At 40.5% G+C, this 72,089-nt stretch overlaps 1 protein-coding gene across 1 annotated transcript; it reads left to right on the forward strand.

Annotated features, from left to right (window-relative positions):
• Window positions 1–5,868: 5,868 nt before the first annotated feature.
• On the forward strand, window positions 5,869–51,292 carry elfn2b (extracellular leucine-rich repeat and fibronectin type III domain containing 2b). The gene is made up of 3 exons (XM_079644532.1): window positions 5,869–6,316; window positions 41,887–42,574; window positions 43,154–51,292. The coding sequence occupies exons 2-3, from the start codon at window positions 42,233–42,235 to the stop codon at window positions 45,671–45,673; spliced, it is 2,862 nt and encodes a 953-aa protein (XP_079500658.1). The 5' UTR covers window positions 5,869–6,316; window positions 41,887–42,232; the 3' UTR covers window positions 45,674–51,292.
• Window positions 51,293–72,089: the final 20,797 nt, after the last annotated feature.

Below are 72,089 nucleotides of genomic sequence, written 5' to 3' on the forward strand. Positions count from 1 at the left end.
TTTGACAAAAAATCCATAAAAAATGTCATCTTTGGAAGCCGTGGCGCTGTAAAAAGCACGACCAATCATTTGAGCCGGCCCGGCAAAAATAACTGGATGGCCTACCTGCCTGTCAGCCTTCCATATGTGCACAAACTTATCTCGTGCCCTCATTGGTCATGTGCACGTTTGTGGGTGTTGGAGGAGGGGCTCTGTAAGGAAGTGGCAGATTTTTTCCGTTGTGTATTTTCAAATTCTAGCGCACTCGAGCTGGTTTCTCCAAAATGACCTACCCCACCTTTAAGAATTGTTCATATCTTCACAGAAAAATGCTGAGGTTTTTAATTTCACTCCTCTTTTAGCTGACATTTAATAAATGCAGGTTCATTTTTAGCAGCAGTTGTCCCTCCCCTGGTGCCAGGACCAACAGATCTATATCTAGGCTCCGCAGCCCTATCCCCCCATAATGCTTTGCAGTCTTGCCATGCTGCCCATTGAAAGCCAGTTGGCTAGAAAGCTGGACTTCAAGGACTTGATCAGTGACTTAGCCTGTAAGAAGGCTAGGCGCTGGGCTCTTGGTGAGTAAGGCTGAGCCAGGGCTCGTAATAACTGTTAAAGGGCTATGGTAACGATATTGGATCACTACACAGAAGATGCATGATGAGAAAAAGACTGAGAACAGGCTCTGATTTAGCACCACCATCAGGGCTTTTCACTTCCATTTCTGTTTTGTTGTCCGTTTACACTTTAATATACCTGCTTATTTTGTAGTTGGTATGTATATTTAATTAAAAAATCTGCTGCTTATGCTTATTTTTTGTTATAGCATTTTATAAATGATAATATTGGTGTTAATATTCACTTTATTTTCATGTATATTTAAGTTATATTTATTTAGATGTATGAATGTTCCATTCAAAAATGTTATTAAAAAGACTATTGAGGTCTATTGTCAGGAATGTTAGTGTTTATCAAATAGTGATTATACTGCAGCAGAATGTTGCAGTAGAATTTGCAGCCGGCACAGTGTTATATTTTCACCGCTCAGTGTCAGTAAATATTGTGCAGTTAGCATTGGACTACAAGATAGATGCAAGCCTGTACAGGTAGAGTTATTTAAAGCATAAATGAGTCGGTTGGGTTCTGGAGGTGTGGTTACAGCATTGTGCTTGGTTGGCGCGGCCTTTGCCTGGTGGTGATGCCCAATGTGATATATTTTCATGGGGCCCAAAATCCCTGGCGACGCCCCTGGGTCGAATTAACGTGATAAGGCTGCCCACCATTAGTATTCTAGTGTCTCGCTGCGGGAAACCACGGGAAACACACCCAGCTTTATTCTTCTTTTACTACTTATTTTACTTCTTCTTCTTCTTCTCCTTCTTCTTACATGTAATTGCCCGCGATTTTGAATGAAGAACTCGTTTCAGTGTGAACTCATTCCACAGTATGACCACAAAAGTGTTTTAAACCAGGTAGGCCTACGTTTTTATTATTTATGTTCTATATCGCTAAGTGTGTGATTACACATGTTGCGTATCATAGATATAATATTTATTATAGGCTATGTATTGGTGCCGGTGCGTTAAGACCACCTCTAGTGTCGGATTTTGGAAAATGGATTTTGAGTTTTCTCATGGCAGGGACTTTACTTCCTCTTGACACCGTTGGTTATTTACAAAAAAACACCTACATATACTTGTTATTGTGCTTCTTTCTTTCTGTGTCTTTTCATCTGCTCCGTAAACTTCCTCAACGGGGCAACTCGCTCTCTTTTCTTGATCGCCCTCACATACAGGAGAACACTTCACTGTCCCGCTTCATTGTAGGATTTCTGCCATGTCTCTACTTTAATTTGACCATCTCTGTTATTGAGTTATGGAATACTAAATAAATAATTAGATACCTTACCGTTACTGCGATCATAAAGAATGATAATAATAAGAATAATGCGTATTGAACTGGTTTAATTAATTAGTGAGTTTATTTAAGGTAATTAGTTAGAAGCCCTATTGTATCAGTATGTCTGCACAGCAGTTACAATGGTCAAACTATATTGAATTGTCCCCATTTTGTCTTTAGTGGTTTCTAACATTATATATGTTAATGAGATATCGACCGCAAAACAAAAAATTCCCCTGGTTTTCATTTTAAAAATCAAGTCACCGAATGCAAGTAGTTGCCTTAGCTTATTTTGTTGATGATGTGAATTACTGTTCAAATCAGTTAATGTAATAATCGTTTTGGTCTTATATTTCTTTTCAGGGGGAGGCCCTTCTTCCAGTTTAGAGCAATAGCCCCTCCAAATGTCTGTGCACGTCCCTGCTGTAAATATACATAACTTTATAATAAAATGCACACATTTACCTTTTTCTAGACTAAACACAGGTATGATCCTAAGTTAAAACATATGAGGCTATCATGAGGTTGTTAACACCGCAATTTATCAGTGGATGTTTGCTGGAACTAGTTGTAAACAGCTTGATCCTGACGGGCACACACAGCGTTGAGACCGGTCAGGTAGAGACGGTCTCAAGTCAGCACCGATGCAGACTCGCTGTTTGAGGGCTTGATAGCCCACTCCCCCTCCACACCGCTCCACACTCGTTGGTTTGGAACAGCACTGTGGCGGACCCTCCGCGTGAACGCGAAGACGGAGGGGTAGGGTGTGGTTTGGAATTGGGCCTCTAACATTGGACATGAAGACAAACTGCGGAAACTCTTTCACAGTTGCTCTTCTTTTTTTGGCTATGATGGGGTGACTATTGAGTCAATATCTCCGTCTAAGGGCCATTAGTTGTGACATGTCATGCAAACCACAGGACTGAATATTTAAAAGATCATTTTGCTGTAAATGATGCTTTGATTGGTTGACTCTCTGTAATTGCTGCTCTGAGATGCAGTAATGGAGTTCAGAGTGCTGTCACTGTTTCCAGCCTGCAAGTCCAAGAAAGGAGTAACTTTGACATGCAATTATAGAAAACACTTATTTTCAGTCGTTCTTGACCATAGACTGAGAAAGGTCTTGACACACAGGCTGTCAGAGTAATGAGGTGTAAATGTACAATTACTTGCATGTTGAGTCTTCTCCTGGCACTGCTTTTCTCTTGATCCTCACTTCTTCTTCCTTCATCTCTTGGACTTTCCCAAATGGTTAGCTTTCACTGTTCATGTAGATGAAACACTGTAATGACTAAGGATAGAGTTATTATAGAAACACATGTGCAACCTCCCTATAGATACAGCTTATTACACATATGATTCCGTAACATATTCAGCAATGGACCCATGAGAGGATGTGGAGGCTATAAAGCTGCTCACACCACATAGCCACAGTACTGCTTCTCTTTGGATATGCATGCATGTATGTGTGTTGGCTGTGTGTGCTGAACATAGGACAAAGGACTGATTCACTTACAACCCTCTGATTGTGTCAGCAGCTGTGATGTAATACCGAGTAGGAGATGGAGATAACTATTGAAAAAAGACAATACACATCTGAACAATAGGGAGAAATAAAGATACACAATCTAAATATTTGACTTATTGCAAAGGCTTCACCTCAGAGATGGTTAACAATAACAGTTAACTAGCTCCAGGTCTCTTCGGGTCACATGTTGCTCGATAGAGTTCTTCTAAAGTTTTGTAAGTGGTGACATGCTCAGGTTTGTTTCAATACTGATGTGTTTTGTGTCTACAGAATCGGGCTATTTTTAAACGCTCGCTGGAGGCTGACAGAGTAGTCAGACACGCTGCCCATCTATTATTGAGAATGCCATTTAGACAAGATAGAAAACACACTGCGTCACTGCCTGTTGAGGGAGCAACACATAGGGAAGTGCAAGTAGGGCCTTACCTAACTGTGGTAAAAAATATCAACAATGTATTACCTGTAGTACACAACAATATATGTGCTGTTGTAAAAGCTGCATCAGTAGGGTTACAAATTATAGTTGGTCCTGACTATAATGCTACGCCACCGGTGCTACAATCAAATGGAGTTACATGGAGTGTCTAAATTGTGGAGGTTTTATTCTCTGGAGTGCATACTGCTCGGAAATTCTTTGGCAGATTCAGGACAGATTTCATGTGCACAGCTGGAAATAGCTTTGCCCCGACATTAAAGTTCAGAGAGATCACCCAAAATACTAGAATTCCACCTCCAGGGAGCGAAGACATCCCCAGCAAATTGAATGGAAATCTGCCCCTTAGATTTCAACATCTTGGGTGCAAAGAGGACAGTTTGACCTGAGGGTGGCCCAAAGGGAAACCTCTATTTTTAAAACTGCTTTTTAAAAATGGAAAATGGTTCAAGCGTGAATATGCAGTATATTTGGGCAATGTTTATTCAGAGCTCAACTGACAGCCCAAGTATGATCCCTTAAGATGAAATGTCCCTAGGAAACCCATTGGACCTCTAGAAACACTGTGTAGGCCTGCTAGTACAAACACACATCCTTAAAAAGCATGCTATAAAACCAACATAGTGAGAACTAGGCAGCATTGCTGAGGAATGAGAGGACTTTACATATTGTATTTGCATTTATATATAGTCTGTCTTGGAATAAACAAATGATGTGAAAAGCACAAACAAGAACGCCTCAAGTGGGCTCCAATTTTACATGCTTTGATTTTTCTAATAACTTTTTTCGCTGAGCAAGACACTGGAAAATGCACATCTTCAATAAGGTCTCTGCATCTTTTTTGTTTTGTCTTGAATTTCTTTATTTTCAACTATTTTGTTGTGAGAGCACACTGGGGAGACACCCTCCTAATGTATTTCAGCTTGAAACCTTGTTTTTGTCTGTCTAAGATAAGCATATGTGTTTGTTTTACTGTCTGCAGGGTGCAAGCAAAACATGCTGTGTGCGATTGTGTCACTTGCAGGCACCGTATATCCACTCTATTTACCAAGTGTGTGTGTTTCCCTCAGTGTGCTCTCTTCTCACATGCATATCTCGTGCTGTGTCTAGTCATGATCAAGTATAATGCAGAGCTCTTTCACCATTTAACTTGTAAGGGAGGAGCAGGCTCAGCCCCGTATTACTGCTGAAAATGAGATGTCACGCTCGGCTCACTTTGGCGCAGCCGGCCGGGCTCCCCCTAACTGATTTAGGCCGTGTGTGTGTGTGTGTGTGTCAGAAAGTGCTGGAAGGAAAGAGAGAGACAGATAAAGCGAGGCAGAGAAGTAAAGGAGAGACCAGTGGAGGGTGAGAAAAGCGAGCCGTGTGTGTCAGTTTCTCTGACAGTTATTTGTTCAAATTATTCATAGGTAGGTAGTGTGTTGTGTACTGACGGCTTGAGGTGTGATGCGACAGGTGTCCTGCTCTGCGACTGAAACAGGAAGAGAGGTAGCATCTCATTATATATAGTACCACTATACAGACCCAGCCATGTCACCTTGTACCTGTCATACGCATCATCGGACAGTATTGTTGTCATTATTGTTATACTGGTTATCTGCAATGGGAATGTGAATTGAAGTGAACCACAGTAGAGGGATCGTGAGTGTAGGAGAACAAGAGAGAAACTCTGGGAGTGAGAGGCATATGATTCATAGATAGATGGATCCTTCCTGCGTTGCGTCACTCCCATGCTCTCTGCATTATTTGTAATGCGTGTCCGGTCTGTTGCGCAGTTCTTCGTGATCTTGACGCAGGGGGAAAATCAGTATGCTTTCAAAAAATCCTTCCGCCCCTCTTCTTTTCTCAACACTTTCTCCTTTGTCTAGACTTGAGTAGAGAATACATTCATTTATCCACCTGCTCCCTCCCCTGCATTTCCCTTTTCTTTGAAATCCTTTAGTTTTTAGTTGTGCACTTATTCATTTTCTCAGAAGGTATTGCTTTTTAACGGTAAATGTCGCATAGACATTTCAGCAACCTTTTTAAATGGTATTATTAGCTGAACTGCCAGCGACTAATTTACTGGTTTGATACATAAATGGTTGTGATTGAACAGATTATTTTTTAATTCAATAAAGTGACTGTACATTATGAGCTTGTTATGATACAACGATAAAAGGTTGTTTGGAAATGAGTAGCCTTTTTAATTGTTTTGCCAATTGCCCATTCAATTCAATTCAATTCACTTAATCCCGTTCTTTTATTTGTATATTTCTTAATTTCAGCCCAGTTTCCTTTCCTGTAATCCTGGCAGAAGCGCAGACGACCTTTACCACAAGCAGAGCAAAAGTACCAACTCATTTTGCTGTACAACCTCGAACCAACGCCCCCCCCCGAGAAACCGTTCATAAAGGACACATGCCCGGACGAGCAGATCTTTGTGTCACGATGAAGGCCGCTGAAAAGTGAGAGGAATCAACAAAGAGTGGAAACAGGTTGGATATTCTCTTTTTATAAAAGTCATATATTTCCTATTGTGTATCAAGAGGGTCCTTATTTATGAACGTGGACCCATTTGTATGACTGATAGCTTTTAAATCTGTTTCTACGAATCATTCACCACCTTCGTGTGTGAGTGTTTTTTCATGAACACACTCAGCATGTCTGACCTTCTTTCTACCTGTAATGTCACACACACAAAGCACATTTAATGTAATCTTATGTTTATGCAACGACACAAAAACTCAGTTTGGCATCATCTTCTTGCCTTTGTATATTCTTGCATGTGTGTCATATACTCAGGCACATTATATTTAAGTGTTTGTGAAGCTCCTGACATACATTTCAGCGCTGGGGTGAAAGCATAAGTTAGTGTTTTAACAGGTATATATTATGCCATCTCGCCTGCCTTTACTGCACTTATTTGACTGGTAACACTGTCATTAGCGCTGACAGTACTTCACTTACCACTGCTATTATAATTTTGCTGTGTGTGCATGTGTGTGTGTGCCGTGTGAGTCAGGCAGAGATAAAGTAAAAGGAGTAATTGTTGTAATTATTTCGTCTCCGTTCTCCTCCCGCCTTCTGTGCTAGCTCTGAGGGGCAATCTTGCTCTTCAAAGACAAATGCAAGGCCGAGCAAACTCAGCCGGCACCTTCGTGTTCATTTTGTGTTGCTCATTAGATATTATTGTTATATACTTTCAGGAACATATTCATTATGTCTGTGCAGTACATTCATTTGGCATTTTGCTAATATGACATTTATAGATGGACAGATAGACGGATAGATATTTAGCTACATTGCTCTTTAAATGGTACAGAACCACATCGAAGGAAAATACAATTTCAAATGTATATAAGGACAAAGGTTTTACATTTTATGCAGTATTTTAGGGTTGTGTACAGTATATAGCATTTTATGTAGGACATGAAGACAGTTCGTTTTTTTTTCCTTAAATGTGATTGCATGAATATTCTAATTTGCTAATGACAATCAGATGTATACATTTTCTAAACATACAATCATGGAAGCAGCCATTTAAAGTTGATTGTCTGTTTGAAAAAAGATAGAATGGGGTCACATCAAATAAGACATAAATAAAATAAGCATTTCAATTGGAAGGGCTAATATTTCCCTGTGTACACATACTGATACATGATTAAGAAATTGGGTGTTAGCTTCTGATAAAATGTGATAGCTCATGTGTGATGCCACGTGACTCTTATCTATATGATCAGCTGTGACCTGCTAAGTAACCCTATGATAATGTGCATGGTTCATCACACAGTTACATCCAACAGTGATATAATCGCCTACATGAACACATCCCCTATATGTATCTATATCTATCTTTTTTTTCTAGGATTTTCTATCTAAAAACCTCCTAAAAGATGGCACTGTCATGTAGCAAGTCACTTTAAATCAGCAGAATGGCCTCTATAGGGGCCTCTTGCAGGACTTTTTGACAACCTAAAACGTTTTGATGCTTTGAGAACGGTAGAGCAAAACATAAAACAGCCTCTGATTGACATCTATGACACCATGAAAGCTGAGTACTCAGTACCAGAGCACCGTACATCCTCTCCTGTAAATGTAATGAACTAATTAATTAGCATTTCAAGGTGAAATCGATGTCTTTAAAATTCTAACAACCCAACTTAAAGTGTGAGCCTTATTAATAAAAAGCCACGCTTGATTATCAATGAAATCTCCAAGGAACGCTGGCCTTGTAGTTGATACAGGGGCTGTTAAAGAGACATGATGCATGTTGTGTAACACTAATAATACAATGATAATTACAGTGGGCCAAGGGCACTGATATCATTCCAGGCATGCCAAGGAGAGCATATACATTAACATCATTTCAGTTAACCAACAGAGAAACTATTAACCGTTGTAGGCTATTAAGGTACGCAATTATTGACTTACTTGATGAAATTGAGGAAGACATTAGGGCTGTCCCTGTAAGATCTCAGAGCCATTAACAACATTGTTAACATTTCAGTTGCATATAAATCCTTCCAGTCTGGTTGGAGGAGCTGCTGCTGCTGCTGCCTTTCATTAGCATGTGTAATATGGTTTCTGCACCATAGCTTTTTATTATTAAAGATGTACCTGCTTTTCGAAGGTTTCAAAATAGTTCAATCTTATCTGGAGTGTGTGAAGCTTATCTACATTTTGACACATAACATACTGTGCCATTCCACATAGTGCATCCATGTTTAATGTTCTGTATCGCTGAACCCGTGGTGCCACGCAAGATCCTGAAACCAGCAGTGCACATGTTAGTTATACAGTATTGCCAGCGGTGTGAATCCTAATGAAGCCCAGACTGTTACAGAAACAGCCTGAGGGAGCGGTTGCCCTGGGACGCAGTGTAGCACACAGTCCTCACACTGTACGTACAAGCTGTCCAGTACAACCACGGTTTACCATTCAGTCAACCAGTAAAGCTGCATCCCAGGTTTAAACCATTCCGACGATATGAGAATGCTTCCTCACAGACAACATATAATCAAATCCATCAGAGGCTATGAGTGCTGTCAATCACTTGCAATCTCAGCAACTTTAAGAAATTGATGCATGTTTCGGTAAAATGCTGTTCCTCCATTTTCTCTACACCTGAAGCGAGTGCAGCTATCATGAGTCATCGAGTAGGTGTGCTATTGATCCCTGCTAACTGAGGTCCTGTGGTCTCCAGTCAGTGTAGCTTGTGCCTGTTTCTGCACCTTCTTTGCATTTTCACTACCATGCAATTCATGGAAAACATCCGTGCTGGAATTACACTAGGGAAATTTAGGTCTTGCGAATGTCATCAATCTGCATTTTTTTATATTAAGCTTTCCGATTTAATCAGAATGGTTAACATACAAAAGTTCACAGCCCTAGTGTTTTATGTTTAATGCATGGACATCCTGGAGGTTTTGTGTCTACATGCTTGTGTGTCTTTAGGCGCGTTCACACCAAGTACTTTTCCCACAAAGGTTCCTGACAACTACGATTTAGTTGCGTTCACACCAAAAAGTCCCAGGAACTAAATTAGTTCTAGAGAACCTTTTTTACCCCCTTTTCAGTCCCTGCTAGAGAGCAGGGACTTTCATGGGAGAAAAAGGTTCCTGTGTCTGATTGGCTGGGCAGAATGCAAACCACCCCCCGTCAAACTCCCAAAACTTTTTGTGAAGCCGCCATTTTATTATCCTCGCATTGCATTATTAGCATTAGCCCAGCGCAGAAACGCAGAGAGACTAACTTATGACAACAGAAAATAAAACATGGGAGCGGTGGAGATGAGGAGGTGTCGGCGTTCTGGCCGTTTACTCGGAAGGCTTCAGTAGAAGCTGCTGGGAGTCCCAGCAGCTTCTACTGAAGCCAGTCCCTAACTCCGGGGACTTCCGGCCGGGGATTTTGGGCGGCAGTATACGCCGTGAAGTTGTTTGCGGCCTGCCAGTAAACCCAAAGCAGAAGAAGAAGAAGTGACGTCAGCGGCTTCATTTGCCTAATCCACCCCCAGGGACTAATTTCCGGTGTGAACGCGATCTGTACTTAGTTCATGAGAACTAAAGAGTTCTCATGAACCTTTGTGGGAAAAGTACTTGGTGTGAACGTGCCTTTTGTCATGGCTTCTACAGTCTATATACTATATGTGTGGAACATTTCAGTTTAGGTTGTGACTACTGCTCCAGCTAATTTGTATCTAAATTGGCCTTGAAATCACATGCCCACACATCATCACTACACTTCAAAGTTAAAGGGAGGCGGGGATGGGCTACACGAGGGGTGTAGAGAGAGAGAGAAGAGAGGCTTTTCGGAAAGAACACTTTATCATAATGTTTCTATATGTGGCATAGCCCAAGTGTCTGCTTACATTTCGATCCACCCCATTTAACCATCAATCTGACAAATCCTGCTTTAATTATGAACCATGCCTCCTCCTCACCACAAACTCAATCAGAACAAATAAAAGAGCCTTTTCAGCTATAATGGGATTATCGATTGGGTGGCAGCCTAGAACTGAGACTTTGAGTATGTTTGTGTCTGACGACAACTAAGCTGTGTGTGCATGCATTTCTATGTATGTGTGAGCATAGAGCAGTCTGAAAGTGATAAAAGAAAAGGGTGTGTGTGTGTGTGTGTGTGTGTGTGTGTGTGTGTGTGTGTGTGTGTGTGTGTGTGTGTGTGTGTGTGTGTGTGTGTGTGTGTGTGTGTGTGTGTGTGTGTGTGTGTGTGTGTGTGTGTGTGTGTGTGTGTGTGTGTGTGTGTGTGTGTGTGTGTGTGTGTGTGTGTGTGTGTGTGTGTAAACGTTGTCTGGAGTCTTGTCTGCGTATGTGGGTGCTGCCAGTGGAGGGCTGAAGGAATGAAGCATTAAATTACCTCACAGTTTGAAACTCATCAAGTGTGTGACATGTTTTACTGATGAGTTTTGAGCTTATTTTGACTGATATCCACTGAAACTTTCATTACTTTGCTTTTCCCATTATCTCAGATGTCAAAGCGGCTGTAAATTACTCTTGGTGGGCTCTTTTAGTCCTGTTACTGCTACTCAGTTAAGACTTGATTGTCACCAGTAAATTTGTCAAACATACTTCAGGTAGCTGTGAGGCAAAATAGCACCCACCAATTAAACCTTTTATACCTAGTTTATCTTACCTCAGACTCACTTTCTTCAGTTTTTAGTTTGCCATACCATTTGCATATGTCTTTTTTATATTTGGCCATATTTGATACAGTCTGTGCTTCTGACTCATTAGCGCACAATATGGTGTGCTGTGTACGCCCATGCTTTGGCTACCCTTTCAAACTACATTTCAGTGGCCAGTAAAACAAGAAAGAGTAAAAATAGCAGGAACCTGGGGATATTATTAGACATTAGAGACCTGCACTTAAATCATCACGTTTCCCGCTGCCTTTGTTAAACTGTATGCACCGTAAAGAGGCGTACAAAGAGAAACATGCTTTCCAAATTCATGCCATACGAGTTCACAGGAGAATGAGATGAAGAACAGGAAGGAAAGACACTTTAACTTTAATACTATATTTATATCTCTCTTTCTACATTTACACCGCTGTAGACTTTACATCTGTCCTCCACTTTCATTCCTATGATTTGTTTCTGTTGCTTTTGTGCTGATGGGCTTGATACACTGTCCCTCTTTTGTTTGAGACAGACAGTGATTGCATGTCCAAACTCTTTTTAGGCTCTTTCTATTCTTCTTTGTCTCTCACCTCTGCATCTGTGTTCCTGATGTCCTAGTTGTGGTGTTTTGCGGTGCAGTCAGTGTGCCAGTATGCTGTGTCTAGCATTCACTAATCCTGCTTACATTAGGTTACATCACTGGGCCTTTCCTGCAACACCACATGTTTAGAGTCCAGTTGTCATGCAGAGAGAGACTTACTGTAAGAAGATTTGTTGCTATGTTCTTTGTGTCTTAACTCTTTCTCTGTTCTTTCCAATGCATTGGAGGCTTTGTTGTATAGTTGTTTCTGTGTTCTCTCATCCCCATAGTGCAATTACTTTTTTCTTGCATGGGTGCATTCTGATGCACAGAACAGACGGTACACACAGATGCACACATACACAGATATGCAGAGTGACACCGAGGCCAACTCACAGATATGCGTTCAAAGAGTAAATGAAAGGATTTTTTAAATATGCATTTATAGAGCATATGCTGTTATGTCATATCTTGTCCTGATTTGATTCTCATTCCCTTGCTCAACTTTTTAACATTACATCACTTTTTCTGGCTCGCAACCTCCTCCCTCATTTATTCTTTCCACTCTTTGAAGTGTTTATCTGCTTGCCAGGTCTGCTGGCTAATGAAGCTGCAACCTTGAAGTAATTATCAGCACCTCGTGTGTGTGTGTGTGTGTGTAAGAGCGCCAGTGACATAAAAATAACTAATAAGAAAGTGCAAGTATAACTGTAATTGGATTCTGCAGAAGGGAGAGACATTCCAGTGTAGTTTTTGAAGCTATAGTATATCCTCAGAACGTCAGTACGGACCTTAACTCTATCGATGCAATAGTGGTTCCTGTAGTGAACACCATGTATACTTATAAACTCAAACAGTTCACGCACACACCCACACACATTTTGTCTGGAGCGTACCCTCAATTAGAGACTAGAGGAAAGGAGGGGAGAGGAGAGAGAAATTACTTAATGGCAGTGTGGAGAAGGGGGAATGGGGTCGATCTGAAAGGATAAAAGCAAGTCAGAGGAGAAGACATGAGGGAATGTAATTGCCTTGATAGCAGGGCCCTTGTCTACATCTTGAGAAAGAAAAAGTGTGTTTGTGTTAGAGAAGAGCAGGATGATGCATGGATCACTTTATCCATGCTAATCCAGGCAGACATACATGTTATAGGTGAAAGGCTAAAGCAGACACAACCAATGAGGTCATCTATCTATTAATGTTTTTATCTATTGTTTATTTTACAGGGACAGTGCACATTAATAAACATTGCTGTAAATGCACCAAAGATAGCCAATTGTCTGTAGTCCCTGGACAGATGTTGAGATGTCCCCCGAAAACCAAACTATCATTTAAAAGTCAACAAATACAATCGGAACGATGTGGTTGTTGCTGCTCTCGACCTTTTAAATAAAACATTACAGTTTGGTCATACATTCCACCAGGGCTGTGACCAACAACCCAGAGAGCGGGACAAGAGACAGCAGTAGACCATGACCCCCCCCCCCCCCCCATGCAGCGACCCATACATGTTGCATAAGCCGACTAGCGCTGTAATCAGCTCAGTATGTTTGCAAAAGCCTAATACAGAAGCCACCACCATATACGAGCAGTTGAGCCAAGGGAAAAAAAGCAGTCAAAGGGTTAAAGCAGTGGATGGAAGAGGAATATGATCAAAGAAAGTCATTCAGACAACCCTCCCTTGGAGATGTTGTGCCTCCACACCCACAGTGCGCTTGTTTCATACTTCTCACAGCAGGGAATACTGCACGTGTGTGTTTTTTTTCCTGTGTATCTAGCATGTATATTTTATGAGAGCTATGATATTTCTAGGTCCATGCAGTGTCTAATGTTCTGAATAAAAGGAGATAGGTGGGGGATGGGGGTTTATGCGCAGAGATTATGACCGTATTTGTCCTCTTACTGTTCGCCTCTTTCTCACAGAACAGCCTGCCTACTGTAGCCGGGGTTTACACGTACAAGTTGCAGGACTTTTCAGACCAGCAGCTTCCAAGATGGTTAAATTCCCTATAGGCATCAGAAGAAAACAGGCTATTCAATCTTCTTCTGTTTCAATCACTTGCGCTAGGCACTCAAAACACGTTTCACTGCACCAACCCAAAGCACCAGCATCCAAGCATGATGTCGTTACCATTGTGTAGTATTACTAAGATGTAATAAGCATACTCAGGTTTCACTTATTTAGAACCCCCATTAGCTTGTTCTTGGAAAATGATGGTAATCTCAACCTACCCGTGCATGATTCCCTGGCCCTGCCCGTAATGTAGATCTCCTCTCCTCTAATAAAAGACTGTGATGTGTTGAAGGGAAGAAAAGCAATAAGGAAGCTTGAAACAGTCCATTACTTGCCCTGTGGAGTGATGTGAAGCCTGAGTGGTCCTGGAAATTGAATCCAAGATGTGGGTATTAATAAGATATCGACTGAGAGGCCACTTTTAGTCCACTTTAAACTATTTCTGTTATAAGAAGGCAGATTAGAGTGAGGTTGAACTCTGATAACTGTGAGGGGATCCAATTGTTTAAATTGAATTGGATAATATCCTTTGATGGCAATCTTACATTCATTTCAAACTAAAGGAGCCCTATTATGCTTATTTGTTGCTTATAAGTTCATATTTGTATTTAGTGCCTCTGCTGTGACTGCTGCTGTGACATTTACGTGCTTTAATGTTCATAACGTCCCTTTTCTTCTCATACTGCCTCTGCTGCAGCACCTCTTTTCACCCTCTGTCTGAAAGCAGAGCCCAGTCTGCTCTGATTGGTTAGCTGGCCAGCTTTGTTGGACTTGGTCAACCAATTTGAGAAGTCCGCCCCTAAGCCTATAAAGTAGAATGAGTTGGAGCTCTGTAGCCAATAGAAGCACAAGTGTTACATAGTGATGTCATGTCACGCAAGTAAACAAAGGAGCCCAATGGAGGCACTTTAGCAATCAAACCTAAATATAAACAAGGGCCCCTGTAAACTGATGGGGTTTTTCCCTAGTCCAGAGGCCTCTACTACGAAGCTGGTTCAACCTAACCTGGATATGTTTGAGTTAGCCGGTTGGCCTAATCCAAAACATACGCACTCTCACTAAACTGTCCTACAACGCTGGTTATCAAGTGGATCGCTCAAGCCAGCCGTTCTCTATCTACAGTTAGGTGCGCGTTCACATGAAAGGGGTGGTATTTGGACCAATCACAAACATGGACAAGCGTACTGACAGCGCAGCGTCATACTTCCTGAATGAAAAGTCAACTATATAATTAGACAAATATGAAGACGTTAAACTTTAAACATCCATGACTTAAACACTTTATCCAGGATAGAAGCCACATAGCTGCACCTGCAAGGTGAATACAGCTGGTAAAAGAAAAAGTGTTTGAATGAGTACATTAACAGGTTTATGATATCACCGCCTCGTCTAAGACACGAGTGGATTTGTCTCGAGTGTTTCGTCAACTTAATGTGTTGCTTAAAAATAATACTTCTGCATACAGTATGTGACACTGTGAGTGTTGCACGGCCAGATACGGCTCAGCTGACTCAGATAAGGAAATATATGATACATGATGTGATATGCCGCGGACTGTACTTAATGTTACTTTGATCCGGTTACTTATGTTGTGGCAGATATTTAATTAAGCTTTCTTAACGCTAATGTTATAATAGTCAGATTGCTCTGAAGATGGGAGGTGATATTCTATTAATGTTCACGTTCACAGAGTCAGTGATTTTTGCCGGCCGTCTTTCCTGCAACGGCAGCTTTTCTGTATTTCCTTTCTCCTGTAATATGACTTGATCGCTTTAAACTCTGCACACTGAGCTCTGATTGGTCAGCAGGCAGTGCTTTCACTGAGTTGCGCTCTTAGCCTGCAACCTAACCTGCTCCGGGGCAGGTTAGCCGCTCAGCATAAGTTACCACGGAGATCTAGCCTGCTAAAAAGAGAACCAGCTTCGTAGGACCAGAAATCCCGGGTTTTCCCTGAAGTTAGCCGGCTAAGCGAAAATCCTGCTTCGTAGTATACCCCCCAGGTCAAGGTATTAAACAACACTTTGGCTCTGATATGTGTGTTACACAAGGTTAACTCACTTAGTTCTATACAGAAACGACTTTATTATGCTAAACTTTTCCTGATCAAAGATATCATGACAGTTTTCAACACTTGTGCTATGGTTGTCTGTGTATGGGAGTTCAACTGCTGTGAAAGTGGTGCTATAGCGACAATTTGATGTATGAATGTTTTTACTGAGGCTACTTTGATTATCTGTTTGAACAGAAAAAGTAATTCACCCTGTTTATGACTTGACTGGCAGTGAGCCAGACTTCACTTCAGATACACCGTGTTCCTTATTCATTTATTCCTATTCCAGTTTGATCTATACATGTGAACTTAGTCTACAACCTGCCATGAGATGAAACTGTTTGAGCATAGAAAACACGTTTTGAACTAACGAATATTTGTCCCGTATTAATTCTGTTAAGGAATACAGTTGATACTCGCAGAATGTTAAATAAAAGAAGATGAAGGGCTGCTGTGCTGATGTGCTCAGTAAACAAACAGGCGACTCAGCTCTGTGTACACACACCAGATCCAGAGATGCTGACAAGATCGTGCTAAACTCTGTGAAGAAGGCGCCTCTTACTGAGTTTGAGTTCTGCTCCCAAGCGATGCCGCATTTCATGCAACTTTACGCGCTGCTGTGCTGTTTGTCATGTCACCCTCTGCCGCAGCCTTCGACTCAAATAAGCAAACGTGCTTTTAAAAAGTTTGGATTTTGGTTTAAGAAAGTTATCACTGGGCTGTAACTTGTGTGTGTGACAGGGTCTCGATGAAGACGTTCGCGCGCCTAACGCAGCACACAGACATACATTGCCAAGAAAGTGAAACTGGAGCACTAAATGAGGAACAGTGTGTCGTCTGAGACCTAGCCCGGTGTTATTTTAAACTTGGTAAGCATGTCAGGGTTATATTATCTAGGTAGCCTAGAATGAGAGCGACCTGTTTGCAGCAAATACTGTACTCGGTACGGGTTGGTCAATAGTTGTAAAGCCCCTAAAGGTTACTTCAAAGACAATCCAAAGATAGAGAGACAATATGTTTAATACTTCATTAGCTTTACCCTGACTACACTACTTCAGAAAATGCATGGTTGGAATAATTCTGAGCTGCTGTTTGAATAAGCTTCTATTATTATTATGTGGAAATGAAGCATTGGCTGACTGACTGATGGGTTTATTAACCTTCTGAACTTGCCTTACGCCTCAGGAAAAATGACTCTTCTTCCTTATGAATGTTTATTTCTGTCTCATTATTCAGTTTGTGTCATGGCAGATTTACACTACATCCTTGGTTGAATTGCCAACACATTTTAATACTGTGTATTAAATGGGGGATGTTAGTTGTCTTTGTAACACCTAAATAAAAAATACAACCTCTGCAGGCATGAATACAATCAAACAAAGCAACATATTGTGATGTACGACTCTCAACAACAGACAGATATTATTTGTATAAAGATGAGAAACCTTAGCATCTTTTTATTGGAAAGCACCACAATGCAGCTATATTAATTACAGCCTATATGGCTCTTGTCGTTGCATTGCACATTTGCTAAAATAATCCTTTTAGTGGGTGCAACTAACTGAGACACACTTGGCTTCCAAAAACAGCACAAAAGTTGCAGCGATCATTAGCGTTGCAGTCAGCAGTGTATGAAACCATTGTTCTCACAACCAAAGCCACAATTATTCTTCCAACCAGCTTCTCTTTCTGTATGAACAGAAGCCATAATACGGCATGCTTACATGCACGTATCATCAGGGGGAAGAAATACTGTCGCCCACGGACGGAGGCAGAGAAAGACTGCACAGGAAAAGTTAGAGAGACAGAGCGCCGGACAGATCGACAGAAAGCTGCTAGCTAGCCACCTCATGTTTACTTCAATCCATCAACGTGTATCATCCCACCAAGAGTGGGTGCTGGACATTGTTACCGCTCTGAGAAAAAGCCACACATTGATTCTCCATGTTTTAAATTGGATCCCCTGCTGTGGCTAGCTGGAGGATGTCAGTTAGAAAACAAGAGAGACAGAAAAAAAACCCAGACATAATTACGGGAGCACTCTTACCCTTGCCAAGCTGTCAGAGAGGTGGGAGAGATAGGTTGGAGCGAGGAATTGAAAAGCAGGTAAAACTGATAATGACGGCTTCTAAAATGTCTAAAGCAGCCCAGAGGAGAGCAGGAGTTATAATGAGGCTTCTTCTTTGTTATCTTTCTCCCAGTGTCAAACAGCTGTTTACTTTCCTCGCCATTTTCTTTTGTCATCTCATGATTTCCCTGTCTCTTCTCTTCCCTTGCTTTTTTCTCACTTTCTATCACTTTCCCACTTTCTCTCTTATCTTTCTTAAACCTTGTCCCCCTTTTTTGGTTCTTTGTTCCAGTTCTTTCATCCTGTGCTACTTTCAATGCATCTTGTCTTGTCCTTCCTCCATCTCACCATCTGACCTCCTCACCTTATTGATGCGAGGCCGATACAGGTCTTGAACCTGCTTCCTATCAACTTTTAATTTATAATCCATCTTAACAACTCTTAGATACGTGCGGACTTGGGTACAGGACATCTACTTCTCTCCCTCACACGTGTTTCCTCCGCCCTCATTCTGTGACTGGCACACTTTCGAGAGAGGAAAAACAGTTTCCTCAATGTCACTTTACTGGCTAAAGTACAGATTTGAGATAGTTCCAAACTTAAAGTGGACCTATCATGCTATATTTGAATAATATAGTGTAGGACCATACCTATATAAGGCATATTTATACTTTTTATTTTTCAAAATACCAAACAGATCATGCATTTTAGCCATTCTTCATTTCGCTCAATTGAACACTGTCTTTGCATGGGCTGATTCTGTGAGAACAGCACCATCTACAGGCCTGGCATATGTACTACAGCGTCTCCAGCGCTTTCCAACGGCAATGTCCGTGGCTGTCTCCTCCTGATTGGTGGAGTTGGCCCAATAGCCGTAGCGCCACTTCTGTGACATCACAGAAGTGTTCAAATCTGGATCAGTCTGTATCAGATCCGTTGCAGCCCCTTTTTAAGAGATTTGGGTATGGAGGAAAATAGAGAGGGTTGTGTTTTCTGACACTTGGTGAGTTCCCTGGAACACCGGGGACACATATTCATGTATAAAAGACGTACAAAAGTGCATTTTGCATGATAGGTCCCCTTTAAGTAAAAGAGAAAGAGAAGTTGCTATGGTCAAAATTGTTCAATCGTGCGCGTGTTGTCTTTGTCATTTAGTATGTGGATAGGCGTCCACCAAAAAGTCCCGTTTGAACGATAATGTTTTTTTTTGTACTGTGTGTTCTCATGAGATAATCTTTCATTTGCGTTATGTTTTTAATTTGAAAAATAAATACCTCCAAGAAGAAAACAAAAACACTTTCATCTTTTAAAAAAAACCAGGTTGAATTATTGTTGTCCCTATTTCTCCTTAGTTCTGGTTCCTCTTCTGTGACACAGTGCTCTACTTCTCTATTGTCATTCAGGAATTGCTATACATGGTCAACATGCTTTATGACCAAACTCAGGACTTGGCGTATACTGTCCTTTTTGGTGTCAGTAATTCTATATTACTGACAATTAAATGAATGAAATTAATATTCCTCATCCTGTCACAGTTTGTGCTTTTTTACAGTCCCACCACTCACTATCATTAAGTCAAAGCATTTCTAGATTGTAATGACTTCTGAGCAAACACATGACCATAAGTTAAGCCCCTTTTTAAGAAGATAAGTCCAAAGATGAGCGAGACTTTTAAGCCCTTTGTCTTAAATCTTCTTACACCCAATATTTTAAACTCTTCTTGCTGTAACTTTGATTGACTTACCCGCAGTCTTGTTTTTCTTATGCTTACTCCCATGTGCCTCCTAATAGTTTGTTCTCTTTCTGTGGATTTAAATGATTGGCATTACTGTATTTCCCACAAGAAGCTTTTTATCAGTCATTATTAGTTTTTTTCAAATGAGTAAAAAGCAGTTAGAAATGATAAGTTAATATGTTTAGTAAAAGGAATTTCCTTCTCCACATTTAACTGAGATGTCAGAGTTTGCGATGCATTTCTTTATATGCTTTTTAGTAGTGCCATTATTGAGGAGAAGCCCAATGTCGGACTGCTTGCATCAGATTGAAAAGTTTGCCTTCATGTGGGAGACTAATGGGTCCCGGTTCAGAGGGGAGCACCAACAGTAAGAAATAAGGGAGGGAGATAAAGTGAGAGAACGACAGAAAGGTGAGGCCATCAATTAATCTTGTGGGAAAGGTTAAGAGAGGAAGGATGGAAGGGAAGCGAGAGGGAATGGACTGTGAATGTAAAATACTGGAGACATGTTTCACTGTAAGACCAGAGGAGTGAGAGGAACGAGATTGGGGTGAGTCAGTGAGGGTGAAATGATGATAAATCTCCAGAATTAAGTCACAGGTCAAGTATTTGCAGCTCTTAACCCAGAACTTGGAATATGTGAGGACGGTGATAGGACAAGAGAAATCCATGTGAGTTCTTACAAAGGAGAAGAGTTTCTGTGGTTGGCTGTAAATGTGTTTGTCAGTGTATCCACGTCTTTGTGTGTTTTTGAGAATATTACACATTACGTTTTTTTGGTGTATTGCCACACGTACAGGCTCGATACCTGTCTCTGTTTCTCTGTGCAGCTTGTAATGTGGACTGTACTCGATGCGAGTGTGTGTTTGTGTGTGTATTTATGTGTGTTTGTGTGTGTCCAGCTGAGATGCAGTGATTTTATTAAAACATCTTCTCACACCTGAACCTCATAAACATAGTGACCCCTTCTAGTTTAACTCCCATTGTGTATGTGTGTGCATGTGAATGTGCACATTCAGAATGGGTATTAGATGTCTTTTTATGATGACAACGAGGTATAATTTGTAAGGGATGTGACAATAACAGGCATAGAAATACCAGTGGCGAACTGTGTCTATCACAACTGGACCTTCTGTAGATTCACACACCCCCCGCCGCCCCCGCCAATCGTCGTCTTGAAAAGGGTACTCGCAACAATTCCGCAGCAACTTCATCTTCACCTGTTGCACTTGTCATTTCAACGTTAAAAACAATAAAACGGCATGAATTGCTTTCGGCGCATTAATCGATCCTCTGTCTCGAGCCAGTTAACTAGAGTACCCTGGAACCGAGGGGAACTCTGAAAGAATACGCCCATTGGCTACAAATCAATATATGATTGGTTGATCAAACTGTCAGTCCAAACGTACGCTCTCATTCAGTGCAACGGCCAGGGCATTCTATCAAGGATGTAGAATACCTTGGTTGAAGGACAAGATCTGATTGGTTGCTTTCTTTTCTAACACAAAACCACTGAAATGCGTAGTGCATAATCCGAGAAGGACAAACAAATGAACGTAACACTGTAATATTACTGATCAACAACACAGATACCATTCTCATTTATTCATTTTATATACATTTTATTACATCTTATTTATATAATTATATCAATATTTTGTTTGTTTTATCTGAGTGTTCCAGGGTATTCTCTGAATACCTTGAAGGCCCTGACGGTTCGCCACTGAGAAATACCCATTAAACCGTTAATATTTTGGCATCCTCTTGTCAGTTTATTGCTTCCATTTTATATATTTTGTGAGAGGTTTGAGTTGCAATCATAGAATTGCAGTTTACTTGTTTCCAATAATGTTACCATATTACATTTGAGACATTACAATAATAACCACAAACGAACATGATTATTCTTTAAACCCTCGGCTGCCTCATAGGCCTACTGTGCAATGTACTGTAATGGCCTCTGAGTTGGTCTTTCCTGCAGGGAGTTATATTTTTGAAACAATCAAGGGGTACATCTGCAGGAACAACAGTGGCACAGTAGTAGTACCAAAAGATGTATGCATTCATAGTGAGGAGCAGCCAATTGAGATAAGTGTTGAGAGCGGTGCACGTCCTCTAATGGCTGCAAGATGGTACCGATAGTTGGACCTATTTCTTCTTTTAAATCATTCAGTCATTTATTTTCACAAGAGGTTAGCACCTATATAATTTCACAGCATCTAATGGACAATGTTTAAATTATAGATTTGAATTCTTAAAGTGGACCTATCATGCTATATTTGAATAATATATTGTAGGGCCATACCTATATAAAACATGCCTGTGAAGTATTTTTTTCAAAATACCAAACAGATCATGCATTTTAGCCATGCCTCATTTCGCTCTATTTGCTCTTTTCCAGCCCTGTTTTTGCAAGGGCTGATTCTGTGGCAAATGAGCTGCAGCTGACCACGCCCCCCTGCAAAGGAGGGGGGCGAGGCACGAGCATCATGTTACCATGCTGTTACCATGCTGTTACCATGCCACGCAACCTCTCATTCCCCTGATAGCTGGAGAGTTACCCATATAGGCGAAGCACCCCATTTCTGACGTCAGAACAATTTCAAATCTGGATCAGTCTGTATCCGATCCGTTGCAGCCCTGTTTTTAGAGATTTGAGTATGGAGAAAAAGAGAGGGTTGTGTTTTCTGACACTTGGTGAGTTCCCTGACACACCGGGGACACATATTCATGTATAAAAGACGTACAAAAGTGCATTTTGCATGATAGGTCCCCTTTAAATTAAGGTCATTTAGGCAACCTGATTGCCAGATCTTGCAATCTATAATGCTTGTTCTTCAAACTCCACACTATTTGTGAAATGTGGATTTTCTGACTCTTACACTTTCTAAATCCTAGTCTCTATGGTGGTCTACACTACTGATAAACGGCGTATACGCTTAAGTGAAATATGGGGTACAGGAGTGTCATTTTCCATGGTAAAATGCTCAGATTATTTCCTTTCTTAATCTTACTGTGTGTCTAGCACTATCTGTTTCTTGACAGATGCGCAGTAATAAAAACCAGACATCAAACGTTATGGGCTGTAGAGTCAAAAGATTAAGCAATAACTATTGAGTTTATGGGAATGGAAAAGAAATATAGCATATGTAAACCACTGACTCCAGACAGCCTTTCACTAATGTTTGAATGTGCTTTGATGCACATTATTTTATTACAGAAGACTTCCACCCTTAGAGCTTAATTCTACTCACAGGTTAAGAGATGGCACTACCATACAGGGCACAATGACAGCACAAAGAGCTTTATGTGGAGTGTTTGCACTTTAACTAGGGCTTGGATCATTGGGGTGTTCTGGCAGACAGCCAACATCCCTTCGGTGTCACAGCAGGTAACATGCCCTTTAAACTGAGCAACAGATGGTGCACCAGGAAGGCAACGTCTCCCAAGATGCCATGGGAACATCTCTGCTCTTTGTGTCTGCTGCAGATATTACAGTAAAAAAGATAAGTACAGTGTTTTTTCTGAAATGTTCCGTTTTAAAATTCCACAATGGTTTGGTATGTGATCTTTGCTATGACAGTATTATAATAAGTCCCTTGATGATCTTATTTCATACATATTCATAACTTGTGCCAACTTGACCCGTTCTGTTCTTCTGTCACATCAATTCTGTGTCCAGAAACTGATCCACGCACCAAGGGAGGGATACAATTAATCATTAAATTGTACATGTGCTATCATGTATTTCAAAACTACCAATTAGGATAAGCTAAGATATGGTTGGATGCAACTTTCATGATTCCCCTGGGGAGAACACACTATACAGTGGCTTCAGCCAGTATGATAGGGTAAGGGATACAGTACAGCACTGGCAAGAGTACATAAAGTGCTATCGGCAGACTTTGGAAAGCTACCAATTGTGTTAAACTGTCCACACATTTTTGCCTCTACTGTACACTTAGCCAAAGAGCAACTCAAAACAAACTCTCCAACACAAACGTTGCACCCTTTTTGATTGTTGTTCAGACATGTGATTGTTAGTCTTACCAAGCTGTTTTGTAACATCAGACTTACAGTATACAATCTTGCAAATTTAAAAACAGCCTTCAAAATTGCACTCCTTGAGACTGTATGATTTACACTGTTCTGGGTGGTGATAGCATTGCAATGAAAATAACACACGGCTCGTCAAATTAGCTACAATTCCAATGTAGCAGCAAATGCTAAATGATATAATAAAAATAGTTCCTTTACTTTATGACACCACATTGTTTATATTTATAGTTTTTCACAACACAAAAAAAGTAATTTAGCCACGTGGACCACTATGCAATTATGAATAGTTAAATTTGGCAAGCTACTGTATATTTTTTAATCCTGATCGCTATCTTGTTATGGCGGGATTGGCTGTGTAGAAGTAGTCTCTGTTCTTGTCATAAGGGAGCCAAATGAAGCACTGCTGTTGTTCCTTTGGGGGAGACAGGTGCTGGAAGGCCACTGATGCGTGGAGAGACTTACATGCCTGTTTAACTGGTCTCATTATAGTCCATGCCTGCCATCTTCCAAGGACTGCAATTGTGGGTGACAAACCTCATCGTTTCAAGAATGTTAATTGGGATAAGTGGCAGTTAGTTAAAACTCCCAGTGTGAGATAAGACACTCCACCGTGGGGGGTCGAGCTGCGGGGACATCAGGGGAGACAGCAGGAGGAAGTGAAAGCAGGGAATCCGGGGTGGAGGAGAGAAAGATGGCATATAACCATCCAAATGACTATACACCTCAGAGTCAACAAAGGTCAGCATCATATAGCGGATTACTCTCGGTCATTTATAAGGTGTAGGTGGGAATGCTGTTAAAGGTGGCTGCATGCTGGTGAAAGCCCATTACAAGCCTCCAGCTCACTGCACAAGGTGTGTGTGAGTGTGTGGGGATCTTTATATGTGTGCTAGTTGAATAACTTTTCTTTTTAAGATGGATGGAAGAAAATGATATAGTGTCTATATGTGTGATATATGTGGTGTGTGTGTGTGTGTGTGTGTGTGTGTGTGTGTGTGTGTGTGTGTGTGTGTGTGTGTGTGTGTGTGTGTGTGTGTGTGTGTGTGTGTGTGTGTGTGTGTGTGTGTGTGTGTGTGTGTGTGTGTGTGTGTGTGTGTGTGTGTGTGTGTGTGTGTGTGTGTGTGTGTGTCAAGCTTTTAGTGTGGCTTTCACATCAGCATTGGTCCAGAGGGCAGTTCATCTGAAAGCACCAACACACCTCCTGCAATTAGTTTCACTCAGATGCAATTGCCAAGCTCCAACTATTGATATTGCTTCCTCATGTTTGCATCTCCTTACAAATCTATTGCACTTTTGGCTCGCTGAAATCCATATTTTCTTATGTCTTGAATTTGTGAGTCTCAATTTGTTCTCTCCCTTTTCTGTATCTTGCTCCTTTCCGTGTTGTTTACCAGGACTATTTTTCTCTTTGCTCCAATTAAATGTCTTCCTCTATGATTGCTTCTCTCCTTGTCGTCTACTCCTGCTCCCTCCATCTCTATCTTCAGTTTCCCTTTCTCCATTTCCTCTCACTTCATCACTGTCACTCTCTGCTGGTTTTCCTCCACTTGTATGTAACCTGTTTTTCTCTCGTCTGCATCGAGAATCAAACAATAACAGCGGCACAGTTTAACCATTGCAATGAGCCTAAAGTATGACAAAGAAATCTCTCTCTACTCCTCACCTTTCCTCCCCCCTTTCATCTTGCTATCTGTCGTTTCTCTCCATCTTGTGCTTGTAAGCCTCCATCATTTGTTTTTTGTCCCTTCCCGGTTCTTTTGAGGGTTCTTGTTGATGTTTCTCGACACCAGACCAAAAAAGTTCTCTCTTGTTGTCTTCAACTCTCACTCACTGTCTCACACTTCCTTTCTTTCGCACACAGTCTCTGAGATTTCACAGGCAAGGGAGTTTTTATAACATGATCTGTCACAGCTTGACTTATATCTGGTGTCAAGCTCTTTGTTCTCTCTACTGTATCGGCCTCATAACTCAATCCCCACTCAGTCCCTGCAGTGTCTCCCCCTTTCACTGCTACCTTTTCCTCCCTCTTTATTTCCGGCCGCATTCCCATCTCTACTGCATTCTTATACGTTTAAATCTCAATTCATTCTGCACAACACCAATGGGATTAACTTGTTTTGCATGATGTTCTGAACACTTAACCCCAAGTAGGAGGCTTGCAAGACTTAGGGTGGTTAAATGTGCCAACAAAAAGGTTTGAAAATGATTCAGTAAACAGTAAACTGCTTGTATTTTGTTTATTTTCTTCCCTTATGGGTGGAAATGAAGATGTGGCTAACGTTGTTTTAAATGTCCTTGGTTGTGCCCTTGAACAAAACGATCTTGTGATTTCAAAGTTTATTTCTAAAGCACATTTAAAAGTGATTTTTGGTCGGGCCAAAGTGCTGTACATGTAATAAATACTACAATCACAATAAAAGACAATAAATTACAACAGATATATAAGTGTGTTTTTAAGAGTAGATTTAAAAACCCCTAGTGTTGAACTGTTCATTTGAAAACATATTTCAGATGTAAATACAAAGCGATTGACGTGAGGACCTTTTCAAAGCCCTGTTAACCACCATTCATCACAAATAGGCAAAGAAAACAAATCATTTCTAGAGGAAATGGTGTTATTTCCCAGAAACAAGTGTTTGCAAACATTGTGGAAACATGAGAGACAGATCTTTTATTGAGCTTTTTGCCAAAGGTATATTTACAGTGAGTCAGATTCTCTGGATGTATTGCAGATACCATCAGCAATTTTGATTTTGAAGCTGCTGAACAAAAACAAAAAACCTGGCAACATCAAAAGAACCATATCTGAGTCATTAACACCACGCTGGGTACCACACAGGGACGCTAGTCACTTGTGCAGATTCAGCCCTCCGTGAGGGTAACGAAGCATAAGGATACGTTTTGGGTCTTCCCGCTATTGCCTTCCCCACCAACAGAGCGGACAGGAAGTGACACGGAATGAAACACTAACCAGGTGAACAACCCCGGGTACCCCCCTGTGGAACGTCATGTGTCATGAGTGTTTCTGTTGTTTCATGCTGGTTTATTGGCTTTATTTGGGGTCCTGGCCCTTTTTAAAGTCAAAACAATAATACATTCCCTGCAATACGCTCTACCAGTTTAACCCCACAGTATCAGAGAACACTATTCATTTAATCAGGGCCTAGGTTCAAAAGAAAGCAGATTTTAAGTTGATTTTCCAGTACTAATATAGAGGTTGGTAGGCATGAAAGCCTCTTAGCATTAAGGTCACTATATGTCAGATTCATAACTCCAGGTAGATTACAAATAAAAACATTAAAGTACCACTATCATGTCATCCTTTCTTGTAGCTTTGGCTATTGTTAAACTGGAACTAGAGCTCTATATCCATCCACCAATCTATCTTTGAATCCGTTGTTGTATTTGTTTGCTATTACAAGCAATCTGCTGGTCACTGTGACACGTACAGAGCACCGTGAGACCTGGAAAGGAAATGACTCGCTGCTTAGTATTTCACTGTTATGTCATTTCTTCATTATATCTTTCCCCTTCTCATTTCCCCCCTTTCCATTTCTCTCCCCTACTCTGTCCCTCCATCTTTTCATTTTGCCGGAAGCCAGGCGTTGACCTAGTTTAGCAGTGCAGAAGGTTTGTTATCATCACCCCCAAACAAAAAACAATAATGTGGAAGTGAGAACATGGGAAGGCACAAAATCAACAGCAACACATGCGAAGATGGACACTGCTGTAGACATAACCTCAAATTAAGTAGTGTGAATTTACAGAGTCTCGGATATTCATACTGTCAAAGTGTATTGTAGAGAGGAACAGGCATATGCACAATGACAGGCATACCACCACATACACAGAAACGCAGCTTCTCTTATATCGTTGCATGATATTCTCTTTGGAGCATATGAGGTAACGCAGCTGCTCCCCAACAGAAATAATGCTGCTTGCTACTGTATAATTCTTACTGGAAAAAAAACTTTTAAGAGAATAATTAACCGGCATTCATTTCCATCTTTTTTTTGGCATGTTTTCTATTCTTTTGTAGACACAATTGTCATCATAAAGTGCTAAAAAAGCCTTTTTCTGACAGCTATCTCAGTAAATTACCTTTGTCCTTTGTTTATTGAACTCAGTTGCGGTAAACATAATTAAATCAGTGAAAGTCAGGAAAATAGAGAGTATGTGAGAAGGTAGTTTATTATGGTTGTGACAATATGTAAAAATCCTATTAACAATCTTTGAATCAAACTTTAAAACTGAAGGGAAAAGGTTTCTCTGGCTCATTTTCTCATCACACAGTGCATGTCTTTCCCCCCCGAATCACTCTCTCCCAATGAGAATGACACCACTGTAAAAGGGACATTATGAATACAGTGAGAGGGGAAAGCAGAGATATGGAAAAGAAGATGGAAATGTTAAGAGCAACAGACCGACAAAGGCAGGATGTGCGTCAGTGTATGTTTTTTTTATATGTCTACTTCTACATATAAATGAGAAGGACACATGTTATATAAGGCTCTCAGGATATTAGATTTTGAATACTTGATTATCGTTGCCGGAATAATTAGCAATAAAGATATTATCGCTATGATTGTAGAATTAATAATGCTATCTCTCAAATCCACCTTAAGGTTTTTTTTAGTTTGTTCTGGGTACATACATTTGTGTGCCTTTGTGTTGGAGGTAAATGGATTCAAGTGAGGCGGAGTGAGAATGGAAAAAGAAACAGAAATTATTCAAGAGGTGCTGGATTATTCATTATCATTTGTGTATTAATAACTGTTCATTTGAATGTCATAGTTATTGTCCCTAACAACCCTAGTCCCTCCATTGTGTCGACAAAGGGGTTATGGGTTCAGCTGACCCATGTTGTTATCCGTGGCAGACGGTATGCAGGCCTGCAGGCGACTGAATGAGATGCCATCCATCTGGGCTCAGACAGCGATGGCCAACTCCATTATTACTAACCATGACTCACTGTTGACTCATAGTTAATCAAATGACTCCATATACACTGGGACTCATTCTGTGTACTGCAAGCCACACAACTATTTCGGATTGGTTGGAAGTGGACAAATAATAATACAAAATATTTTTTTTAATAAAACCCCTTGTTTCTATATTTAGAGCCATATCCCTATCCAGTGTGCTGATGACATGTGACAAAGAAGTGATTCACATTATAGGGACGAATGAAGATGGGTAGCTTCTGAGTCCATCCCATATCACATTGTTTGTTATACTGTTAGAACTGACTTTAAGTTAACGTTTCCTTTCCAAGATGTTTATGACAAAATTGCTACCCATCTCATGTCTGTGTGGTAAATATGAAGCAACAGCCAGCAGCCTGTTAGCTTAGCAAAGACAGTATTTGTCGGATTGACCCCGCCATCATGTGGAAAACCGAGGCTTGTTTGCCTGCAAGGGAATATATAAACACATTATTATAGTCGTATTATAGTAATCTTGTATTGAGGCCAACGGCCAATCACTGAGGAGAATTATGAAGGAAAACGAACAAAGAAGCCAGCAGCCAATTTCCATCAATCAATTCACCAACAATGCAAAATGAACATTGGGACTATAGTTAAAGTCCCCATGTCTTAAATCCATTGTTTATTTTTAATTTAATGTTGCATTCAGTGTTGTTCCTGGTATTGTCAGCAATGGAACAATTTAGTTAAGAGGCCTTGTATTGTTAAACATATTGCAGCGATGAACGGCAGTGCAAAGAGGATTATTCTGACATATTGGAAAGTCACTACGACAAAAAGTCAACTCATTCAGGAACACGTTTCTATGTGAAAGAATAAAGCACAGTTTGCCCCAAAAGCACAAAACCTTTTTTGTGGTTACTGAATGTGTGGACAAGTGGAGAAAAGACTAGCAAAATGCTGTTTAACAGAATGTAAAATTGAATATTTCATGCAAGAAACCATCTTGAACTCTCAGTGGCCCCTGAGTAACCTCAAGGTCTGGTAGTAGTGCCCCATTCAGAGACTTTGCATTCAGCAGGAACTCAGTCACTACAGTATTGAAGTATACATTATTCAAATTCGCAGCTGCATGATACAAGTTATATTGCTCAGGAGTGGCTTCATGACATAACACCAGTTGTCAATGCTCCCAGAAATAACACAGCAAGAGAATGGTGCAAATATTTAGAAAGTCACTTTGTAGCATGAATTGTTTCGCCAATTACCTTTTTGATTGGAAAATGTGAATGAAAAAGTTTGAAAATAGTTACATAAAGCGATCGATCCTTTTAATCCAACTGCCTTGGAGTGGAGTTGACATTATGTTGGTGAATTTAACCAAGCCATCGTGATTACATTATTTTCTATCCAGCTCCAGTCCATTCTTATCTTTCTTTCTGTATTTTAATCCTGTGAAGCCCCTGAGGGAATCAAGCCTCATCCTGGCTGTAAGGAAGAAATATTTTTAACCTTTTCCGCCTGTACTCTCCTTTGTGACGCCCCTATAAATAAGCAGCCCGCTTGAATCCATGCATGCACATAAATACAGAGGCAGGAAAGTAAACATGGCTGCTGCAAGGTATAAAGTGGCCATTATCACAGTTTACGTAAGAAAATAAGCTGTTGAGCTATCGAGGAATGCTGCTTTCGTAAATCCCATGACATGGTGGTCCAGATGTTGACTGTTCCGTTAATACTAATGCCTTTTCCCTGTTTCTGCAGCGATTTCTCCTCCTACTTTGCTCTGTTAATGCTTTTGAAAATGTTGCAGATTTTTCCAAAGATCTGATATCTGTGTACAGCTATCTCTGATTTCTGCAGACTAAAGCGAAAGTGATTATTATTCTGGGGGATTAGTGTTCCCAGCAGAATCCTCGTTGCTGCTTGGAGTGGACTAGATATAACTGTGTTGCCATTTGAAATAAATGCTCAATCCTCAACTTAAGTGCCGCTGACTATAAACGAGCAATCAGAGAAGGGAGAAGGGCTGTAAGACGAGACGAGAGACATCAGCTATTTGATGTGTGTGTGCCTCCTAATCTGAATATAGTGTGATGCCACAGTGTGCCATTTGGTCAATGCAATGTAAGAGCTCATTGAGAGCATCCAATTTCCCAAATTCCAACCTGGGAAAATATTAGTGCCGCATTTCCAACCCACAGAGCTAAACAAGTCAACCCAATAATTCACATTTGCAAAGTGGCGCCAAAGGATAGAGATGATTTTATGCCTCTAGAAACAAAGCACTTTTTTTATTTTTTATTGTTTGTTTGAAAGTACAAACTGCCTACCAAGCTGATTCTGCCTCTCTCGCTTTCTCTGAATTTCTTTTAGCAAGGCGGTTTTACCTTCAGGCTTGCCGAAGGAATTCCTGAACGTTGCGGGAATGGATAAGGCTTCTAGAATATTTATAACTAGCACATAAATAGTCAGCGCAGCACATCACTCTCCCAAGTGGGTTTACGGGCCCGCCTTTATGGAAATGCGCACATACACACAGAAAGTGATCCTGATGGGGGGGGGTTGCATCCGAGAATAACCTTGTCATGTTCAACTCAATGAGCTGCCATGCCACAAAAAAGCTACAGTATGACTCCTTTGATTGCGAACACAGTTGGTGACCTTTTTGTTTCCCTTAATATTTCCTGCCTCTCTTTGATTTGTGGAAGCAATATTGATCACTATCTATGCATCCATTTTCTAAACTACCAATCCTGCTCTGCGTTACGAGGAGCTGGTACACCCTGCACAGGTCTCCAGTTTATCACAGGGGGGAAGGCAGAACTAATCAAAATCTAATATAAAAAGTTATTGAACCCCTGGCAGTGCATTCACACTTCAAAATGGAGCTGCCGCACCTCTCTACCCATATCCAGCCTGCCATGGAGGAGTGTATGCCAAGTGATTACTGCCTCCATCTCTAGGTTGCGAGAATCACCGCAGAGAAAGATATGATTGTGAAGCAGCTGTTTTGTGAGCACAGCAGTTCCCTACATGCAGGTTACCGCTGATTCATCAATGCTACCACCGTCATTCTTCCTCCTTCCTCTTGACACCCCATGTCCCCCGTTTATTATCCATCCCCCCGTCACTCTTTGCACACATCCATCTCTCCTGCGGTGCTTCTGCTCTCCACACCATTCTGATTCCTTTTATAACCTCATTTCAAATTTGAAATGTACTTATATCTTCATGGCCTCAATATTTCAATATTTCTCTTCGTCCTCTATTTTCATGCATCGTTGGTTCCCATGCTGCACAGTGATCGAAAAATGAATTGTGCTTATTTTCTTGCCTCCAGCATTGATACAGTGTTGCTATGACAGCACCCGTGCAAGTGTGTAGGTCGGAGGATAACGGATGCGTCGATGGTGGCAAATGTATTGTGCTTTGATCAGGAGCGAGGCTTAACTTGTGGTTCTGACTCGTATGTGAGAAGCAGTAAATGTAAAACCCACAGCTTCCCCCACATTATAGGCATGTGTGCCTTGTGTGTGGAGGGAGAGTTGTACTGCTGTAATACACTCTGAGTGTGAGTCAGAGTTCATGTTAGCAAACATAAATATATTACGTTTCGGCAAATGAATAACCGCCAGGAAATTCGAGCCAGAGGAAAATCAATAGTCCATAAGCTATATACTCTGGGCATGATGCTTTTATTCTGAGAGGAAAGTCCAGGCACCATGCTACTGTATAAAACACACGTTATGTTGAATTAGGATCACAACAGATGCTTTTTGATTAGTAGAGCAGCTAGAGTACGTTATCTTTATTTTTCTTTATTTTTTATATTATTTATCTACCTGAAAGAATTCTAATTAGAAAAAAACCTAATCACTTAAAGTTCATTTTCCTGTTCAAACAGAAAACTATAATTGCATCTCCTCAAATCTGTCATTGAAAACAATCAAACTCTGTCCCACACATCATCATTTTAGTTAATTCACTTGCTCAATATTCATTGTAAAAAAAGCTTGGCAATGAAAAACTGAATTTTTGCCAGGCATCTTAACCCAATGGTGCGATTCGCATGAATATTCTGCAGAAACGTCCATCCTATCACAGAGGGCTTTTTATCCCTAACAAAACGCGTGCTATATGGGACTGTCATTTATATTTTTGTATGGAGAGAAAATCACGCACAATATGCACTTCTATAGGGATTCCTTTTGGATTACTGATCAGCACATATGGAATAATATGGAAGACAACAAACAAATCTGGTCTTATTGGGGCTTTACTTCATGCATTCATTTTGATCAGCTGCATCCAGATCTGTCTAGCTGTCATTTAAGTCCAACCTTTAGCTATAGCAATCTGGAATTCAGTATCCTATTGATTCATTTATTTCTTCTTCCTATTCTGTTCAATCCTCTCCTTTCATACTTTGGCTCTACGTTTATGGCTGTTTGGCAACCTATCACTTGATTCACTGTCTTTTTAAATATCTATATGTATGTTAGTCACACTGAAATGAACAATGGCTACCTAATGACAGCTTTTTTTATTCTATTGTTGATCCACATGCTAAACATATTAAATTAAAAAAAAGAAACTCAAAAAATCTAATTACAATAAAAGTTTTTTTTTAAAGCCAGTTGCTTAAATAATTCAAAGTGAAAGATTAACATTTTAAAAGATCTAAACCTGTTGATTTGACATTTTGAATCCTTAACAGGTAAGTTTAAATAACAGCATGAAACACCTTTGAAAAAAAAAACATTCCTCACAATAACCCCCACCTCTATGCATTTTAATGTTCATGATTGAACTGAAAAGTATTTTTATAAATGTTTAAAGCTGGATCGTTATTCCTGGGCTGAAATCTGACATTTCACTGACCTCAATCACTTCCTGTTCTAGTTCATGCAATCCAATGTATGTTCTCCTTCGTTGCCCTATGTTGCCTGGGTCCAAGCAACATGGACTGTTTCTCTCCGCTGCTATTCAACAAACCCTGCCCTAGCCTCAAGCAAAAACAATCAGCTTTTTTCCGCATGGTTGATATCGCTGCTCCGGAGTTTCAACCCCCAACTCTCGCTGGCTTTAACCCAAGCTCTGGGTGGTAACTACCCTGGTTCTCTGCTAGAAACTCTTCAACCAAGTCATCATCTCACATGCCTCTGGGCCTTGCGTCCAGTCATTTTGGGGTTGAAATAGCGGCAACCTAGTGGTCAGTTGGGGTTGATTACATGCACTTTTTGATCATGCTCCATTGCATTGCTTCGTCTTCCTGCGAGGCATCCACGAAATGGATATGATGTCCTGCGTGAGCAGATGGCAGTGGTCCGAAACTCAAAGATTGGCGACACAAACCCACAGAAACGATCAGGAAGGAGACAGGAAAAGTGAGAGAAGCGTTAAAAAGGACGGGAAAAAAAAGATCTTATTCTCAAGGCATATACAGTATGACATGGAATATGAATTATAGATCAAACCTCAGAGATGTAGTTAGAACACCCTTTTCCTCCACTATCGCTTTCATTTCAGTCTGCCTCTCTGTGAGCTTGTTCTGCTACCCTTTTCTCCAAATGTTGGATCTTAATGATAACGTGCATCCGAGGTGATTTGTGTTTCAGCGTCTGTGACTTTGTCTCAGTTCTTCGCGGCTGCAAAAAACCAGATTGTGGAGGAATCACAGATCAAACATCTCAACAGTTCTGTCTCCAGCTGTCTCTCCCTCTCTTTCCCCTCGCTCCCTTTCTGCCTCTCCTCTCTCATCTTCCTCATTTATTTATATCTTCCTACATTTTCCTATCGTGCTTAAGCAACAAAGAGCAACACAACATGTAGGAGTAAAGCACAACATGGTCCAACACTCATTCATTTGGATTGCTCTAAAAAAAGGGTGTGTAATGTTGCATAATAAAGAGCCTACACATGAACATGTTTAACTTTAAGTCCTGCCAAGAGATAACAGCAACATTGTGTTCAGTGATGCTTAACAAAGTACAATTGCTGCTTTTAACAGGTTCCTCTTATGGCCGCTGGGGAGTGATCTGTTCCACTCACACATACACACAGTGGAGCTCTCAGAGGAGCCTCATCTGTCTGTGGTTGTGTTTGTCTCATCTCTAAGCCCTGTGTGAAGTGGAGAGGAAAGACTGTTTTGCACCCAGACCCAACTTCTCCGCACCACACTGACTGTACTCCAGGGAGCCGGTCTGGACGAGGAGAAGGCAACACAGCAGTGCAGAGATATAAAAATAGTGATACAGGGTGAGGTGAGAAAGAAACAAATTGAAGGAAAATAGGAGACGGAAACAAATACCAGGGCTTGTCGAGGGAAAAGAGGAGACAACCAGAGGGAGCAGGAGAGTGTACATCTAGAAATAGCAAGATAAAGAGCAGAAAGCCGGTCGAGACCAAACAAATCTATATGTTTTTTGTTGTTGAACATCAGGTAAAGAAAACTAGTCGCTGCAGTAACAGCACACAATCCCCTACCTCCATCTAAATATGATTGAATGAAAAGGAGAAACGTCTGAGCTGCTGGAGGATGTTGTGCGGATGGTTGATTGACAGCTACAACCGGCTTCATTCTCACCCCGTCATGAAAACCACTTAGCCGAAAGCTAAACACCCCGTCATGGCATTTTGGCATAATGACAGTAACCATAGTGACCTTAGGCTTTTTCAAATCAATTTAGGGAATAGAAATAGGATTAATTTAAGATTATGACATCAGCCTGGGACTCTCACAGTTTTTTGTAATTGAAATCCCTTGTTCCCATTGGTTAAAGACAGGAGCAACAGGGTTGGCCTTATAATAAAAAATACAGTAAAGGTCTTTACTCACCAGGGGCTTGAAACGTAAACAAAACATAAGGCCAAATTGTTGCTCATAAAAACTTGATATTTGTATTAATATTTAAAGTTTGCTGTCTTGGTTCGAAACTACAGAGCCTCCGTGTTGTTTATTTAATATCCTCATAAATAAAGGACAGACAAAACATCTCCTGAAAACCTGATTCAGAGAAAGATATGTTGTTTTCTTTGTGTTTAATATTTGCATTCTGTGTGAAATTATATTACAGTTCAATCAAATATATTGTCGTTTTATCACACAAAAAAAGTCCCCAACTTTTAACGGTTATAAGAGATATACAGATATGTTTGTTTAAATTCATTTTGGCCCAAAGAAACATTCATATGCTTGTTATATTTAATATATCATTTCCTTTTGTTCCTTTCCTTGAAAACGGCACTTTATTTGAAATCCCCCTCCCTCTAAGGTCTTGTCTAGGGTCTCATGACTCAGTGTGGAATGAATCACATCAATTCAGTTTAGCATCCAGATAATACAGCGAAAATGTCGAGGGTCAATCATTGTCCTTTCAGACGAACAGGTTTGTATTCACACATTTAACAGAACATCTCCTTTCAGACACTGCTCTAAGGTCGCTTCTCTGTTTTGTAGTATGTCACATCTTTATGTTTTCATCAGTGAACATTTGATGCCAGATCTCACTCAGCGATACACTTTCCACTGCACTCAGTCACAGTGGCCTGGATCAACAACTATGTTGAACTTCAACAGCAATTTATTGTCAGAAACTTTTAAACGATATACAGTATGATACCCCGAAGATTGCCTGCCAGTTATTCTCAAAATGAGCTGCTTAAACCATCCTTTTTTTTTCTAAACACCAGCAACAACAAAACACTCAGATGTTCCTGCTGCCAGTGCCTGGGGAAATGTCACTCCATGTGTGCAGAGCCAGTTATAGGGTTAACCCTTACCCAATGGTGTAAAGTAACTACACTTATTATACATTTATTCAAGTACTGTCCATAAATACAATTTTGAGGTGCTATGTTATGCTACTTTGTACTTCTACTCCTCTACTATTCAGAGGTAAATCTAGTACTTTTACTCCACTTCATTTATTTAATAAATTCACAAGCTACCCTGTAGTATACAAAGTCATTCAAACCAGCTGCACCTTTACCAGCTTTGATAACACTTTAATGATCAATAAACCATTTGATATATATTATTCTGAAATTGACCAATCTGCATGATAAGTACTTTTGGTACTTTAAGTATATTTTGATGATGTTACTTTTGCACTTTTACTTGCAGTAAGTGACATTTTGATTGCAGGACTTTTACTTGTAGAGTATTCCTTCACTCTGGTACTTCTTCTTTAACTTTAGTACAAGATCCGAGTACTTCTTCCACCTCTGCTATTTTCTTACGATTGCTCTAATCATATCATGTATTCTTCAACTATGAAACCGAAGCCATATGTTCAACACAGTCTCACGGCATTTCGTGTTATAGTCACGAAATGAATCTATTGATTCGTGTTCACCGACACGATTTCTCCATTTCTTTCGTGTCAAACAGAACGATTTTAAAAGCAATGTAAATAATAACAAATTAGAAGGAAAAACAGATTAAAAAAATACAGATTTCACTGTTCTGACACAGAACGATTTTAGAATCAATGTATTTCTATTGGTAGCCTAGTAGCCTATGTTTCGTGCCTGCACCAAACAATAACAAATTAGAAGGAAAACAAGATGACAATAAATACAGATTTCAGTATTCGGAGGCTCTGAGCCCCATTTCTTTTCCTCGCGGACGGCAAAAAAACTCTGACATTATACAATTTAAAATAAAAGGGATAGGGTAAGATATTTAGTAAGAAAATGTTTTTATGAACCACACAGCTTCTGGTCTTCCAAGACCCGACCGGACAAAAATACGTGGTGCAGACACGAAACATACTACCAATAGAAATACATTGCTTTTCAAATCGTTCTGTGTGACATGAATCAATAGATTAAATTAATTTCGTGACTATAACACGAAATGCCGTGAGACTGGGTTATGTTACAACATGTTATAATAAAGTACTGTACATTTGAAACACTTAAGTAACATCTCTAAATCCTAGCATCTACTGCCAGTCTATGTGCTGTTCAATAACAAAGGGAACAATATTTTAGGCGGGGCTTGGCCTTATTTAGCTTTCATTACCCTCCACCTTTTTAAGCGACACCCTTTAAAACCAAACTACATGACACTGCACTCCCACAACATTAGTGAAACAAGCCTCTCTGCAAATGAATATTATTATAATGATTTAATTCGTAATCATGTTCATGATTTAGAATGTGATTACTTTATTAATGACTATTTGTTCTTCAGCATGACCGCAGATCAGCTCTCAGAGTTCTTCAGTGCTCTTGCTAACTCTCAGAATACACTCAGAGGCATAAGGTCTTTTTCTGATTGCGTAATGAGCTAGCTAGTAAATCAGGCTCTAATTATACACAGATTATGAGGACACATAGCATGAAAGGTGCAGTGCACATTTGCTGTAACATTTTCATGCGCATAAATCTGCCTCTCTTTGTTTTGACATGCCTGTTCAGTTGGTACATATATAACTCACAGGTGACACAATCCAAACTGACAGCTTCATATGCAGCCCGCAGCAAAAAGTGGAGTCAGTAAATACATTTACATTCGGACCGACAATGGCCCGGCTCCCAGAGTCACGCTGGTAATAGAAATGATATGGATGCGCTCCAATTCCAACTGTCACAGTCAATGTTCGTTGGATGCTATCAGAGTTTTGTCATTGTGGCTAACAAAGCTGATCTCATGCAATTGCCAACATCACCCTATTCTGTTAGCATCGGGCTTAATTTCCCACTGTCAATCATAACTGTGTTTCCATAGCAACAGTGAGGATCAATACAATCATGTACATTGAGTAACCCAGATGCTATCTCACATGAGTGATGAAGTGTGATGTTTGCGTATGCGTGTATGTTTGTAAATGCTTTCCTTCACAATATGTTTGGCTTATCCAGTATCTAAAAGGAGAGAACACATGGTGAAATGGTTCGTCAACGTCTGCACTTTTGCTATAGTAAGTGATGCACTTAGCCAATGAAATGTTATGGGCTAACACAAAAGCATGGGGAATGCTCTTTTTACTCACTTCTAACTCTACACATAGACATAGCTTGGTTGGAGTCTGGAAAACGAGTTTACAGACTACCCACTTACAGAATGGGGTTACAGTGTGAAGCGATGTTTAATATTTAATTAACTCCAGTTGTGCTACTAATTAGTGCTCCAGCTTTATTCTATTTGTTGTGTGTGCCAGTTATTCAATTACAAGATGAGGCTTGTGAAAAAGGAGAATTTGTGTTGTGATTTAAAAAAAAAAAAAGGTAGAAGTAGGACAGTCAGACACCTCCAGCTTGTACCACCTGTTCACTTGTTACTTTGCTTCCTTTCTGCTGCTGTGACCTACTCTGATTGGATAACTGTACTTGCTCCACAAGCGCAAGTGAGAAATAAAAACCAAGCTAAATAATGTGGCTACTGGATCTTATCGTCATGTCAAGAATAAATCAGATAACAAATTCTACATACATATAAACTCCAACATATCCAGAACTCTGCTGCCCGCCTCCTCACCCACACCCGCTCCCGAGACCACATCACTCCCGTCCTCCAGAACCTCCACTGGCTCCCCGTCCGTCAAAGAATCAACTTCAAAGTCCTCCTCATTACTCACAAAGCCCTCAACAATCAGCCCCCCTCCCCCCCACCCCCTAGCTCACAGACCTGCTGCACCACCACACCCCTTCCCGCTGCCTCCGCTCGTCAGAAGCCAACCTCCTATCCATCCCCACCCAGATCAATCACCGGACCTGGGGGGACAGAGCCTTCTCCGTCGCTGCCCCCTCCCTCTGGAACTCACTCCCACAACCCATCAGAGACTGCACTGACCTCACCACCTTCAGAAAACTCACAAAAACTCACCTCTTCAATCTGGCTTTTAATGTGTGATTGTTTTTGTATTATTTGACTTTAACTATGTATTTGTCGTTCCTTTCTTTTCTTTTCACTATATCTGTAAAGCATCTTTGAGCACCTGTAAAAGCACTGACCAAATAAATCTTTTATTATTATTATACAAATATATATTTAAGAAAATACAAAAACAGTTTGCTAACGCATAAAAAGTTTGATCTGTGCTACATTTCCATTGATCACTATTGTGAGTCATGCTCTTTCAATTTGAGACAGATGTTATGCATGTCCCATATTCCTAATATATAATCAGATCCCCACACACACACACACACACACACACACACACACACACACACACACACACACACACACACACACACACACACACACACACACACACACACACACACACACACACACACACACACACACACACACACACACACACACACACACACACACACACACACACACACACACACACACACACAGGCCTACTGTGCTTCCTGCCTCCCTCATGTTAACCCTGGGGGTTTCACTATGTGGAGCACCAAATGAGATCACGTCTCATGTCGAGGGGATAAGCCTCAGAAAGCAGAGCAAGACAATCTATTGTAAGGGAGTGTCCCACGATGATGTGTGCAGGACTGTGTAGAGATTAGGACAGGTGTCATGTTGTACACAATGACTGGAGCTGTAATATGTGCGGATGGTACGTAAAGAGTTAAGGGCAAAGATTTTTGGGGATATTTTAGGTAATGGTATCTCTGTTACAAGAGCCCTTTAATGGACAACAACATTGAACAACAATTTGATACTTTTCTGATGTGTTAAGCCAAAAACAAAACATGATGACACAAATTGGTCTTTTGAGCGCATTCAGGGACAAATGTGTGTTTAATGAAATTGGTGAGGGTGGCTTCATTGATCGACGCAATTCATCTGTCATTCACACCTGTTTTCTAGCTTTCTACTCATGACCAGATTAGCCGCATTTTGATGTAGCGTTGTCTCCATCTGTTTTATCAATCTGTCAAACACATTGACAACCAAATGTTCTTTTTTGCTCTGTGTCTGCCTGTGAGCGGAAACAGGTAATGTAGCAGGTGCATAAGTTCATGAGATCTACATGATAATGGGCCATTTCCAACATGCTTTAGGCGGCACCATTTTCTGTAATAAGTGGATTTAAAAAAAAGAGGATGGACCTGGTTCTCTCCTGTCACCTCTAGAGAGAGAGAGAGCGAGAGAGAGCGAGAGAGAGAGCGAGAGAGAGAGAGAGAGAGAGAGAGCGAGAGAGCGAGAGAGAGAGAGAGAGAGAGAATTTAATTTGTTTCATGGAATATTGATGGGAATTGAGGGACTGTCAAACTAAGGAGAGATGGGATGACATACGTATGACTCGTAGTAGATAACAAAACGTTTAATATGAATTGAATGAAGCTCTTACTAGTTTGGAACGTAAACAACAATATTGTGTGTGTGAGTGTGTGAAACATCAGCATTAACTAAACCACAATTATAAGTACAGCTACTGTTACACAGATAAAGGCTGCCTCTAGTATACACTTACTACTAATTATATACACTGTTGGTAAACCTATTACTTCACTGTACTGTTTGCTAACAAACACATCACTTACTTGAGGTCAAGGACATACAACTTAACTGCCAGCTGCTCTAAACAAGCTTTCAAACTATAATATGAATGAGGGTTTGGCCTATAGCAATGGATTAAATGTCTCCCATCATGAGTCTTCACATTGGGTGAACCTTTTGTACAATTATAGTCAGCTTTCCGTCAGTGTGTTGGTTAAAAAAACATCCTCATAGCATTCAATGTGTACAAGTTCCCCTGAGCCTAGAAACATACTCTTGAGGACATGCATGAGTTTGAGTTCATACGTTTACACACGCACATGTAGGTTTGAGAACCATGTGTGCATTTTAGATTCCATGTGTGTAATGTGGGTGTAATTGTGTGTCTACCCAGCTACTGAGCCGGCAAGAGGACAATGTCTGCCATGATGCAACAGGCAGCTAATCCTCTCCTTATGTAAACGCTTGACTGCTATTCAGATGACATGCAGATGGGATAGAGAGCTTACGTTTGGCAGGATGGTGAAATAACAAGGATTGTCTGTGGCAATGTGTTGTCAGAATTTGGGTGATTGTTGCTGCACTTTGTGTTTAAAAAAATATATCCTCCCCTGAGGACTGAGGAGGATTGGCAGGTGCGTGCATGTAGGTATCGGCGCAAGCTAGATGACCTCATAGCATTACCAAGTGGGGGACCAAGGGGGGATGACTAATGCTAAAAGGGGAGCTGTTGGGGCAATGCAGCGTGTGAAATATGAACACGATGAGAAAGAATACCAGCTAACGAAAAAAAGAGTGAAACAAGCCCCGAAGACAATTGAGATTAGTTTTTGGACGCCTGCAGGTTTCCGTAAATGGGGTCCATCATGAGAAAATGAAATGTTAAATGAATTTGGTGTGATCTGAATTAATTTTGCATTTATTTTGATTCATGATTCAACTGTGTTTATGTATTCATTCTTCAGTACAAAAGTGCCATTAATATCATATATGTAAAACACTGCAATACAAATAACAAAGATAGGAGGTAATAAACATATTTCTCTCTTTTTTATTCCCTTTCTAGATTCTCCACTATTCCAAGGTTCCATCCACTTGCGTGAGTCACAGCTGAAGCTGAAGGAGAGACTATGAAGACAAGCTGTGTCACCCCACATTGCAGCCCAACCAGATATGACATAACATGGATCCCCTGCTAATCACCAAGATGACCATACAGCTGTGACTGGCATTGTGAAGCCTTCACCCCTTTTTTCAGCAACCAGCCCAGACCCTTTTCATTTTTGGAAATCCTTTCCGAGCAACCATTGTTGCTTCCCTTTCTCCAACAAAACAACCTCCTCTCCTGCCTGCCCCAACATTTTCTCCTATATATTCTAGCTTCCCATCTTTGATTTCTGTTCACCGGCATCATGCAGGGTGCTTTTACCACCTCCACTCTTCTTTTTCTTCTTGTCCCCTCCCTCCTACTCTTCTCCCACTTTCCCCACATGGTCAATGGAGACTGCTGGCTCATTGAGGGGGACAAAGGCTATGTGTGGCTTGCTATCTGCAGTCAGAACCAGCCGCCGTACGAGACAATCCCCCAGCACATCAACAACACTGTCCATGACTTGAGATTGAATGAGAACAAGTTGAAAGCTGTGCTCTTCACCTCTATGTTTCGCTTCACCAACCTGACTGACCTCAACCTCACCAAGAATGAAATCAGCCATATCGAGGATGGAGCCTTTGCAGGACAAGCCAACCTACAGGTGAATGAGGAATGAATGATAAAAGCTTTGAGCTGAACACTATAAATGCACACAATGCATTACACCTTAGATTGAGTCTAGGACTTTCACTTTACGACAGCTAACAGCTTGAGCTTGATTCGATTCATTGTAAATAATTACTTCCATAACTACATTTCAGTGAATTGTTCTCGTTAATTATGAAACTGAGTTGATTGTAATGATATTTTAGCTGAACGCATGAAAATGCATAAGAGGGAGACCAAGATTATTGAGTAGTATTATGAGTGATGGTAACAAAATGTTCCTCAATAACTTGAGTTCCCGACATAATTAAACTAACCACTCAGACGTAGGGTTGAGTGTACTAATGTTTTATACTTATAAGTTCTCCAGATCTCCTAGTTAAAGTACACAACCTCAATGATTGGCACAACAACTTAACAAATTACTTGCTTAAATAGTCAACTGGACACAGTTAGACAATCAAATGAGTTGTCAACGTAAGCCCATTTCCCTATACGTGCTTATGTCGAAGAAATGTCAAAAATCTAAAAAAGAAATGAAATGATCAAATGCTCCTTTGTGTTTTTTTCTCAGGTTCTCCAGCTCGGTTACAACAAGATTACCAACTTAACTGAGGGTATGATGAGAGGACTCGGACGGATGCAATGCCTCTTCCTCCAGCACAACCTCATTGAAGTTATTGACAGCAATGCCTTCTGGGAGTGCCCTAGCCTCAGCAGCATTGACCTGTCTTCCAACCGACTTGGCCGCATTGACCCATCTACGTTCAAGGTTCTCAATCGACTCATGGTGTGTGAACTGGCAGCAAACCCATTCCACTGCGGCTGTGAGCTCTACAGCTTCCTCACCTGGTTGGAGTCCTTCAACAATGTAACACACACCTACGACCGCCTCCAGTGTGAGACGCCCCGGGAAATGTTTGGCTACCCTTTACTCATCGCCGCTGGCCATGCTGGTCGAAATGCTAAAAACATCTTGTACCATCACTGCAGAGATGGAGTGATGATTCCAGGGATGACTTCACTCCCACCAGATCTGGATGGTCCTTCTGGGATCGGACCAGAGATGTTTGGGGCTATTGGGCCAAACAATCAGCCCACCCCCTCTTCCAGTGAAAACAGTCCCAGTATCAAGCTTCATCATGTCTCTTTGTCCTCAGCCTCTCTCCTTGTACAGATTCCAAGGCCCTACAGCAAAATGTATATTCTTACACAATACAACCACACATATGTGTCTGACGTTATGAATTTGAAGAACAAGAAGGAGAAGATTACCCTCGACAAGCTCAAGCCACACACCAATTATACCTTCTGTGTAGCATCCATACGGAACTCTCAACGTTACAACCACACCTGCCTCCAGTTTGCCACTCGAGCTCAAAATCAAGATGACCTGCCCCCCACGCCTTCCACCACTACTCACTACATCATGACCATTGTGGGCTGCCTTTTTGGCATGCTCATTATTTTAGGCTTAGTCTACTATTGTCTCCGTAAGAAACGGAGGCATGACGACAAGAGGAAGTCCATCTGTGTCAAGAAAACTATACTAGAAATGCGCTATGGACCAGAAGTGGCAGCAGCAGTGGCCAACGATCCAATGGCAGTCCACAAGCTTCAGGAGCAGTCCAGAGAACATCACCAGTATCAGCACCACCATGGAGGCAAACTTCCCATGTCCCAATCCTCTAGCTCGGGAATGCTCCACTCAGCAAACACCAGTTCCTCCAGGCTGTCCTCCATCCCACAAGTGGAAAAGATGGCTACTGCCTTTTCAGAGGCCCTTGCTACAAGTAAAGGAAACTATATGGATGTCCGAACTGGTGGGGCCGGGATGGAGCGATTGGGAGATGGTGGTCATGTAGGGATGGACATGAGGGACGATGATGGAACTGATGTAGGAGATGACTCAGATGATGACGGACGTGGCTCTGCATCTGAGATTTCCACTATTGCCATGGAGGTGGACAAGGTTAACCAGATCATAAACAACTGCATCGATGCACTGAAGCTGGATGCGGCAGCAGTCGCTGCTTCAGGGGTCTCTAATAACCCTACAGCCTGCTCCAATCCCACCTCCCCTCCCCCCACCAGCACGTCCTCTCTGACTCGTGGCCTAATCCCACTCTCCCAAGGGTTGTCAGATTCGTGCCAAGTCAGTGCTCCCACCAAAATACCCCCTCCACCTCCACTCCCTGCCTTGAATGCCCCTCTCTGTGAGCGCCCAGGGATCAGTGGTGGTGGCTTCGTCGTCAGTCCCCCCTACAGGCCTCCTCCACCAGCCTCTGCTGTACGTCCCATCCAGCGGCAAATGAGTGCAGATGCAGCTGTGATTATAGCAAATTCTGTCAAGAAACAGTCCAGCACCACCTCTTGTGGGTCCATGGGTCGGGACAGGGAACGTGGAGGAGCCAGGGTGTATAGCCTGGAAGTCTCTGAGCCTCGGAGCCCAGATGGCTGTAAACAGCCGCAGTACCAAGACAGAGCCAGTCCCGTGGGCTGTGGGGAGCCCCTTGAACGGCTGCCCTTAGTGGGGAGTGGGAGCTGCGGTGGAGGGGGTGGTGGTGGTGGTTGTGACAGTGGTGGTGTTGGTGGTGCCCAACATCAGGACAACCAGAAGCAAAACCATTACCATCAACAACAGAAAATACACCAACAGCAGCAGCAGCAGCAGCAGCAGCAGCAGCAGCAGCAGCAGCAGCTGGAGGTGCAGCAGGACTACCACTGCTCGGAGCACCGCCACTCCGTCCCAGCTCTGTATTATGAAGGCTCCCACCAAGGCTCCCCAGCCCAGAGGGTTTCCTTCCTCAAGCCCCTGACGCGCTCCCGCAGGGATGCAGCATCTTACTCCCAGCTTTCGCCCGCCCGCCACCATTCCAGTTATTCCGGCTACTCCTCCAGCCCAGAGTACTCCTCAGAGAGCTCACTGCGGATTTGGGAGCGTTTTCGTCCTTACCGGAAAGGCCAGCGCGACGAGGCCTGTTACGTGACGGCCGGAAACGCCCTTAGAAAAAAGGTGCAGTTCGCTAAAGGCGAGGACCTGCATGACATCCTTGATTACTGGAAAGGGGTGTCCGCACAGCAGAAGTTGTGACTTTGGGACCAGAGATAGGCATTGTGGGAAAAAATGCTTTGGATAATTTCCTTTCATGCCTGTAGGCTAGAGAAAGGATACGAGGATATTGTCGAGAACATTGAGGACAAAACGTCGCCTTTGTTATGTTTTTTGGCATGCTAGGTGTATAGAATATTGTGCTCAAGCAAGGACTGTGAAACTGTGCCTGGGATTCGAGAATCATTATGGTGTTTTATTTGACACTTTGTTGTAGCACTATTTCTGGATCATTCTCATTAAGTGTTTGTGGGTTTTATTTATAGCACAGAAAGTATTTCCAACTGTGTAAAACTGTACTTTTCAGTGATCAGACGGAGCGTCTTTATCAGTGCCACATTTCCATCTATGGATAATCGCAGAAGGTAAATGCTGATATCCTTCATTATAAGCTGTTGTGATCCAAGATGTTGTTTCCTATTTGGTTTTGGGTGCTGTGTCAATTTACCCGTGGATATGTTTAGACTTCGAGGCAAAGGGAGACTATGGATGGTGGGATCTGTGCTCTGTTGTCAAGTGACAGCATGCCGTTTAGTGAACACAGTTTTCAAATGCAGACCCTATCTCTTTTCATGCGGATGAGGTATTTGCATGTCAATAGCGTCTGTCACACAGAAAGAAATGAGAAAAGGGAAAGAAATCAACAACATGGAGAGCGAGAAAGCAGTCGAGAGGGCTTTAAGGTCCTGTATCATAAAGAAAACATGAGGGAGAAAGAGATTAAAGTGCTAAAAATAATACTTTAATTTCACTCTGAAGTGTTCATCTTTCCAACACGCATGGTTCAATGAGTGGTGTAAAGAATGTTGTCCTGCAAATGTCCTTATTTGTTCTACGCAGCATTTGCCCATGTAATGATATAGAGTGTGATTTGAAGAACAGAAAGCAAAATCATTTTTATTTATGAATATATTTAAATGCTACTTACCTGTACAATAGAAAGATTTAACCATGTGACAGATGAGCTCACACAATCCCCATAGAAAACATGTAATATACGTGACAATGGAACAGGAGAAATTGAAAGTGAGGGTTTAAGAGAACAAAAGAAGGAAAAGCAAGGATATAAATATTTTTATTTTTTCCTGCAGCCACTGTGAATGTAAGTAGATGACAAGCAGGTTAGGGGGGAAATCTATTTGCACCATTCAATGTAAGCACTGGAGTACATTCCAAATCCTTTTGCCTAACATTAAAAACGGGATGAGGCACAGAGGGAAAGGACACTTCTAATTACTGCCAACATGTCTGTTCTTTTCTCGAAATCAATGCTATTGTTGTCTATTGATAACGTAATCAGCCAACATGTGACAGGCATGCTCGCTCGCACTTTACGCCTCCTGATTGTGTGTGTGTGTGTGTGTGTGTGTGTGTGTGTGTGGCTGTGTGGTACACAGTGGTTAGTGTAAGTGGGTATTGGCATGCCTTGTCAGAATATATTGTATGTGCCCAAATTTACCTAAATTAATAATTGTCATATATTGCCTATTGGCTGGTTGTTAGAGTCTAAACAATACTAGAATATTAAAAGGCATGGACAAATGTATAAATCTCAACAATGTTAATATAATTGTCCATTAATGCTCAGACATACATACCACAGTAGTGCAGTGCCTCTTGCTAACACAGCCATAATCTACGGTAATCTCCATTCTTGTATAGTATTATCCACCCATCTGGCCTTTTCTATAAAACCATGTACTTGTGATTTTCCTAATGATAGTGTTATTTCCAGGCATTCTGGCAAAAGGCATCCTGCTTTCCCAAAGTGCTGTGTAGCCTTTGGATTTTTTTCCTTCAACTGCTGACATACACAATCTGAGATCATACCCGAAAAATGTGAAAAACTGAATCAGAGGTCCTTGCACCACATTTTTGTTCAGGGCTTTATTCAACATCGTTTATCTCACTCCTTTTCTGTTGATCCATCTCCCACTACCTTCCCTGCTCCCATGGTTCCGATGGTTCAGCATGAGACACTTCCTGTTGTGTTTGATCAGATAGTAACAGAAAGAGATTGCCCTTCTTTACAGGCAAAGGTAATAGGATGGGAGTCTGTTCGACACGTATCAACAATGCTTTTCTTATTTTTTAAATTTGTTGATTTTTTTTTTTTAGCGTGCATTTGAATCCTCGGAAAAAAATCCAGGTTGAACAGGACTGAGTATGTCAAAATGTGAAGGGTGGTATGTAATGATCCCCCCCCCCCCCATATTGATCTATGTTTTTCTCCCTCTCTCTTTGTTTTCATGAATCTATCTCTGTCTCCTTTTCCTTGTCTTATAAAGATGTGTGCATACCGTCAGGGTCAGAGGTCATCGCCCCTTGGAGTCAGTGTTCTGATGTGAGTGTTTACAATTGATGGATTCAAGAGCCTCATGGTCACCTTTTTAAAAAAATCGCATTTCTAGGATGGACCACCTTATCCGCCTTCTTTTTATGGTAAAGCACCATGTGATGAACAGACAGTCTTGGAAATGTCTCCCACTCGTCTCCAATTACCTGAGATAAGAACGTTTCCAAAGGAGCTTGTTTTTACTGTGATTGACTCAAGACAAATCAGAAGAAAAGGATTTTCTTTTTGGAGTTCTCAATCCCACTGAAGAAAACTGGTTCCCAGATCCTCAACTGCCATAATACGTTTACAGACATGGACACTGAGGAAAAGCGTTACAGCCAATTTAGAAATGTTCAGTAATATCAGGATTGCTCATCATTACAGCTGTTCATCAATCTGACATGATCTATTTGACAGAAAATCCTGGATATTACTGTTTTGATGGAGGACTTTTTTATTTAATACATTTTCTATTTTAATTAATATATTTAACACACGCATATTTGCAAAGGAAACTGATTTTCAGGGGGGTACGAATGTATGTGCAACTGCTCTTCTGCTCAAATGTTATTCACAGATTTGTTATTCACAGATTTGTATTATGACACAGCATTACCAGCCCAACAAAGAACGCGCTAGAGGGAGAAGTGCCAATGATTTAATGAACACCGTTTCACAATAGCTCAAATTAGTGCAATTGTTTTAAAGGATATTGTGTTTCTCAACCTTGATAATCACTTGAAAGCCTTCTGCCAAAATGACCACATGATAATCATAGAGGATCCAAATGTAATTATGTTTTTGAATTGTCACTGCACGGGACAGCTTTGGATAAAACCGATAACATCCGGTTTGATTAACTCTCCATCTGAATGATCAAATTACAAAAAGGACCGGTGATATTTCTCAAAGCATTAGCCGTGTCCTTCTACCTGTTTTTGTGCCACAAAGCCAGCATCAAACAGAAAAAGCCTTCTCTTCCTTCCCATGCTGCTCATATCCTTGTTGAACCCCTGGAGGGAGGCTCACTCAGTGATCAATGGTCCTTTTTGTAGCACCGTCCTTGTTGTTTGTCTCACAGCCACAGGAAAGCTAGACGTGAGAAAGCCCTCTAATGTGCCATTAATGTATCATCCTTTCTGTGGGTGGCTGGCTCGGGTTGCTTCCCCTATCTGTCTTTACCACAAAAAACCACAGATGGTTTCTAATTGTATTTCTTTGATGCTATCTTTTAACCAGTCCGGCCTGATTAAACTAAAATGTAGTTGTATAAATAATGAATTACAGCCCAAAATGGGGTGTGGGCTTATGTCTAATCAGTTTCTGAGTTGCTAAATGCTTTCATTAGTAAAGACCAGAGTAAAAGTTTTCCGTCCTCCCATGTTACACTCCACTTTTCATCCATGCCATGCGTCATTTAAGCAATCTCAATCAAAGTGAGACTTTGCTTTTTACGAGTGATAATCATCATTTGGATGTAATCTGTAATGATTTACTTGATCATCTTCTTACAAGGAGGCCAGACAAATGTATACAAACTTGTATAATTTATTCTTATTTCTAAACCACAGAAGTAATATATTCTATTATGTAACCAAGAGGAAAGTGGATTAGACAATCAAGATCCAGCACATGAGAAAACATTCCACAATGTTAAGTAATTCTTTAATTATAACGTGTTGAATAACCGATGTTGACACCATCACACCAACAGCAAACCTATTTTCTACATGTGGTTTATTATGTGGCCGGAGAGTGTTTTTAAACCTGTTTCCCGCCACAACAAACACACCCACACACACACACACACACACGGCAAGAGTAGTCGTCAAACATGGAAAATACAAAAGTGAGCCAGAATGAGTCACAGTCTGACTAAATTAAAAATGACTATTTTCCTGAAAGGCAGGTAAGGGGCAAGGTCTTCAAAGAAAAGATAGCAATGGGAAGGGGATTTTTGGCTTAATGCACGCAGACATCTGGGATAAAGGATGTGGAAGCATGGCTACACTAAGACTAACCGTGCATGATTCAGGGGGATGATTCATGTTGCTGCAAGAAAAAGAACACACACACACACACACACACACACACACACACACACAGAAGGATAGAGTCACACACATAACAAAGAATACTGTGGGGACCGGTCTTAAAAGATATTCAAAAACTTCAGCACTTCTGAAAACTGAAAGCATCCCTCGTTTTTTTTAAGCCAGCTTCATTTCCACTTAATTTCATGGCAGGTGACAGACGGGTATATCTACTGAGAATAGTTTGAAAATCATTTAATTTGGTATCTTCAGACCTTTTATCTAATGGTCTATTAAGTTTGATATATTGCTGTGCGGGAGATTGCCTTTGTGGATATTCTAAAACATTTAATGAAAACACCGTTCATGAAAGCTACAGAAGGCATAATAAGATGTGTTGAAAATGTTAAACACATTTTGTGAAATGTTGCTTTAATGCCAAACTGTATTCATCTAAAATACAAAGAAAGGAAGTGATTTGAGACAAATGAAATATGTCTTGGCGTGACTGCTTTGTTGGTCATTCTTTAATGAGGCAGCTCTGACTGGCTTAACACTGCCAACGCTGCCTTTACACCTGCCAAGCAGTTTTTAAATCTACAATGAGAAGCCTGACATTTTGATGTTGGAAATATTCACAAACGACTAGATGTCTTCATTAAAATATAGCAGAGTACTCATGTCCAACCCGTTCATGTTTTAGCATGCTGGAAAAAGGATTAAACCTATACCTGTCATTTTTAAGGTTGAGAAAGCTCTGGTGATTCTAAATAATTTCTTTGAGCAGAAGAGCAGTTGCAAATCCTGAAAGAAAGCCAAAATAGGCTATTGTTTGCCACCTGATTAGTACACTGACACGTTTATTTACATGTATGCATTAACTGCAATGTTTAGTTTCCAAAGACGGACAAAAGACTTAAAGAATCTGTGAAATATCTGTGAATTTTGTACACTATATAAAAGAAAGAAAAAAATGCTACGGTTAAAAAAATGCTTCTATGGATGTTTTATACTCGGCCTGATCTCTTGATATGTCCGTGTGTTTCTCTTTTTTCAGTTGGCTGTTTGTCTTTGTTTACTTTGTTAGGGTTTTTCTTTTTGCGGGTGGGGCGGTTGGTTATTGGGAACCAAGGGATTGACTTTTAGTACTTGCAATGATATATGTTAAAGGTTTATGAGCAGAGAAAGCTTAACATAGTGTATTACATAAAAGAAAAGTTGTTATATTTGCATGATTCCCTGTATTTTTTGAGAGAAAAATATATTGTTGAGTGGACGTACATTGAAAAACAGAAACTATAGGGGCTAAAAAACAATATTGTCAAGTACCGTTTGATTTGAACATTTAGGTTTTTAAGCCGTTTTTTTATTCTCTGTGACGTTTTCTATTTACATTCTAACCTATTGGTTTTTCATTTGGGTGATTGTATAATATACTGACACTTCAGCTACCATCATATTTGAGCCACAGGCTGGTGGCGAGTGCAGTGCAAAGGGGGTAAAAATGTCTGAGGCTTGTGGGTGTTCACATCCATCTGTTCTGAGAAACTGCATTCTGTTCTTCTCCATTACAACGATTATTCTCCATGGCAGACATGCAAAGCTATCTTCTTTGGCCCGAGGCGAGGCCCTGTCACAGTTTGTGGTTGTATTTGTCTCTTTATCTAAGAGGCCTGCTTCATAGAGAGAAAAAAAATTCCCAACAAGTTACGATTAGAGACATACCACATGACAGGATAGGTTCAAAGAAGAGTCATCGGTGTAAACACACACAGCAGGTATTGTTTAATGGTATTAACCTAATCCAAATCCATCAGTTAGACGTCACTCTTAAATCAATGCAGCATCAGCAGCTTCTCCCCCAGACGCAGCCCACTCACTGTTAGCTAAATCACAGATTTTCATTCCCATCCTCTCCTCTCACAGCCTGCTGGTTTTCTAGCCAAGTAGTTGATCAAATTCATCTAACATCGTCTGTTGTAAGTCAGTTATTTCTCTTTTTTTTTCAAGACTTTTAACTGCTGAAAAGCCTTTTGCGTGCACGGAAAAGACTGTTTCTCAACTTAATTCAACAAAAATAGACACCTGCACAGATATGGAAACTTATAATACATGTTACGTTCATAACTGAAGTCTTTATAGACACGGTAATATAAACACAGAGTGAAACAAACAAAGTATAAATGGTTCCTGTGGACAGAGTTGTGGCTTTAAGGGAGTCCGAGATGTGAGTACATTTCATTTGGCACCCATCCAATAGTGTGCTGGTAACACCTACTGCACCTCTGCTGACAGATTCGTTATTGCATTACAGTCGGTACAGAAAAAGCAGGCCATAAATCCTATCCATGTTTACATTCTGCAGTGACAGTACAAGACTCTCCAACTGAGATGTATAGCCTGTGGTGGAGCCTTTGCCAAAACTTAAAGAGGCCTCGGGGCTTTTCTCCTCAGCTTGTCAACATGGCAAAGCTATATTACAGTATTAACCCAGTTTGTAGTGCCATGTTTTAATTGGGTACAATTGTGCTGTTATCTGATAGGGCAGTTTTATTGGTACTGGAGGCTAATCTGTAACCCATAGCTCCTATTAATCTAATGCCAGATCCAGTGTTGGGAAGCTGGCTAAAACGTCCCATTGCAGTGAGAGCAGTTCATTCTGATCATTAGTTCATGAACATTAGTGTTTTCTGCGCCCACAGACAGCAGAGGCAGGGAATCCATTGCTATTCCGAACACACAGTCCAGTGCTGTGGCAGTCCCAAAGTCAGAATGATGGGCCTTGTCAGAGCCAGAGATTGAAAACTCAGCGGCTTCCGAAAAATGGCTGTCAAGAGTGCAGGGGAGCGGGGCCTTCCTTGACTCATTGAGGAAATTAAATGTCTGTGCATTGATCGGTTCCAGAGCTAATATTGTCTTGGCCTTGCAGCAACAAACGTATTAAGGTTTATTTACACACGATGCAGAACTGTGTACTTTTAAGATAGGCATAATGCCGAGCAATAAACCCAAATTAAACTATTATTCAGTCAGGATTAGGGCTTTCAAGACCTGCTCAGTCAGCATTCAGTGATTTGACTTCTACTGAGCTCTAATTCCTTTGAGTTTAGAGATACAATTTCACACTTCACTGCACAAACTACCGCTTCAGGACGTATCTGAGCAAGTTACAATATTAATAATAAACCGCGTGTTTTTAGAAGTTGAACCATTGCAATTTCTCTGCTGTAGTGACACATTTTACATTAATTGTACTGACATCTCTCAGACTCAATTCCCTTTACAAAATAATTTACATTCATCCCTTTTACGAACACATACAAGGAAACAGGAGTAGAGGGATTTCAAGTTATGATAGCCCCTTAGAAAAGTACCACGAACGTCTAATATAATCACTGTAGTGCTAACGTATAACCACTATCTGTGTGATCCCAAGGGCCAAAGCTAATTTTTGAATCAATATTATACGACCTTAGTTACTATTCTGCCATATATGTCCCATTTGTGTCAGGGCTTTTGCCATGTTGACAGTATCAGGGGGTCTTCTGATCTTAAACTGTCTGTCACTGTATTAAATCAAAAGTCCCATGATCCTATTCCATCCCAATCTAATGTGACTCTCCGCGCTGGCTTCAGATCTACACTCTCATGTTTAAACACCAAAAGGGAGAGACACAGGTTTGGATGGTGGGGATCATTCTTGGCTTTTTTTCTTTCTTTAATTATTTGTTGCTGACATTGACATTTTTTTCCCTTTGCGATTTCTGTACAAAAGATCTATTTCTATATTTGCAATAAATTTGATATGAAAATGTGTAAAAAGTCTCTTCAATTCACTGAAATACTGATTCTACATGAATTAAGCTTTCAATAATTATGCACTAGCTTACACTATGCGCTTACACGTGTGTGTGTGTGTGTGTGTGTGTGTGTGTGTGTGTGTGTGTGTGTGTGTGTGTGTGTGTGTGTGTGTGTGTGTGTGTGTGTGTGTGTGTGTGTGTGTGTGTGTGTGTGTGTGTGTGTACTACTATATACATACTATACGTACTTCTTAAGGTGCTACTCTATACTTGGACATGTCCTGTAATTCAATTACTCATGCACTGGGAGCTGCACCTGGAAAGTCTATCGTCAATTTGTACACACACACACACACACACACACACACACACACCACTTGTACTCTCCATTCAAACCTCTCAGTGTTTGAGCGCCCGGGTACAGAAGCACAGATGGGTACTTCAAGAGATGAGAAAAATAATAAAATGCACACTTGATGAAAATGACAAAACACGCCTGCCTCAGTCACGGTTCCATAGAGCCTCAGATGTTTAAGTCTAGTGCGAGCAAACGCTTTGCTGAGCATACACATTTAATGAGTAGGATGACAGAGAACAGCCAGGGAGTTTCCTGAACCTGAAGGCAGCGAGGGCCGGACTGGGATTTGCTGGTTTAGCATTCAAAGTGCTGGTTGGACGCGTTTCGACAACAGATTAAGCGTTTACTGGATGTATAATGTTGATACAAATGGGGAAACATGTAAAAATGTTGGTGGTGATACACAACTTCTTAACCAGCCAAAAATAAACTATAAACTAATTATCACAAGGAATATAATATAAAGAGCTGTTTAGGGATATTCTATTGTAACGGGTAACCATAATGTTCAACCCTATTAGCAATTCAATAAGCAACCTCCTATTTAGCAATTTTAGATCGGAAACAAATCCCAACTTTATGAGGACAATAAAACAAATCTGCCTAAATACTTGTGTGGCTTTAAACCAATGGTCGGACGTATTGTTAAATCTGTGCAACATCCTAGGATCTGTTGATGATGCTGCCCTCACCTTCTGCGAAAAAAGACGCGGTGTAGGATTATGACCATTGTCTGGTTGACTGTGTGTTGAGCATGCTGCGGACTGTAACATCAGTCCTAGAAAACTCCTCACCACATGATGGAGATTAAGGATAGGTGGTTATTGATGGCATGCCCTCGAGGCAGCTGCTACACTGGGGTCAAACTGTTAGTCATGTTTGTGTGTCATGACAGGGATTGTGCTGATTTGACCTTTCCACATTTCAAGTGAAACCCTATGGGGAAAATAACAGATTTTACTCTGTCCTCTGGTCTCAATAGAGTTATCATTGATAAATGAGGTGAACCTGGGGAGGGCCCATTGCTCAAATGACCCATTATTCCAATATATCAATAGTGCCTAGAAAAGCCTTGCCCTTGTTGGGTTGTTTAGGTTGAAACGTGAGAAGCGTGATTGGTTGAGGTTATATAGGGCAATAATTTGAGGGTAAAACAATCATAATACTCAGCCATGTGCTCCTTGTTTTTGCAGGAAGCGGGCCTACTGAGCAATGGGAATTTGTTTTTGGGATTATGGGCTGTGAGACAAATGGGCTTTTGGTCCAATGGGACTTTTTGATACTCTATTGGGAATGGGAATAATGGGCCGTGGGGATAATAGTATGGCACCATTACCCTAGCTAATGAGCTGCTAATGTTTGACAATTCTGCAAATCTACTAATAGGTCATTTTGTGAAAAATGAAGGGTCAGTTTGTCTTAAGAGGGCAAGGTGATCTTGTGTCTCTTTGAGACGGTCCCTCTCAACAAGGACTTTGTGAACCAGCAGAACCAGCTGTCTGCCCCCAATTTTGTAACCTAGGTGAAATTATTAAAAATGAATGTTCCTTCATGACAGCTGGGTCTCCATCCAAGGCTTTCATCCATTTTTCCTAAAATATTTAGTGTGTTACGAAAAAAGACCCACTTGCGAAAAAAAAGAAAAACACTTGTCTATTTGAGTCGAGGTGTTTTCGGTGACACTGTAAATACTACATTTTTGATGTTGGTTTGGCATGATAAGACCAATGAAACAATTCTCCCTGCCTATGGAGCAAAACAATTTTAGACATAGAAGTCTTGGACATGAAGGCTGTCAAATATTACTGGCGATTCTGGCTATCTATCTCTCTCTATTTTGTACTGCATGACATCATTTATCATCTTTTTCTTCTTCAGCCTATTCCTGTCTGATTACGCTCACATTCTTCCCTCCATTGTTCTACTGCATCCTCTTCATAATTGTCTCATCCTCCTGTATTTTCATCATTCTCCTATCCTCCCCCCCCCCCCCCCCGTGCTCTCTCACTTTCAATATCATCCTCTTTTCATTGTAGCCTCAACCTCCCTGCTGAGAGCTGTGGAAGCCAAACTCAGCGGCTATAGAAATATCCCACATTTCTAAATATCCATAAATCCCAACCGTCCATGCGCTTTATCACTTGAGGATTATGGGGTTGGATTAACCCTTGACTATCCATTCTGCATTTCAAGCTACGTTAATCCTGCCTGCTTTTTGTGTGTGCCCTCTCGTGACCATATCTATCATTGTCTTACAACATTGAATGCTTGTTTGTACGTGTGCATGTAGCAAGAGATGGACACAAAGGAAATAAAAGAAATGAAGGAGAAGACAATCAAAGAACTATGCACTAAAAACAGAAGAACAGAATTGACCTCGAAAATGCTGTGGGAACCAAAGAACTTTCATTGACCAGAGTATCTGAGACTTACTGTAATCTCTCTATGACCTTCTCACACACACTCACATACACTGCCGCGAAAAAATGACAATAGGCCCCTCGATGCAGGAAGTCCACAAGAATGTGAGCATCAGATATCTATTGACATGTACTCATAAGGATGAGAATGGTCTTTGCCGATAAGACTACGTTGCGATATCATATAGTATAAGGGGGAGGGGACACTCTATCATGGGTCTGGTTAACTAAAAGAGCCAACGGCCATGCATAATAAGATGATTAGAAGCTTCTGGAGTAGTGAGAAGATAGGTAACTGTGGAAGAATGTACATAGAGGTTCCTGCTTGAACATATGCTAAGCTTCATTTGTAAGACAGTATATTGAATTTGGTTACGCCCATCACTATTTGAGACTTTAAGTCTTCTTTGATTAGGCTATTTTAGCCCACTGAGCTTCCTGCAGCACATATTGATTAGTGTAGGGTTAAGTGAGAGTTGAATGTAAATTAAGTTCATTCAAACATTCTAGGTCATGCTTTGTTCTTTATTAAGGGCATATTGGGACGTGGCGTTACTTAACTGTACTGTATGTGTTTTCTAGTATATATATAAACTGTCATGCTGACCAACCAAATGAATGTTAGCTCCTTTTCCTTGACTTGCTTTAGTAGCTGTTGCCATCACACAGCAGGTGGTGCAGCAGCAGGTGGTACAGCCGAAGTAACTACATGTATTATTAAAATGTTACATTGTCCCATTCGGCTCTTTTTAATCTTCATACTGCACAAAAACAACATTTGCAGACATATTTCATCTTGTTGTTTCACCCACAGTATTTGTTTTGTGGATTATTTACAGGGAGTTTTCGGTTTTGCCGTTTAAATTAATCAATTTTTTCAGACGCCAAATTATTTCAAGTATTGGTCTTTCTTGACAAATTCAAACACAACAACTCTTCAAACAGCGCCATTGTTGTTTTTGCACGATTAACAATCAACACATAAAACTTTACTCTACTCTTTAATCAAAACTGATGTTTAGTGGAAACGAAATAAAACGTTTTGATTATCCATCTCTGTGTGAAATGGAACTTTTTGAAGGTCTATAATCACACAGAGACTTCTGAGCTGAGCTTTATATCAGCCTTCCCCGGACTACCAGAAGTGACTGGGAGCCGCATGTATTCTATGGATTTCCAAAAAAATCAGAAAATAACTTCAAACAGCTTGTGCAGAAAATCTATCTTCTCTGAAACTAAGGAGCCGCAGGGAGTCTGACAGTGCAAGAATGTGTCTTACGGGCAGTAATAAGAGGAGTTTTTGATTTAAAGTCAAAGGTTTCTTAAAATCTTACTCATGAAACAGCCTCATTTGGATGATAAGAATAATTAAATGAATGGCTTTCATCATCACAAATAACAATAGTAAGTCTATACACTCTGTATGCAGGATAAAAATGGTGCTCATATGCAACAATCATGAGTCCAGAGGTACCTGAGAAAGTGTTTGGGGTCATGTTTGTGTCAACGATGTTTGGATTCAAGGTGCATGATAATGAAAGAGACAACATAGAAAGATAACTGCTTTCAACCATGTCCACACTAAGAGCTAAATCCTGTTCAAGCTCAAACATCTTCTGACTGCCTTTAAAAGCTTTATGCACTGCGCATGTAAACAAGGCATTAGGTGTGTGCACAGTCAAATACGCAAAAAAGGGAAAAGTTAAAAAAAAAAAAAAAAACATCTTTCAAGAAAGACATATTAATTATTCATTCCCTCCACTTATTTTCCCCTCCGAACCACTCGGAGGGGTATTTTGATTCTTAAATGGTCCCTCCAAAGCGTTAGGTAGATGGAGTTTTAGAAAAAGTGTGAGAGTGTTGCTCACAGTGCTTGCTATTCAAAGTGAAAGGTGACCCTTTTAGCACATGGGGGAGAAGCAATTTGTTTTAGGTCACCTCATTGTTTAGAAAAAAAAAAATTAATTAGATGTGTTATTTGCAGAAAAACCTTCTCAAACTGCTCAAAAAAGGGGCATGCTGCTTTGTCTATCTGCTGCTTTAACATGTGCAAACTGGGGATATTTTCAGTGCAAATTCTCAGACCTTTCAGCAGGTGGTGGTTTTGCACTGACAATAACTGAAAATTGCTGCATTCAAATAAGACCCTGTTTCAACAATAACCCATACAAATACATGTTAAACAATCTGCATTAGTGGCTTGTTGAGGTATTTGTTAATTGCCTTTCTGTTTAAGAAGAGTTTTTGTAATGTCGGCAATGAGAAATCCTGCAGCCTTGTAGAAAAAGTTCCCTGCCTTGAACTAAATCTTAGAAAGAGCAGCAAAGGCCATGAGTTGACAGCTGAGAGACGAACATGAGCCGGGTCCTTGCTGCCAGGCTTACTGGCTTTGTCAGCTACCCTGCACTGATAAGAGGTATCTAACAGAGCTGCCCTAACTCTCACTTAATCACCTTGTCTATTGCTCACACATCCATCATAGTGATTGTCAGAGTCATATGGTAATAGAAGAAGAGGAAGTTTTAACAAAGCTACTTCCGGAGCCACTGAGAATTATGGGTAACCCCCAAGGCAGTAACCTAGATAGGGCTGTAAATGCTGGTAACTTGGGAGAGGATATCTCCACATGAATATTAGCTTAAGCTATTAGCATTGCCACCGCCAATTGCTTCTCTCACTAGATAAAATGCCTATAAGATTATACATAGAATGGTCAGGGAGATAGGGGACAGAAACACAACTTTTCCCAGACGTTTGCTTTTAGTTTTTTAATCAAGAAGCCGGCAAAAGCATCATGAATGTATCATACATTAGATTAGAAGTTCTCAAAGAGAGTAAACCTCTGGCATGTCGGCCTGTAGTGGTTTCTTCCTTGGCCTTTGCTTCACCGTTCCACCATGTTTCATGCAAATAGTAGCAGTACTTTCTACATAATCCTTGCTGCTGACAAACAGACAAACAAACAGAAAAAAGCTCCAACATGTTGGACTGCTAAAAGGTCTTTGTTGCAGTGAGTGTAGAGTATCTAGCTCTGCTGTTCTTTCTGTTTGACAAACACGACGTACAACACTGGCAGCTACTGTACTGCTGGTAAGGATTTAAAAGCCTTAGATGGCACCATGTAATTACTCTGAATATTATGTGTCATCCTAACGCCGGCATTAAAAGCTTGTGAGGAATCACCCTGTGCATTTACAAAACTATTAACACTCATTTGAGAGTCTCTTCATCTTGCCTTTCCACCCTCTTTTACTTTTTTTAAACCTCCCCCATCCCATAATCCTTTCTTATCTCCTTTTAGTTCATCTCTCCTTCCATGGTTTCCTCTTGTACTGTATATTGGGCTGTTGAGCAAAGTGCCGCTAATGGAGAATCCACGCTATCAGTCTGTTCATCTGCCTTCATCCTGTGTCTGTCAAAATCTCAACATCTACCGAATGGAATGGCACGACATTGTGTTCAGATAATGCATGTTTAAGACTTCATTCAAATATAATATTGCCATCCACCTAAACTGTATGTTGTGTTTTGTGATAATCAGCAAAAGTTTCCTCACCCAAACTTGTGTGAACTGGAGTAAATTCAGCATGTTGCACTTGCTATCCTTTGATGACATATTCCCCCTTTTCCTTGGCTTTAGCACCTCCTTTCCAATTTCTTCACACACTTTAAAGATAGCAAGCTTTAATTGGTTAGGGACCAATGTGTAGTCTTGTCTCTCGGCCAAGTGATGGACAATATTTATGAATATCACAATAATATGACACAGTGACCGTTGCAACAAGTAAATATGGTGTCGCCTGAACCTGAACTGAGATGGTAAACATGTTAAATATAATTGCTCCTTTCAGAAAGAATAAAGTGAAGTGCTCTTCAAAGAAAAATAGTTTACATAAAATTTACATAATAGTTTTGAGCGAAACATTTTTTTTAAATATATGTTACTAAATCAAATTCAATCATCAAATTGAAAAAATCTAACAAAAAAACATTGCCTTAGGTTACTTTCTTTCAGTAAACTTGTAATAACATTAACATTGTCATTGTGAGTATATTAGTATGCTAATGTTTAGCTCTTAGCACTAAAGGCCAACAGAGCAACTAGTATGGTGTGACTCTCAGCTGTTTTAATCAAAGCAGCGCTGGCTGGCTGGGACTCGACCTCGCTAGGCCCCTCTCCCCCATGTGACCTAACATCACATTCTCTGTGTTTAGATTGGTGAGGAAACACCCAGAGGGAATTAGAGCCTGGTGAACCATAATCGAATGTACTCTAACTTACCATTATATTCTGCTGTTTTAATGCTAGCAATTACATGCGCACCTCTAAATAAATAACCATCAAAGTGGTTTCAGCCTCCAATGTGTAAATGTGTGAATCTAGTATGTGACAATCGCTCCAGGTAGGTGTTGCTTTTTTATAATAAGAACAGATCTGCTACTTAGGATGCATGTCAGGAATGCATTTATTAAATTAAATATTTTAAAGTGCATAAAGAAGAAATGTACAACCAATCAGCAATGTCTATATTGCTGTGATACAGTACTTTCTTCATGTTTATTACAATAAAAAACAAAAGCAGCTTTAATTAAACAGCTCTACCGCATCTTAAAGATTATTGAAATGTGTTTTTATCGTAATGGCCTCTGATAATAACAGAAGAGTCCCCCTGCTGCTGACGACAGGGACAACGGTATTAACTGTACATCGCAACAAGTCCTCCAACTCATACGACCAAATGGGCCTATTGTTCAGGCCCAATTATTACGACCAAAGATGTCGTTTGTTCAAGCGCTTAATATGACCTATAATTACGTTTTCAAGTTTTCGCCCTCTAGTGCTCCCGTTGAATGCAAACGTTACAGATGGTCGTTTATTCACAAATAACCCTCTCTGTAAAATCCTAAATTGTAGGATAGTTTGGCCATTCAAACGCTTTTTGATTCGATTTCTAGCGAGAAGTGTGTACTGTACTTTTAGAATCCACGTCCAGTCGATAAGTAGGATCTATAGTTTGATAGATATTACGAAGATGATTTGAGGTATGCGGCAGCCTCCATGAAAGTTACGGGTTGAAAACAGTATTTCCGGTCTCAACGTTTTCATAATAAAACCAATGATCAAATGATTTAACAGTGATATCTTTAGTACTCATCAACTAAAAAATATCAGTTTATCCTTGTTAATTATACGACATTTATTGGTTTATATTGTGTACAATGCTTTTGTGTTTTTTCCATAGGTTTTTCTCTTTCGATTCTGAGAGACTTTTCCGATATGAATATGAAAAACATTTTTTTTTAAATAAAATAATACTTAATTCCGAGTGTTCTTGCTTTTCTCTTTGGAAGTCATCACCTAACGGCATCGTAATACACGGTTCGGCTGCATTAAATATTACATATCTGCTGTAGATATTTATGTATAGAGCCCTAATCAGAAGACCTTTTGACAAACTGTAATAAATGCCGACAAAACTGAATATGTGAATACATATATTAGCAATTAAACAACATCTTCAATTTCTTTTCACACAATACGTCTCCTTGCATTATCAACACTAATTCAGAATTCAGAATCTGCAAAGTAACTAAAATAAATGTAGTGGAGTAAAAATGCCAGGTTTACCTGTTAGTAGTGGAGTAGAACAAAGTAGTACATGCTGCTGTAACAAAAAATGTCCCAACTTGGGATCAATAAAGTATATCTTATCTTATCTTAAGATGATCGATGGCTACTGCCATATTTGCAAAATTTGCCTGAACCTTGACAAGTGCATGTTTCAGGCTTATCAATGAACAACAGGAGGGGTCACAGACATAAGACCAGCTGTTAAATAAAGCTCTTCTGACCTTAGGTGTCGTGTGGGTATATTAATTCACCCATTTATTAATTATATGTTTTAAATTTGATAACACCACTGTGTTTCGTATCCCCTAAACCTAAACGTCTTATAAAGAGACGTACCATAGAACATGTTGCGAAACACACAATAGCCAGCATGTGTAGACCCGGGGGCTGGACCTGTCCAATTCCAGTTTTGGAAAGTCTGCCGTTGCATCCATTCCATTTCATAGAGCTGTTTGACGCTCAGCGTAACCTTGTCGCACTGCCACTCCAACATCCAATCACAGGGCTTGATGACTAATCACGGGGTTTGTAAAGCAAGGTGGATGTTGTAGTCCCAGACGATAGCTGGCGATTCTGGGTAGTGTAGTGTCTTCAGAAACTGTTGTGTCTAAACTCCTAAACACAATTTAAACCAATCAATATTGTGTCATTAATAAGGATAAACTTATGTTTTTTAGTGGATGAGTAATGCAGATATCACTGTGTATGACAGTGAGGGGAATATATCCGGTTTTATTATGAAAACTTCGAGACCGGAAAAACTGTTTTCACCCACGCTAACTTTACATTGAAGCTGAATACACGTTATCCTGACCTCAAATCATCTTTGTACATGTAATATCTATCAAACTATAGATCCTACACATCGACTGGACGTGGATTCTAAGAGTACAATACACACTTCTCGCCAGAAATCGAATCAAAAAACATTTTAATGGTCAAACTATTCCACAATTTAGGATTTTCCAGAGAGGGTTATTTGTGAATAAACGTCTCTCTGGAGCGTTTGCAATGAACGGGCCGGGAGCATGTTGTTTCTTACACGACCACTAGAGCTAGTGGTCGTGTAAGAAACAACATGCACTTTAAAAGGTGTCTCTGGGTTGTAATAAGGGCATGAACAATCGGCCTATATGGTCGTTTTTTGTAGGAGGACAGGCTGGTGCATCGGCAGCACTCAAATATCTCTTGAAACAGAGCCAGAGGTGTCCTAACAACACACTCCCTCACGGCTGCACCAACCAATCAGGCTCATTAAAAACCTGTTGGAAGGGGTCCTCTGCATTTTTTATGTGGACTAGTGAGCATTCAGGATTCTGCCAGATGTTTTATTCATTGTGCTTGAATATGAATGGCATGTAATTAATGTTGAATGTGTTTTTAGACGTATTTGCTCTGTTGATTATGCAAGAGTGATGCGTGTGTGTTCTTTGCCACGTTGGATGTAGCTCAGTGTGGACGCACACGTGTGTTCCCATCTGTGTTTGTGCAGGACAACATCGGAGATGATATGGAAGAGATAGCATGTAGTAAGGCATGAAGAAGTGAATATACTGTGTGTGTGATTTTACTGACATCTCTCAGACTCTATTCCCTTTACAAAAGCATTTATATTCATCCCTTTTACGAACACATACAAGGAAACAGGAGTAGAGGGATTTCAAGCTATGATAGCCCCTTAGAAAAGTGCCACGAACATCTAATATAATCACTGTAGTGCTAACGTATAACCACTATCTGTGTGATCCCAAGGGCCAAAGCTAATTTTTGCATCAATATTATACGATCTTAGTTACTATATTCTGCCATATAGGTATGTCCCATTTGTGTCAGGGCTTTTGCCATGTTCACAGTATCAGGGAGTCTTCTGATCTTAAACTGTCTGTCACTGTATTAAATCAAAAGTCCCATGATCCTATTCCATCCAAATCTAATGTGACTCTCCGCGCTGGCTTCAGATCTACACTCTCATGTTTAAACACCAAAAGGGAGAGACACAGGTTTGGATGGTGGGGATCATTCTTGGATTTTTTTCTTCCTTTGATTATTTGTTGCTGATATTTAAAAAAAACTCGCTTTGCGATTTCTGTACAAAAGATCTATTTCTATATTTGCAATACATTTGATATGAAAATGTGTATAAAGTCTCTTCAATTCACTGGAATACTGATTCTACATGAATTACAGTAAGCTTTCAATAACGATCCACTAGTTTGTAAAGACATGCGCTTACACATGCAGCATGCTAGGTGAGTGTGTGTGTGTGTGTGTGTGTGTGTGTGTGTGCGTGCGCGTGTGCGTGTGCATGTGCGTGTGCGTGTGTGTGTGTGTGTGTGTGTGTGTGTGTGTGTGTGTGTGTGTGTGTGTGTGTGTGTGTGTGTGTGTGTGTGTGTGTGTGTGATTCTCCACTACAGTTGGCTGATTTTCCGATTATGAACTACTGCACTGGTGTACGCATTGGTAATCTGCTAGTGCTAGTGGAGCCTCACAGCGACGAAACCGTGCTGCGCCACACTAATTGCGCCTCAGATGAGGCCCCCTCCTCAATGTGAGGCCCCACGCAGTCTGCATGATCTGCCTGTAGGGAGGGGGCGGCCCTTGAATTGTAGTTGAAATATAGCTAGTGATGCATGACGTCCACTTTAGTGGACAGGTGAATAATCATAATTTCCTGCAAACATAAAACCAATACTTTGATAATTTACGAATTATATGATTCCTTAGTTGTTACTTGAGGTCACCATAATTATTATACCTGCAGGGGGCGCTTTCCATAAAAGGATTGGCAAGATATCGACGAGTGATTCGGTCCATCTGGCTTTCTGTCGTCCATGTTTTAGAGAAAGGTATCATGCACTTCCACTGACTTTCCACTGAGTAGCAGTGTATGGGATGATGCAATCGGGTCCTATGTAGTGGCTAATGAGCACTATGCCATCAACCCATACATATACAAGAAAGCACCTTTTGAATAGCTGTCCACTGTAGTGACCTGTATTAACAGAAATATATCAAGATTCATGGCTAAGGGTCTAAAAAAGGCTTATGATGCATAAGACTTTCGTACAGGAGATAAACATTTGTCTAGATACCAGACCTGTTTTTCCATCCGAAACCACATTTTGTAATGACAAGATGTTTTCTAAAAAGTACGTAGTTGTTATCAGTTGGCTCGAGGAGGCGTTGGTGTCTGTATTTGATTGACTGAAAGCTGCTTGGAGGCAAATTTGTCAAAAAAAGAAAAAAGGTTGGCAGTAGAGGACACAGTAGAGCAACTCTGAGAAGTACAGGACGTTCCTGTGACTCCTATGTATTTGACATGTACTGTGAATGCTCCAGGCATCATTTTCTGTGAGTTTCAACATGTCTATGGGCTTTAAACATCTTTGTAGGTGACTCAAATGTGTCTAGAAAAAGTATGTAACACAGTATTTCGTATATGACAACAATCACTATGCCTGCAGTTACTTTTTGAGAGAGTTACAAAATAAACTCCTTGGCTTCCTACCTTTCTCATAACATTTGCTGAGCTCCTCTGTTGATTTGAGACAAGATGATGATCACAAAAGTGATGAATGTAAGACATCAGGCCTACAGTATGATTCAGCATGCTACGCGTTGGTGTTAGTGTGGTCTGAGACCTGTTCACGCCCCGTGGCATTGTTGTTCTGCAGTGATGCATCAGATTCAGAGGCCAAATAACTGCAGTCACACTCTGTCACTGTTAGTACACTGGCTTTATTGTTGCACAGAAATATCAGCAAGCACATAAAAAGCACACATACACAAAAATATATCAGGAACTCAGAGCTGTTAACCCAAGCGTAGCGATGTCAAACCTCAGCTCAGCATCCAAACAACTAAGGCTTACTGTATGTATCTCAGGCCCAAATGAAAAAAAGGCCTTCACATACCAATAAGCTTCCCTTGACACTGTGTGTATGTGTAGCCAGTAGTACAGCTTCTTCAACTCTGAGGCCATCAGCAAAGGAATTGTACCTGTGAGACCCATACCTTAAGTACTGTATTTTTAGGACTAAGACAATACTACATCAATACTACATAGCGTTCATCCACTATCACCATGCTAAATGGAAACGTATTTGATTCACAGCGAATCCCAACTTCACATCACTGCCAGCGTTCTGCAAATATCTGAACGCTTTTCATGTTATACCCTTGGGCATAATGTCACGCCATAATAATATAATTCACATTAAAAGTAATTTCAGCCTTGAGCAGGAAGTAATGATCTGGGCATTAGTCTCTCTGCCACCAGGGAGCTATATGCAGTAAAGTAGTGAGTGAGAAATAACCTAGGCTTAGAATCAGTGGTTCCTGAATGTTATTTAAGGTTTATTCAGTGGTTTTTCTTATCAACTCAACACCTCTTTTCTATTTTATTTTCTGCTAAGCAGTTATGTTTGAGATTGAAACGTTTGCTTGCTATACTGTATTGAATATAACAGATTCATAACAGTTTTAATTGGATCTATTTCCTACCCACAAAAGGATTAGAACACAATATGTGTACGGAAGCTCTGAGATTGTTCAGAATAACAGGGATTATATTGGGGTTGAGGCAAATCCTCATGGACAGAAAACCTTGGCATGTAATAACAAGAGTGTTTGCATGGGTAGATACCACTGCAGGTGACCTGGATGATTGGGGTGAACTGACCTTTAGACCTAACATCATACTGAGATGTTGGTTTTACAACTGTCAGGATGGATTTACTATTATTTATTTATTTATTTATTTATTTATTTGACAGGGACAGTGCACATTGATTGACATTTCTGTAAATGCGCCAGAGTTAGCCAACAGGCTATTTTTCATCTGCAGTCCCTGGACAGATGTTGAAAGTCATCCTAAAAAAAAAAAGATTCACTTCAAATGACAGTTAAATACAATCAGTAAAACAACATTCAACATAGATGCTTATAAAAGCATATATAAAAAACATAAAAACTAAACTAAAATACATATTCACAAAGCAGACAGATAGCAACAGGTCAAGGCACATGTACAAACAGAGCGTTGTAAAGTGCAGATTGTGTCAGTGTTGACAGAGCTGATTTTCCACTGACCATGTTTTTAAGTTAGATTTAAATAAACTGCAGGTGTTTTGTTCTCTAATCTTTACTGGGATTGAGTTCCACTGTTGTGCAGCTTTAAATAAAAAAGAAGATTGGCTGAATGAACTCTTCCTTAATGGAACAACGCAGTCTCCTCTTGTTGACCTTACAGGTGTGCGTATGGTGATAACATGTCTGAGCGGGGGTGAGGTAAGGCTGTGTATTATTTTGTACATGAGGCAAGCATTTGCATATCTCATCACATTTTCCCAGCTCGACAAGTTATATTTTGTGAGTATTGGGCAATGATGAGAATAAACTGATTTATTATCTATTTTAAGTGGTTGTTTGTATAATGATTCCACTACCTTCCTCTTATGTATAACATTTGTAAGAGATGGCTCAAATTTAGCATTACCTAGCCTCTGAAAATGTTACATAAACAATCGTTTTAGCGACAAAAATATACACATTGGTCTTTTTCCACAGAGTTCCATACATTCAGTAGACACCCATATCATCGTTTCAACATTACAGATACACTTTTAACTGTTGTTGTGATCAATCTGATTTGAGTTTGACTCTGAATCCCTAATACTAGTTTTGTTAATTTCAAGTAAAATTGCCCTTGAAAACAATCACAACAGGATGACGCATTCATATTCTCCCAAAATAGAACATCAGCTTTAATCTGCTCCCTTTGTGCTGTCCTCCTGCCAGTAATTAAAAATAAATGTTCACATGCATTGTCATCAGTTAGTGACTTTCTTCTCTGACAGTTTAGTTCCTGTGCTTTCAACTTGTTTTTCCCTTTTCCTGTAGTGTGTCATATAGGTTTTTGAGCATGTAAATGTTCTGCAAAGGCTAAAAGCCCAAACTTGAGTTTCTCTCCCACACACTGACCGCCTGCCTGAAACGCTTCAATTGTAGTCCTTTGTTTACTTCTGTGACACAGTGACATCATTACGTTACACTTGCTTCTATTGGCTATCGCTTCACATTGTACCTGATAAGCTAAGGGACGGGAAATCTCTAAGCGGTTAACCAATCACAACAGAGCCGGCCAGCTAACCAATCAGAGCAGACTGGGCTCTGTTTCAGACAGAGGGGGAAAGGGGTGCTGCAGCACACGCAGTAAACATGTCACACTAGAGGCACAAAATACAAACATGAAACTTGAAAATGAGCGTTATTGGGCCCCTTTATTGCAAATGCAATTAAGTACTAACAACGTAATACATATACTTTAAAATGTCTAATAAAAGACTCTTTTTATGCTAGTCTGGAGTGTTTAACATATGCTTTAACCGAAACGCAAACCATTCAAAGAGAGAAAAAGGTTTCTGAATGGTGGTTTTCATTAAAGTCTGTTCACAAACATCTGAGTTTTTCCTTCCCTTTCACACACTTAACTTTTATGGTTACGGCTTTAATGGATCTTTTACTTTTCCCATCATTTTCTTTCATGCATTTTTTATATGTGCAGTCAAGTAAACTAATACCTTCACAACAGACCACCGCTGCCACATCCTCTGGGCTCAAAGGCACTGCGCTCTCTATCTGATACTATTAATCCCATATGGCATATTGTTCTGTGAAACATCCTGCAGTGAAGGGTTGCAGTTGATCAAATAAATTGTGTGTTTTTATGTGTTTGTGCTACTGACTGTATTTGTTTGTTTTGCACATATTTAGGCTACAAACATATGGGAAGTATTTACATTTGATTAAAGTGTATATCCACTATGGTTATTTGAGAAATCAATAGTATATTTTATTCAGCCACAGCCCACAAATTGGGTATGCAGCTATGGAATACAAATGTATGTACCAGCCCAAGGATCTGCATAGCCGCAGTATATAGTGGTTCTGCTGAAAGATTCATTTCAAGACGTGCCGCAAGTGTGGGTATTGTGTGTATGGAATGTATGGAGGGATAATTTGTATCTTGTAGAGCCAATGTATTGTCTTTCCTTCTTACATGCTTGTTTGTCTGTGATTATATGTGTGTGTGTGTGTGTGTGTGTGTGTGTGTGTGTGTGTGTGTGTGTGTGTGTGTGTGTGTGCACGCACGCACGCGCGTGTGCGCGTGTGTGCGTGTGCGTGTGTGTGTGTCACAATCAATTATGTACCAGCTTTGCTGTGTCTTGCTATGCAATGTCCACATTACAGATAATTTGAGAACATAAATGTTTCTCTCTGTCAGTCTTTGGCTCCATCCATACTGCAGGATTTTCTTACAACCCAATTTACATAAATAACCGCTTGTAGGACAACAATAAATGAAATTGAATTTGATTGCCACATTTCAGAAAACCATAGAATGACTCATAATATAGCAATTAAATTAGGTACAGTAAGTGGTGCTGAATACCATAAGAAATACACTCACCATAGATAGGTACAATTCACCTTTAATTACATTCATGGGAATAAATAGGAAATGTACAATACATTAACACTACTAAATACACAAATTAATTGTAGTCTAATCATTAAGTTATGATGTTTAATTAAACATATTTAAGAACAGGGATGTTATGATGTCTAATGAGCCAGACGTAGGTAACTCAGAGAAATTTATTTTGCAGCTGTCTACATTTGCATCACTTGAGCTGATTAAACCCCTCTGTCCTAATGCTACAGTGCCCTGCTGCATCGTGACTAACCTTTACCTCTTTTCCCCAACTGGAGAACTGACCTTCCCAGAAGGCTGTGCTCCATCAGCCCACCGCCGGGCCTGTCATGCTCCACTTGGAGCTCATCACGCCACGGACCCCAGCTGACAGGCTGTCCTGGCCGCAGACCTTGCTGTCTCCTCAGTGGGACATGAAGGTGTTTAAAAGAGAGTTTTTTTCCGGCCGTGCTTCATAGAGCAAACAGCAATTTTACATTTCAGTCAGTTCTTTCCGACCAAACGCTTTTCTTGCATTTCTTTTTTTCTACTAAGATTTTTAATAGAAAAGATAAATCAGTAAAGGGCCAACAAACTGCAACCAAACACAGTTTGTTTTAGCTTTAATTTATCTAATGTATTTATATTTGTATTTATTAAAGTGTTAGATTTCCTTATAATATGTCCTTAATATTTCATTGAGATAATCAATGAGGGTAATCAGACACAGTTAAGGTAATGTGTTTCATAAATGACTTACTGGGTTATAAATAATCTAATAACTAATTGTCTTCTTTTAAATAAACAAATTACATTAAGTGTTTCTCTTACGGTGTTTCAAACACCTAAAATAGCAAGTTAATACATTAGGTAATGGGGTTTGCTTTAAGGTACCGATAGCATTTGAAATAAAATTATATTTTACTGTGAGTTTTCAAATCATTGCACAGATTACTCATCACCTCCAACAATAATTGTGGTGACGTCAGTGCCCGGTGGCAGACAAGACCAAGTCCAATGTTCATAAAGCACCTCTCACCTTATTCTGGCCTCGGGCTGCATTATATGTATATAATGTTCTCGAGGTTCTAACAGGGATAAGACATTAACATTTCAGAGAGGAATAACCTCTCAGAGCGCCTACATACATATTTAATGTGCTCTATTTCTCCATGCGAGGCATTCAGTGTGTGCGTGCACTTGTGTGTGCAGACTGTAATTACCTCTCTGCTGCAAAAACACCAATAGAGGAAGAGAGGGAGGGTGTGCAAGAGGATGAAAGGCAGAGGGGCAGAGTTGGGGGGATAGAAAAGTCAGACTTCTCAGAAAAAACATGATTATGATAATTTACTGTTGAAGGGGCATTGTAAAGGTTTCAACTGCTTGCACTGTAATTACACGGAGGCACGTGTGCACATGTGGGTATGCATACACACACACACACACACACACACACACACACACACACACACACACACACACACACACACACACACACACACACACACACACACACACACACACACACACACACACACACACACACACACACACACACACACACACACACACACACACACACACACACACACACACACACACACACACACACACATTTAAGACTCTCTTGCTGCCACCGTGTTTCAAGCTACTTACATGAAAAGCTGTGGATGAATTTTGAAAGTCACAAATTAAATAGTCAAAGGACAAACAATAGCTGTGTAACTGGCAGCGCAGTTTGTGCAGTGATGTTATCCAAACACAGTAATTGACACACCTGAACCACAGATTGTGTGTTTTTTTTGTATCAGGCCGCCCATCCCTACAGGCCAATCACGCAGGCTGCATGGGGCCCCGCCTTGCGCAGGGGGCCCCGCCCAGAGGACCTCAGCTCCTGTGCGCAGTTCTCCGCTCAGTTCTCCGCGCACCCCCCGCGAGAGGGAGAGAGAGGTGACAAGGGTGCACGTCTGTAACCCGCCGACACCGCTGCAATGAATCGACATCTGACCAATCACGGCTTTGATACGGCCACTAGTGCAGGTGAAGAGATGACGGTGAAAAGACATTTTCAGTCTGGCGCAAGCAAGAGAGGAAAAAAACAAAACATGAAGAAACTAGAGCATCACTCGAAGGTGGGTTATTGTATGAATCAAATGTACAACTTGCGAATGTTGTATAAGTCAAATTGCCAATTGCCATATTAAAACCTCAGCTGCAATTCACAACATGAAGAAGGCAGTCTCTGCATAGCATATAGGCTAATGGAGATGCAGTTATTTCCTTTTATCTGCTAATGTACAGGAGGAAGAGTGATAAACTGTCTGTCTAGTTGGCTTACATAAC

This window comes from Notothenia rossii (genome assembly GCF_949606895.1).
Source record: "Notothenia rossii genome assembly, chromosome: 8".
Taxonomy (NCBI): Eukaryota; Metazoa; Chordata; class Actinopteri; order Perciformes; family Nototheniidae; genus Notothenia; species Notothenia rossii.

Excerpts from the sequence above, each read along its gene's own strand:
- elfn2b (XM_079644532.1), top strand. The coding sequence starts at position 42,233 with ATGCAGGGTGCTTTTACCACCTCCACTCTTCTTTTTCTTCTTGTCCCC. Across the intron at positions 42,575-43,153 it reads CAGGACAAGCCAACCTACAG|GTTCTCCAGCTCGGTTACAA; the intron begins GTGAATGAGGAA and ends TTTTTTTCTCAG.